The sequence below is a fragment of the Notolabrus celidotus genome, chromosome 1 (assembly GCF_009762535.1).
Source record: "Notolabrus celidotus isolate fNotCel1 chromosome 1, fNotCel1.pri, whole genome shotgun sequence".
NCBI lineage: Eukaryota > Metazoa > Chordata > Actinopteri > Labriformes > Labridae > Notolabrus > Notolabrus celidotus.
The window spans coordinates 27,214,945-27,277,637 of record NC_048272.1 but is presented as its reverse complement, the minus strand read 5'-3'; the positions used below and the strand labels follow the sequence as shown (position 1 = coordinate 27,277,637).

Genomic DNA, 62,693 nt, shown 5'->3' with positions numbered 1-62,693 from the left:
CCTAACCCTAACCCCAATCCTAACCTTAACCATAACCCTAATCCTAACCCTAACCCTAATACTAACCCTAAACCTAATCCTAACCCTAACCCTAATCCTAACCCTAACCCTAATCCTAACCCTAATCCTAATCCTAACCCTAACCCTAATCCTAACCCTAACCCTAAACCTAACCCTAATCCTAACCCTAACCCTAATCCTAACCCTAATCCTAATCCTAACCCTAACCCTAACCCCAATCCTAACCCTAACCCTAACCCCAATCCTAACCCTTACCCTAACCCCAACCCTAATCATAACCCTAATCCTAACCCTAACCCTAATCCTAACCCTAAACCTAATCCTAACCCTAACCCTAATCCTAACCCTAACCCTAATCCTAACCCTAATCCTAATCCTAACCCTAACCCTAATCCTAACCCTAACCCTAAACCTAACCCTAATCCTAACCCTAACCCTAACCCCAATCCTAACCCTAACCCTAACCCTAATCATAATCCTAATCCTAACCCTAACCCTAACCCTAATCCTAACCCTTATCCTAACCCTTACCCTAGAATCAGGGTGAGAATGGTTTTGTAAAAGTATACATTTTTAAAGTTAAGGTAAAATATACGGCTACTAAAGATCCTAAATTAAGAGCCGTTCGGGAGTCGAAAGAGTCGGCTCTTCTTTGGGAGCCGAGTTAAAAGCGCCAGCTCTCTGAAAAGAACCGAACTTCCCATCACTAAATCACATGCTTACTACCATTTGCACTCTTAGTTGCCCTTATAACTATTTGTATTGTAAAAGGTATCAATGTAAATCCTTCAGACCTGTACCATAGTGATAAACAGATAACACTTCAATTTGAATCAAGTAAATACCACTTGTATTCTTTAAAACAGAGGGTCATTTCATTCCTTGTGGACTCAACATGACAGCATTTATACTTTTCAAGTAATTGATCTTAAACACTTTCAAAAAATTAACAGGAGCAAGACTCACATATCCCTTCAGCCACCAAATGGTATCATAAAAATGGTGTATATGCTGTTTTTAATGACAGCACGGTTTTATAATTTATTAGAAATGTATTCAAATTATTTCACGGACCCCCTGCTATGGTTCGCGGACCCCCAGGGGTCCCAGGACCCCACTTTGAGAACAACTGAGCTAGAGTACGGTAATTGAGCTCTCAGCCTGCAGAGAAAGTTGTGAGGCACAGACCCCCAAGCTCTCTGCCCGACTCCACTGGTCACACTATAACTTAAATATAAGACTCTTTGAATCAAAAGAGCACTCTACAAGGTTAATGTACCATAAAACAGAAACAATATACCCCCGTTTCCTGTGAATGCATTATTATGAAGTGAAGGAGAAAAGATGAGAAAAAAGTTGCGCAGTGTCGCTGTCTTTTCCAGCACAGCGTGAACTCAACATTCAATGAATGGGGATGTGTTTGGTTAATAGGGTCAGGTCAAACGCAGCCATGCTGGAATAATTTTCCAGGACTATATGTGATTTTCCAGGACATTTGACTTTTTCTCCATTTTTCCAGGTGTTTTCCAGTACTGGAAAACTGGTCAACTGTTTTCCAGGTTTTCCAGGTTTTCCAGGACGCGTGGGAACCCTGCATATGTTTAAATCAGCGCCAGTTCAAGTCTTTTCTGGAGGAGTTGGGTTCAGAATATGGTGACTTGCTCCATCACACAGGGGTGCGATGGCTAAGCCAGGGAAAAGTGCTGTAAAGGTGTTTCGAGTTGCGTGAGGAGATCTGTCAGTTCATGGAGAGCAAAGGGAAATACATAGCAGAGCTCCGTGATACAAAGTTTCTGTGTGAAGAAGCGCCCCTGAAGCCCCTGCAGCTTCAGGGGCGTCGGGGACGTGTGATCACAGACATGTACGCTGCAGTGAAGGCTTTGAAAACCAAGTTGCGCCTGTGGGAGACGCAGATACTGCAAGAAAACTTGAGCCATTTTCCGTGCTGCCGAACTACCTGTGTGAACAACTGTTCTCTTTGATGAAGTTAAACAAAACATCTCACAGGAGTCGTCTTACTGATGAACACCTTCACTCAATCCTGAGGATTTCCTCAGCTCAGAGCCTGACCCCAAACATTGATGAACTTGCATCCAAGATGAGATGATGAGTATCTGGCTTAGACTAGTGTGCATCACAGAGCAGCCGACTGAGCTGAAATATGTTTCCTTTTTGCACTTTTTCTTGCTACCACAGGGTATTTTTGGTTTTTCTTTGCAGAATTTTTTTTGCTAATGTTGTTGGCCTGTAGAAAAATATTTTCATAAGAAATTAGTGAAGCTCATTCATTAGATAAGTTGCAGATTGAGCATTAAGAAATGAATGCAACATATTTTTTATTTTTTAAATGTTTATAGCAATAACTTAAGCTTTGCTAATTCAATGTTCAATATGTGCAATTAGTTCATTTCAATAAGTTTTGCAATAAACATTAAACCAGTCCGGCCCTTGACTTGCACTGATTTTTTTATTTTGGCACTCTGTGTATTTGAGTTTGACACCCCTGCTCTATAGCCTCTGGCACTGTCAGTTGAGACCCATGAGAGCAGATCTGGCAGACTAGCACAACGTAACGGTTTCATGCATCTGAACCTTCTCCAGCAACTTGTAAAGAACAAGATTCTGGGATAAGGATGATTTAAGTTCATGAGGAGACTAGAAAGTGTTTTTCTGCATGAAAATGAAGTAATCAACAAATTAGTTATTTATTTAATGTCACATCACAACAACAAAAGTTATCTCACTCGCTCTATAATTTGATCAGGTCTTCTGCTTTTGGTAACATTCATTAGAGATACCCAAATTAATCTACCAGTAAAAAGCAAGTGTTAACACTGGTGAGGAAAAAACGTTCTCCCAACAAGAAAAAATCAGACTCATGGAAAGATGGTCATCTGCTGTCAACCCAAAGATCTACAAAAACCTGTGAGATGAGAAAGAACAAGAATTCCAGAGAGGATACAGAGTTAATAGAAGAAGAGGAGGGGAAGATAGGAGCTCTGGTACCTCTAAGCAGCATGAGGCTGTGCTGATCCAAGGCAACCCTAAGCCAGCCCTACAGCTTCATCACAAAGGAAAGTTTTAAGCCTACTCTGAAAAGTAAAGGTATCTACATCATCTACCCAAACTGCTGATAATTTCATTAATTTCTTGGACACTTCACATTCCACAAACCGGCCTGCATTACAGAAGCGCAATGTTCAAAAGAAGTATTAAGGCACTATCAGCTGAAAATGTAATGGTGCCTGACCATTAAGAGCTTTGTGAGTATGAATGATGATTTTCAGTTCTACTTTGTAAAGGGAGCAGTGAGAAGAAGCTAATATGAAGAAAAACATATTTCTCCCTAGTTCTTACCAGTACATGTACTGTTGCATTTTGCATGACCACCTGAAGAGTATTTCGAGGCCTTTAAGAGCAGCCTGATAATAGGAAATGGCAATAATATTATTCATAAGTAAGACATCAAGGGCTGGGTTTCTGCATCATTGTGAGAAAGTGCCTTATTTTTTTTCAATACTATATGGCGGTAAAAAGAATGTCTTGAAATTTGTGTTGATGTCATATGCCAGGAGGATGCCAGGTTAGCTTTATCATTATGACAGTGCTTTTCTTCGAGCAAGGAAATCTGATCATGCCTCGTGAGATCAGACAGAATAATGGAGAGACTTCACAGAACTCAGCTCTGTTAGAAGATCATGTACAAATCTTATATCATAGAGCCAGAGCAAAAATCAAACACACAGCATGACTTAATTCATACAGTGCTATTAAGTACTGCAATTCCCTGCAGCAGTCATTACTAGACATAGCCCACTGGAAACATTGAGCAAGAGACCCTCTGCTTCATTGGCATCTTCTCAATGGAGCCTAGTCCCAGAGCAATGACCTCAGTCATTGGGGAGGTCTTAACCAAATGAAAGACTTCCCAAAGGGTTTAAATAACCCACATCTAATAACAAAATTATCATATCAGAGTTACCTCAGCATTTAAATCATCCTGACCACAGCAGTTCATTAATCATTAGCACATGTCTATCGCTATTGATTAAAGCAGAAAGGGTTCCAAAGAAAACCTCTCAAAAACCACACATCTCCTCTAGACACGGTCCCCTACCAGTGTTTGGTTGGAAGTACTGTAACCCTCTTTGGAGCCAGGAGTCCACCACGGTAATGGGACATGATTGGACAGATGTGGCCAGAAGCTTTGAGTGAGTAGAACTGATTAAACCCCAACCAGCTTTGTTGAAGCTTTGATCTGCCCTGTGTGTCAAGTTTAACAGTTCAGGAGCAGAAATCCACGATCTGGATCAGCCTCAACAATTACAAAACACTTACATAACCACACAGATGTATAATCCATCCTACATCCATCATATTACCCATCCATCTCTCCTACTCCCTCTCCTTCACTGTACAGGAACAGGAAGTTGTGAAGGTCATGCCTTTGTAACTACAACTCCCATTTTACACTAATGACATCAGCATGTGTTGCTAAGTTTAGGTTCTCCTGAGGGCCAGATGTTGGCAGATGTGATCAAACCTTGGCTGTCCCCTTCTTAATGTCATATTGTTGGGTAAGCCAGGAGGGTAAGGCATTCGCATATATTCCTGCATTCCTTTGTTCTCCTGCAGAAAGCCACAAGCCAACCACAAAAGTGGGCACACCCTTAAGCTGCAGTGAGATTATATTTTTGTATCTGCACACAGGAATGGGAATATACAATGCCATGCTGTAGTATGCCGTTTGTGTGACTTTTGTAAATTTAGCTTGGACTGGCTAGAAAGTCTTTATCATCACTCACACATAGACACCCCAGGGGAAAGCAGGAACAGATATAACTCCTGAGGACATAGTAAGGCTTCAGGTTTTACATGTACCACTTACAAGTAATACCCATCACTGTATCAACAAATGTCCCTGTTGGTGGTTCATCTGTGAAACAGAACCACCATGTGCATCAAATGTCAAATTAACATCCCAGTGTTTTGGTGGCAGTATACTTTAACAAGAGAAAAAACAAATGCACGCAACACATGTTCATGGTGGCATCCGTGCATATTTATTTTTACCTTGCCTGTATATATAAAGGAGTGCTGACAAACAGCGACTCTTGACTATACATTGGTAAACAGATGGAATCTTGGCATGCCAATAACAACTTCCTTAATGAGTTGAGAAGGGGCTCAAAGCTCAAAGTGGCCAGACATAAGAGAGACTGACTGGAACCCCCAACCTGAGGCCAAGCACCTCAAACAGCTGCATTTAATTTTTCCTCTTATTTGCTCCATTTCTCAGAGTGACTTTTAGGAGGGGAACCAAAGTCAGACACCACATTCCATAAATGTACTTTAACACAGCGGGAGAATCCCAGAGATGTAAAGTTTAAAATGTTAGTAGTTGTGTGTATTTATTTATGACTCAAATATCATGTTTGATGCTACCTGCAACAAGCCTCGGATTTTCATCTCAGATTTATTATGCTGACCTCTGACCTCCAGCACGCTTGACGGCAGTTAGCTTTGTTCTGCTACTTACCCTTTGCATCACTCCCTTTTTAAACCCTAAACCACATTTCTTTTGAATCCACTGAATTTCATTGAGACAGTTAAAATAAATTGTTATGTAAGTCACGTCAGCATGCTTTATCTAAGTGGGTGAGCGAATATGTGCAGTGAGTGGAATCTGTAACACATGTCTCTATGTGTTATTGTGGTAGAAAACCAGAGCGTGTGTTCTGGCATTCCAGTTTGTTTATGTGGGTGGGAATTGAAAAAAGCAATGAAAGAGTCATCAAGAAACTGTGTCTGTTTTTGTTTATGTACTTATTTCTCTGTGTCAGCATAACATTGTGTTTATGTGATTGAGTTGGTGACGCACATCATTAAGTTTTAAGCTTGTAAGTCAGTGGCATCCACTGTGGTAGGAATATGTGTTTGCATACTTTGGAATTCAATTCGTTGTGCAATATTAAATAGGACTTTCAGCTATAAATAACTCACTGCTGAACTGAAGCCCCTCTTTAGTGTTCCTGTCATTCCGTCTTGTTAAGAATTAATAAAGAATAAATGGCAGCACTTCAGTATGGTTTTACGTCACTCAAACATATGTGAGATTTTACAACCGTAAGTGTTCCGTGAACAAACAACCACAAATCCACACACAAGCTCACAGATACACACATTTGTTGGTTTGGCAAACTGCTGGTGTTCATCACAGAGGACTTGATTAGTCATCCTGCCTCATCTGGCCTCTATCACATGCTGGTCTGACAGTTTAATCTGAGTCATTCATTCTCACACATCAAAGAGGCAACATGCAGTTTACCCTATTGTGTGTGCTATCCTCACGCCCCATGTAGATGTGCAAATGGTTACAGACAAACTTTTAACAGTCTCTTTGAGCTTATTATAACCTTTCTCTGACATGAGGATCATAGTAAACTTCAGGAGTAAGAGGTTGTCTCTGTTAGGTGTCTACACTCATTATCACACTCAAAATGAAATTACAATAAAGAAACTCAACTCAAACCTTGCTAAAGGAAAACAGTCCTCCTTGTTTTATTGGACTTGACCTACAGACCTTTGCAGTTGACTTTTCACCTTGACCTCTTAACTTTAAACTGTGTTAAGTGCACAACTCCACAGTGTCACCTCAGAGTAGAATACTCATAAAGTTATCTTGTGATTCTAAGGAGCACAAAATAATTTCTTTGATCTGTTCATCAAATATCACTTCTGAGCACATTATAGTGCAAAAGCTACAAGTCTCTCCAAAAATGCCACAGAATAATTAACTGTGACCTCAGAGTTTAGCGCAAGCACACCAGATCAACCATGGCATCCACTAGTCTCTCTTGTAGCCAGTGGATAACGTCACATAAGATCCTGCTCTGTAACGCTGTACTCTCCATGACAAAAATACAATAACAAACACTGGGACGTTTAGGCTAGATGGCTTTAACTTTATTGCTCCAAATCAACATACACTGAATAGATGAAGTACTTCGAGACATGAATCAGTGCCGGATCATGTTGGCCTATGGAGCCTCCAAAGTCATATTAGGAAGCTCCTTAATCCTCCTTATCCCTGGAGTAACATGTGAAATAATAGTCAGAACACAAAGACAGAGAGAGATAGAGAAGTGTGGAGTGATACCATGTGCTCCACACACGCATGTATGAGCAGCCTGGACAAACATTGGAGATTAAAATGACTGGAAGTAGGAGTCCCTGTTCACCTGACCCCATCTCTCTAACCCCTGGCCCCCATCAAGCTTTGTAAATGAGAGAAAAAGGAGCAATTAGAGAGGCAGTCATGGGGCAGGTAGAGGATCCCTGGGACCTTTCCTGGCTGGTATTTGACCTCTCACAACTGGGGGCCATGATGAAGATACATGCTGAGTATTTAGAGAATGTCTTCGCTGAAAGGACCTGGGAGAAAAAAAAGGCAGCATATTTCTCATAGCAATGCTCACGTCATAAACAAACATTTTATTGGATGTGGGCACCACTGCATTCCTATATGGCAGAAATGTACCCTTAATTACAGTATATTCAATTAAGAATTCAACATGTTGTGCATTTTGAAGCCTAAATGAGAAACCAAACATATAACTTGCAATGAAACCAGCTGCTCTTAAATGTTAATAGCACTGCTGGAAACCTTGACCTCAAACCTCAGAGACTCCACTTAAACCTGCAGTTTTTCTGCCTTTTGCAGGAATCCGATATTGCTCACATACTGTATGTAGTGTGAGTATGTAGTATGAACTTCTTTCAGAATGGATTCTATCACTGAAAATAAAAACAGAACAGCACCAAATTGATGAGCTGACTCTATGTTTTATCCATTATCCTTCCCCCTTAGATAAACACACTTACAGGTCCTTCCGTCCTGCAGCCAGCAAAAAGATGAGAATCTCATTAACATGTATTCCCTTGAGTCAGAACGGGCTCTGAATCAATCAGACGCAGCCAGAAAATATGTCTGTACCCACATATATTACTAGATAACAGCTAATCCTTATATATGGCATCACCCTAATCTCCTATACAGCTTTGGTAAGAATATACTAGAGAAGGTGGAGATCCTCCAGGGTTTCCTACTATGTGGAGGCCTGCCAAACACTATAGCATGTGTTAGCAGAAGAACAGAGAGACAACAGAAAAGACCAGAGAGCGGTCAATGGGGACAAATGCTCAGCTAAATGATACACAAGTTTAGAGACTGTTGAAAATGGGATAAAAACTAAGCACTTTACACTCACTAAAACATAAAAAGACATATCAATATCAGATTGATGACTGGGACATCAAGAGTAATATTGACTGTTCCACATACAAATATCATTGTCATCATTGGCCTATATGTGAATTCTCAGAAATTCAATTTGTGTCATCAACTCTGAGGGGAAGGCAATCATGCAGGTCTGTAAACCATTTGTATTGCATTAAAGACATTCATTAAATCAGATCTCACTCTGTGTGGCTATTCCAGTTTTTGAGTCTCTTAGTATTTGATGTTGAGCCATAAAACTGAAGAGACACTGTGTTTATTCTTCAGATTCAAAGGGTGCGTGTGTGTGTGTGCCAGTAAAGAAAAATACATCAGGCTCAGCAAGAGACCAAGCTGTCCTGACGTGTGTGGTCAAGAAGCATTTGGAAACAGGTCTGTCATGTGTCCAACCATGTGTTTATTATCCAGTTTTATAAATGAAGAATGGCACAGTAATCTATCCATCCGGCAGACAGATGGGAAAAAGACTCCCTTTCTTGTCCAAGTCATTTGCATGAAACTTCAAGCTGTCAGATTGTCTGGGAACAACAATGCGCCATCAAGCTGCAAATAACTGCACCGAGGACTATTTTTGTCTCCCTACTCAGGTTTCTTCCTGCTAGACATCAAAGAGACCTGTTACTTGAAATTGCCGCAGCTGAAAAACAGGAGGGCAGAGGCAGATTAAATAACTTCCCCGCCTTATTACGAGGCCCAGGTTAGCTGAGGGACCTGGTTTATCTGGTATGTGCTCTGCGGCTGGTTCGCATTTACTGCGGTGAAGTACGCGTGCAGGTCGCAAGTTTGTCCTCTTTGGCGCACAACCCTAAGAATCTCAATGGATAACAGTCAGCCAGGATGGAGAAAAAATACTCTCTCTCTCGATCAAGGGTGGTTTTGGTTTAATGCTATTGGTGCAGCGACGCAACATCCTTGTGGAGTATGTGTGTGCGTTTGTGTGCCGGCGGGAAGGACGTTGGATAAATACAGCGCACACTCATCCTCCTGTAATAACGCGTACAGGAGACCTGGGTGAGACGCACAACTCAGGTTCCTTTGAGTAAATAGATATTTACAAGACTTAATTAGTATGTAATATGAATTATAAATTCCATCTTTCAGACTGTCACACACACATGCTGCTTTTTTATTTCGCAAAATGAGAGACGACATACATCTCTCAAATGGAAATTAGTTATAACCAATTTCGTTGACTGTGGAACGTTGATTTTTGGACCAGCAAACGATCCACATTTTGATGCAACAAGGCGACAGTCCTGTCAAGAGATGCTCCTGCTGTTCCTGAGGATACTTTGAACTTTATTGAGGATATTTTTCGATATTTATCTAGAAAGGGGATCGGTGAAACACTGGATTCATCAGGACGCTTTGCGCATTGCGTAGTTGGCAGAAAAATGCGTTTGTCATTTTGATCTGCCACACACTATGTCCAGACTAATCTCTGCTGGAAGACATGCATCTTACCATCCATACGGTAAACGCCAACACAAGGATAATAGTGTGTAGTATGCTTGGGAAAGGTCGACATCAGATGCTGGCCACGCTTTGTTGGCTGTTTTTGGCTGTGACGAGGAGCGGAGCAGGTGAGCATCATGGTCAACAACTCTGTGGATGCTGATCCTCCTAATCAGTTGCGCATCGAGATTAACCTCACCTCTTGTTTCCCCTTGTGGTTATGTTACTTATTAATTTATTCTAAGGGAAAGACAGGTGTAGTGACTCAACTATGTTACATGTACATGAAGTAATGACATCTCACATGGTCTTTCAACAGCAGGTAATATTTAGTTTAAGGTGTTTTTTTGTTTGTTTGTTTTTTTTAACTATTGGCACTCGGTACCTCATTAGAACTTGGCACCTAATATCCCTCATAGGTAACCACATAAAGCTTTATTGATGTATATTTTAATAATTCTGTTTCATGTGTATTATGTGCTGTATTGTCTGATAGTTGATGTCTGCGTTATTTATGTTTTATAAGTTTTTTAAGCAAGTTAAATCCCCCTGGAGTTTATACAGGTTTTCATTCATTTATGCATCTTTTTTTTGCTGTCCCGTTATTATAGCCATACCTGTTGCTGATTAAGTGATAGCTTGGCAGCCTTTTGTCTTACATGTAAACTGAGAGGATCTACGATGTCCATTGAAGAAAGGACAGGCTTCAGTGTCCATCAGAGCAAGCAGCAGTAGCTGAATAGTCATGTTAATTAAATATTCATGACAAACAGTGAAGAGGTTTAGTCCATGATGTCAGTGCTGTGAATTACTTGCAGTTTATTTGAAAGCTTTTTTGTCATCAGATAATATGTTGTCAGATAACTTATTCGGATACTTGTAACATCACAAAACTTTAAAAGTATTTCATACTTCGACATAATGACTCTCCCTTATCCATGCCAGTTTCCAGATGTGAGGACCAGGCCTGCAGTCCACCCATAGGGAACCTGGCAAGTGGCAGGACCCTCTTCACACTTTCAGGCTGCTGTGGAAACAGCTCCCTCAACCATAACCTCTGCACTCATCCTCCTGCTCATCGTCCCTTCCTCTGTCCTGAGGACCCTCACCCATCTGCTCACATGACTGATGACCCTTTCCTACAACCAGACACCTGGTGGGCATCAGATTTAGGAACTGAGATGCAGGAGCAGCAGGATGAGATCCGATTGGACCTGGAAACACAGTTCTGTCTGTCTCATGTAGTTTTGGTGTTCAAGTCCCCTCGGCCTGCCGTCATGGCGGTTGAGCGTTCAGCCGACTTTGGGAAGACTTGGGAAGCTCTTAAGCTCTTCGCACACAATTGCAGCATGGAATTTGGTTTGCCTGATGATTTTTCTCATCCAGGATCATTGTGCACGTCCCGTTATACCAGTGCAACACCCTGCAGCAGGGGCGAGGTCAGTGATTATGCATGAAGTGCCAAATGTCTTCATTATTAGATCCAAAAGTATTTAATTAAGTGCTGATGAGTGTTCTGTGTCCCCGCCCAGGTAATAATCCGGACACTAGACCCCATGGGTGCTAAAACACTGGACCCTTACAGCCCAGAGGCGCTCTTCCGCCTCTCTCTGACTAACCTCCGCATCAGACTGCTTAAAGCTCAGACCTGTCCTGCTGCCCTGAGGCGGACTGGCTTCACAGCCTCAGCTCTGTCCTCCAAACGCACCACTGAAAACTCAGCCTCTGCACCTTATGCTATTTATACTTTTCAGGCCAGGGGGACCTGCCTGTGCCACGGACATGCAGAGCAGTGTTTACAACACAACAGCAAAGACACAAGCCAGAACAACACCATGGTGAGTGGCTTTTCCTTTGAGTACATTCCAAAGTAAAGGAACAGTCAATGATAAACCATGAAAGAAAAAGTTGGTTTCTGCACTGGCTTGTGTTCTATTAAAAGTATTGTATAATACAGGTTCAGGTCTGGATGTCAAATTACTTTCTACTGGAAAAATCCCCCGTTAAAAGCTTTAAATAGCTCAGTTTATTCTTGATGTGTTTTATAGCTGTCTCCAGACAGCTTTAAGGTCTAATATAGGTGAAGTAGCTCAGCAGCCCCTGATATGTCTTCCAGGTATCTGGTTGGTGTCTGTGCACTCACAACACAGCAGGGGATCACTGTGAGAAGTGTGCCCCACTCTACAATGACCGCCCTTGGAGACCTGCAAATAGCACAAGCAGGGAATCAAACCCATGTCAGAGTAAGTAACTTCAGTCTGATCAGTGGATACTCTGCTTGGTCATTAGAGTAAAGGGCCGGTGGATAAGAAGTATGGACAGAGTATCAACAGAGACATGTGTTATGTTCACTTTGAAGTGAAAATATAGCTCTTGATAATTGTTTTCTCTGTTCTCCATATCCTCATGTTCTCTCTTTGTCCCTCTGTCATCTCTCTAACTTCTGACATCACACACTGCTGTGATGTTAGAGTGTCAGTGTAACAGTCACTCAGATAGCTGTCACTTCTCACAGCGGGCATGGATCTCCTCTGGTGGCACCAGTGGGGGGGTTTGTGACAACTGCAGACACAATACTGTTGGTCGCAGGTGCCAGCGATGTCGCCATGGCTACCACCGCCACCCGTCCCTGGCACTTAACTCCCCACACGCCTGCACGCGTAAGAGACACGTAACAGGGGGATTGGATAATGTGTTTTCAACTAGTTAGAGAAGCAAATTATAGGAGATTTCTTGATTTAATTGACCTTGGTGGAATTAATTACACAGTCAGGGGGGTCTGTGGTTTAAATCAAACAGAACCACAGTGTCTTAAGGCTCCATCTGTTGGCTATGTTTGTAAATTCTTTACTTAGCTATAGAGTCTGAGGGTTCAGCAGCATACAGAACTGTGGTTGTCTTTTCTCAGGCTGCTGGTGCGATTCACAGGGCACTTTGCCTCCTCATGCTGGAGAGGAGGGACCCTGGTGCCACCCTAGAAGTGGGAAGTGTCGCTGTAAATCTGGAGTAGGGGGCACAAGCTGTGACAACTGCCTGCTTGGTTATTGGGGTTTTGGAGTGGAGGGTTGCAAACCCTGTGCCTGCCCTCACAGCTGTGATCCAGCCACTGGGCAGTGTCTGGACAGGTTAGCCACAGACTTAATGTTGTTCTACATCAACGCTGAAGCTAAAATGTACTTAACATGATAAAATGTGAACAAATAACAGTAACCCTGTATGTTCAATTCCACTTTTACAGCTACTCTAATAACCAGGTGTTTAATGTGCCTATTGGTGGAAAAATCCCTGAGCTGGATCATATGTTCACTGTAGAAGAAGAGGCACAGTGGTCAAAGGAGCTTGCAGTCTCTGCTCTGCATTACACAGGTGAGTGGTTTTTTTTTGTTTTTTTTTTATATTTTATTTGTAACTTTTGTAATGTAACAAGACAAAACAAATACAATCAAACTGGGGCTCAGACATGTGAAATGAAATAAAATAAAATGGATAATATGAAAAATAAAAAATAGACAAATAAATTAATAGAAAACACGTGAAGAAAACGTTAGTTGATAAATGATTTTAAATAACAAAATAAACGAAGATAAGTAATAAAATAAATAGAAATACATATATACACATAAACACACATATGCACACACATGCATACGTATGCATACACATACATACACACATAAATAATGTAGAGAGACAGCAGAGAGAGAAAAAAAAACAAAAAACAAACAAACATAAAAAGACCATATAAAGCTGCCAATTAAGATGCATACGCTGGAGTGTTATGCGTCAAGTCTGCATATATAAAGAAATACTCCACTTTCATCACACGTCAGCCTCATCCTAAAAGGCAAGGAACGGGCTCCAGATAGCTGAGAATGTCTTCACAGAGCTAGATTGCAGGAACCTTAGTCTCTCCATTTGTATGACTGACATCATGTTAGAAATCCATTCCTGAAAAGAAGGAGGGGATGGGGACTTCCATTGCTTCAAAATAAGTCTCTTGGCAACTATCATCCCCAGTGTTAGTGATCGTCGCACAGAGGAGGAGAGATCCTTAGTGGACTGTGAACAGCCAAAGATTGCAAGTCCAGGTTCTGGCTGAAAGAGTCTTTTATAGGCCTTAGAGTACCAGTCAAATACCTTGGACCAAAATCAGTTAGTGAAGGACAAAACCAAAAGGCATGAGACAATGTATCCTCAGAAATCTTGCATCTGTCACACAACGGGGAGACAGAGGAGTAGAACTTATGCAACCTTGATTTAGAATAATGTAAACGATGGACAAGCTTAAACTGAATGAACACAGGTGAGTGTTAACCAGCTGATGCTAAGCTACTGCTTTTTGTTCATTTATAGGAGTGATGTTTTTTCAAAGTTAAATCCAAAAGGACTTTAAGTTGTCTAGCCTAACTTCTGAAAGACTACTTCAGTCCTAAAATGACTGGTGGAACATCTACAAGCTCTTTAACCAAGTCCCATCACCTGTTGGTTTAAAATTTGAAGTTTCATCACATGGATGACTGAGAACTTCAGATATCATCTGGATATTTATCTTTCTTTAAAAGTTTTACCGCGTGGATAGTCCGTCACTTAATTACAGAAATATAAGTATATCAGAGAATAACTGCATGTCTGTACACAGGAAAGTGTAGCTGTAAGGAGAAAAAGCTGAGAAGTGTGTCTGACCTCTGTAAGACCAAACATGATTACGGTAAGAAACAAAATCTGTTCATTTAAAGTGCACACAAATTGTGTGATCATGTGATTCGTCTGATGCTTCAAAATATCCTCTCATTCTTCTGTATGACTGTGTCCCACTACAGTTATCAAAGCCAGTGTGCTGTCTGCCCATGACAAAGGCAGCCATGCAGAAGTACTGGTCAAAGTTCGCAAGGTCCTTCGATCAGGACAACTGGCAGTCAACTTTGAGACTATCAGAATCTATCCTCTGTCCTGGACCATCCGCGGATGCACCTGTCCAGTTCTAAACCCAGGTATATTCAGTTTTTCAGAACAACTAAGAGAAGCAAGTTGTGTTTGGTTACTAAAAGAAGTGCTCAGAATAAGGTTACAAGTTTCCTCCAAGAGGCTTTGAGCATTACAGCAATGTGACTCAAGGTTAGAACACATAATTAAACAATCTATCTTCTTCACCAGGTATGGATTACCTGCTCGCAGGCCCAGAGGAGGCTGGGACAGGCCGTCTGCTGGTCACCATGCAGAGTGTGGTGGTCCCATGGACGCCCAGGCTGGGTCTGCTTGTGTCAGGGGGCCTGAGAAATGGATGTCCATGAACTCAATACTCCAAAGATGGAGACACTTTGAGGGATGTCCTGAAGAAACTTATGAGTGGGCAGACAAGACAGAAGAGGAACTAAAACTCAGTTTGAGGAGAAGCTGTCCCTGACATCAGGGAAAATTATCCATGAGTCAAACTCAGGTTCAGTTTAGGTCAGAAATCTCAAACATGATTTGAAGGCGTGCAACACATTCAAAGACTGACATGAATAACTGATCGACCCATTTAATAAAACATCAGCAAGGGGTATTTTAAAGGCAATATTTTCATCTAGCAAATATTTTAATGATGTAAATATCTGGATTTGTTTCAAGTTTAATCTCTCAATGTTTTTCTCCCTTTTTATCAATGCAATGTGACTCAGGAAAAGGTTAAGGTTGTTCCTTCTTATGCAGTCAGATGTTTTTGTCAGGTTCTTCATCTCCTTTTAAAGTTTGATATTTGAAACTCACAGTGAACTGAAAAACAATCATTGACAAGAGGTTGTTGTGTTTTGATTATAACTGGAAAGGACCAAAAAGGAAGTAGAAATTGTTTAACAATCATTTTAATCTGCATGTTTAACAAAAATCCATCATGATTTAAGGCCTGAATGACATTGTATGACCACAGATTCTAACTGAAAACTCTAGACAGTGTTAAGATAACAAACCCTTGATGCAGTGGTGGTGTAAAGTGAAAACACTTTAGGCCAAGTGTCTTGTCAGTTCTAAAAAGGTTAAGTATCATTCATATGGCAATAAATGTGGAGCGAGACCAGGAGGGTTCTACTAAGAATGGAACAATTAACCACTTTAATGTTTACATTGTTGTAATGTTTACTAAATGTAGCCTGAAACAGCCGTCTTGTTTTCCTAAACAAGTACATGACTTTTGGTCTCTTGTGTGATGGAAAGGGACTCATTTCACTGTTGAGCTGATGTCAAAGCCAAACTTTGGTAGAGGTATAGTTCTTGGATAAGCTGAGCATAGCTCAGATCACTGAATCTAGTGATTACTTCTTAGTTTTCTGTCTGATATATATATATTTATATAATTAGTTATAATCCTCAGTGCAAGTGACATTCTTAACCAGTTACAAACAGAACACACATAACAAACACAAACAAGCAGCTCTTCTGATTGACAAGTAAACACAGATAATCACTTCCTATTGCATATAGACTGAGTATCAGCTAATGTCCTTGCAGCAAACAGCTTGGCCCACCGTCATTAAGTCATAATATTAAATGGTTTGAAAACCCTGCAGAAGAAGCAGCCTATACTTTATCTTTATGTAGGTCTTCTCTCTGCATACGCAGAGTCCCTCTTGGATGGATCATGAATTCTGCCCGTGAGTGTCAGAGTAATGTAGGCTCCTCTGTAGGCTGCACAGGAGAGGAAACCAACCGGAGCACCTTGTGGAGGGTCATTTATGCTGGGCAGTGCTTTCACACAAAGGACAAGAGCCTGTATGACAATGACTGACCTTAGCTGGCAGTCTGGTTGTCTGTAGGTAATTTGCTGTCAGAGGCCAGGGTACTGTCAGTTTCAGGGGGAGCAGTAGAGCCCTCAGTAGGGGCAGCAGAGGCGGGCCCCGAATCTGAATCTGTTGGAGAGGAGCTTTCCTTTTCTTCCTCCTGAGGATAAAGATCAGGGTACCTCTGCATGCACTCCTGCATGCCACGGAAGTTATCGATGCACTCAGAGCCCTTAACCTCTTCTGTGCTGTAGTGGAAGCAGGAAAAGGCCTCCTTGAACTGAGATCCACAGGGTCCGCTGGCCATGCCACCCAGGCACGGGCAGTTCCAGTTGATGTCTCCATTTGGTAGGATCAGACCTGAAGATACAGGAAAACAAACAGAAGTAAGTTAACAATATCACCGACTCCGAGGTAATGAGTATTTCAAAGCAATGTCCACTGTGCAACATTGATCATATAACTTACCCTGTTCCTCATAAGGATCGTTCGGGTCCTCTGCAATGAGTTCCGCACTGCTAGGAGTCTCATGGTCTTCTTTAGTCACAAAGATGATCCGATCTTTACCTTTGATTACGAAATAAGAACAACCTGAAGTCGTATACTTTTTCAGATAAACATTAAGTGTGGTAGAATGAATACGCTACCAAGTATTTCTAATACAAGACCAAGTATGCAGTATTGCTGCCTAGCTAGCCGTAGTTGTGACCCCTGGAGACGGACTGTAACAACTAGCTTGGACCTGAGTTAGCCTGCCTTGCTCTGTGGTTCCATATCTGTCAATCTGAGTTGGATGTGTGATAGATGTTAAATTATTCCACCCCTGCCTGGTTGCTCACTTATTTTACTCTGACGTTATAAGTTAACTGTGTTTCCAGAAAGTTAGCCTAGCATTGTGTCTCGCCCGATGACATTGCCCAGCCATGGAGTGAAAAATGAATTAAAAGAAAACAACGTAATTACCCTCTTCCCTGCAGTACGACATGTCTGCTGTTGTTATCAGTCGTACAGCGTCTTCTCTCATAAAAGATGAAAAGTATGAAAGAAAACGCTCCACAGCTGCTGAGATCTCATCTGACTAGCTAGCCGGCGTCTAACAGACCCGTTACCCCCGTCTGACCTGAGCCCACATGTAGGCGCACCGTGATGACGTCACCAGGCAGGTTACAAAATTTAATAAAAATATCTATTTTAACCTTCTGTTAAGTTCGTTTCTCAAGAACAGCAATAATGGTCCTGAGTCAATTTGACCCAGCGCATGTTTAATTATGTAAAAGTGTCAGAAACCAAAAAAATCCCCCAAAACATTGTTTATGTCTCATTATTAACTCCATTACTAATCATTTCAATCAATATTTAGTGCAATGGTGTTCTTTACCTCTCACAGATCATGGTTCAAAGAGGATAACTCACTTTTTTTCATAAAAAATCATGTTAAAACTATGTTTAATGTACATTGGAAATACCTGAATATAAATAAAATAGTTTTACATGACATATTTTTGTTTATTTTATTCTACATTTTACATTTTGAATTTTTGTCTTTTTATGAAGTGAAGCCCAGATATTTATTCCATATTTAGCTAGTTTGGAAGGCATACATTGCCTAAATGGGCAGCAACCTCTGAATACCACTAGCCTTTCATGCACTTTGACATTAGGGCCTAGACTATAGAGTAGTAGAAGTTCATCTACCCACAATACCAAAGAAACAATTAGTATTTGACCCTTCTGACCCCTTTTAGCCTCCACTTTGACTGCCAGGTCAAATTGACCTGAACAGTATATATGTAATATTAACATTTGGGGGGCTTGCAAATACATGAAATGAACCATTTTCAATGTATATTTTGATAACGCTACTTAAGCCAAGCAGAAGAAGATTCATACTAAATACCTTTAAAACATGTTTTAGATTTTTGAACTTTAAAATGGGTCAATTTGACCTGCAACATAACAGGAGGGTTAAAAGAGCAGAACTAATTTTTTAATGTGCATATTATATTAGATGGTCATAGGATTATAATTAAAATCTAAAGTGTTTGATATTTAAAAATTGCCATTTAGAGACTAGGTTTCCTCATATTAAGCAACTCTATTACTTAAATGACTTTGTGGGGCACTCATGCAATTTACATTTTAAATAATTGTTTGTTTGCCAATAGAAGAGCATTTGTATGCACTCTGCACAGAGAGCCTTTTCCTCTTCAGTTAACTTTAGAAAACTTAGAGTGACCCCTTGTGGATGTTCACTTATAAGCCTGCAGTACAGCAACAAAATATAAACACAGACAGGATAAACTTGTCTAAGCTGATATCAGTGTTACAGAATCAACACCTTTGTCCAACACTATGTGACGTCTTGATGTTGCAGATGTGACAGAACCCCTCTACTCTTAGTATATTAATCTTAAACTGTCAATAACCTGTGCTGGAGCACATGGTGGACTTGTCATTATGTATCAGTCTTCATTATTTGACCAACAAATACCATCCTGTAGTCTCATCAGAACACCAAAAGGAAACTACAAGAAGAAGAAAATGGGAATCAAAACACGAGTGTGTTGGAAAAACAAATTCTGTTTTTTTAATAACACAATTATGTCTGTTACATAAAGTAAAAACCAAAAAGAAACCCATTTTCATCCCTATCAAACCCACCCTCATCCCGACCATCTCGGCAGTATTGAGCAGCGATTCAGTCTGGGAAAAAAAAGAGCATGACGACAGACAGACAATTCCTTTGAGGACCTAGAGACAGTGGCCAAACACTGAGCCATATATAAGACCAGAGTGGATATAAACATAGTCCATGAGTTAAAATATTAAAAAAAAAGGAAAATAAAAAACACCTACAGCATCTGCGAATACCAGAAACCTTTACAGAATACAAGCATATTTCAGTAATACATTTGCACCCTACCATAGGCCCCTAGAAAGCATGATTGCTATCTGTGACATGACATGGCTTTCTTTCAACTCCCTCCAAATGTCCAGGCACAGCGCTTAGAAATAAGCACATGGTGATGCTGTCTTAGTGTTCCTTGAACATGCTGCAAGAACAATGCCTGAGGTAAGTCCAAGACAGCAACTCACACTTGTGTGCTTTTATGCATTCCTCAGCTGATAAGACAGTCATTTGGGACATAGGCAGCCTGCAGATAGATAGGTTGTACGTACTGGAGTAAAGAGACAGTAGAGACACAATACTATGATCAACCCTGGGAGCAACCTAAATAGTTTCCTTAGCATTCACAGGCTGGAGGCATAAGGTGGAAAACAAAGGTGGTGGAGAGGAGTTATCCCAGCTGCGAAATGTACTGATTGTGCACACTGCAAAAAATCCAAAATAAAAAATGTTGTGGGGTGGATGACTTGTGTCTGATGTGTCAGAAGGTTGGTATTCTTTAGAAGAGCAATGCTCCCATGCTGCCCACTTCGCTCTGCTCCTTTACAAAGATTTCAAAGTACTGGTAGATGATGGTCACAGCCAAGAGGATTCCTGTACCCGAACCAATGGCACCCAGAAAATCAGCCATAACTGAGAGGCCTCCTATGCAGAGGCCACCAAAGGCAGCAGCTGTGGGGATGTACCTGCGAAGAGTACAGAGATTATAAGAAAAATATATAACGTAAGGCAACTTTCCTTACACGGAAAGTAAGAAACATGAAACCTGAGCCACTGTCTGCAAGGCCACTTTGTACCTGTTAAGCTCATGCACCATAGATGTCTCTCTGTGTCCCCTCATTACCATCTGCTGCTCCTTCAGCTGCTTTGCCACCTGTTGCACAAAAATGTATATACACATGTTAATTTTATTGTAACATATACCAACAAAATAATCTGCTGTATTTACACTTAAAGACTTACATCTTTGGCAGAGGATCCTGAGACCTCAATCCAGGTCTTGGAGAAGAAGGCACAGGAGCCGAGCATGAAGACAATGTAGATAACAGCATGAACCGGGTCATCTAGGACAGAACCAAATGACTCTGGAGGAGAAAGGTAGTAGCAGAGACCACCCACTGGGTACGCCCGAGCTGGTCCACCACTGGTAGCGTCCTAAACAATGAAAGGGATTTTTTGATGATTCTGCATTGTAGAAAAGGTAGCAAAGCTGACTCCACCCTCAAGCAGAAACACTTTCATAAAATCTTTATACTGGATAAGCCACAAAGACTGTGACAAGATGTGCTAAAGTCAAAGCTCGCCTAATACTTACAGACCACGTTCCCAGGAGGTTGACTAGGAAGTTGCCACTGAATCGTGTTGAGAGCATCTGAGAAATCACGTAGAGATTGGAGACCAAGGCGGACTGCAGGATGATGGGGATGTTGGAGGTGTAGAAAAGTTTGATGGGGTAGGTGTTGTACTGACCACGATAGCGTGCAGACTTGATGGGCAGGTCTACTCTAAAGCCCTGGAGAAGTAACAAAGCGGGACATTTGGTTAGTTAATGTTTGTTTAAAACCTGTAGCCTAAATTATTTCAGTTTGATGAAATCAGCTAAGAAACAGGCCTGGAGTTTGTCTATAATGCTGACTCACCTGGAAGTATATGACCACAGCAAACACGAAGACAGTTGCAATCAGGTTCATGAGATTAGGCAGGTTCTGTCTATAGAAGGCCTCTCTCAGGGCGCGCACCTTGTCTGTGCGGGTGGCCAGAAGATGGAAAAGGGCAATGATGGCACCCTCAAACTCAGTACCTGGGTAAACAAAAAGAATAAAATAGATATTCATTATAATAGGATTCAAATTAAAGTAAAACCCGGCTCTAACATATGTCTTGGTCCATACCTCTGCCTGTATTGACAGTGGTGGGGCTGAAGGCCTTCCACACGATCGTCTCGCAGATGTTGGTTGCAATGAAGAGAGAGATACCCGAGCCAAGACCATAGCCCTTTTGAAGCAGCTCATCCAGCAGCAGGACAATCAGACCTGCTACAAATAGCTGAACACACAGATAGGAGGTTTGTAAAGAGCTGATTGGGAAAGAGAACCAGCTGTTCAAAACAACTGTTTAAAATAAAATAGATATGTATGTTCATAACAGATTTTCTGATATCTGCCTGTCACATAAAGGTACAAGATGACTTATTCAAGCTGTGTGCATGCCACAAAAAATTAAGTAATGTTAAGGAGATCATTAATAGCGACAGAGCCATTTATATTCAGTGCTTCATATAATACATGTATCTTGGTGTCATATGTTTTCAACTAGTTAAAAAAAAACTCCTATAAGCAAAGTGTTTCCAGAGACATTTTCATAGATTAGACTAGAGAGCAGCAGGAGATTTTATTCACCTGGATGATGATTAGCAAGCAAATGCCAGCGCCCATCTCCGAGGGGTCTCCGTACATGCCAGTCATTACATATACAATGGCCTGTCCTATGGTGATGATCATTCCAAACACTGTAAAAAGACAGAGAAGAAAAATATGTGCAATTTGTAGTCTTGCAGGGATGGAAACTTCTGATGTTACTGGTACTGACATCTTCAAAGCTGTTTTTTTTTTAAATCAGAGGTGCAGTAGTTCTAAAAATAACAAATGTGGAGAGTGATAGACCTACATTTCTGAGCTCCATTGAAGAGGGCTCTGTCTTTGGGAGTGTCTCCCACCTCAATGATCTTGGCACCAGCCAGCAGCTGCATGATGAGGCCTGAGGTGACAATGGGTGAGATGCCCAACTCCATCAGAGTACCTGGAGGACAAATTAATCAAAATTAGTGTCACTGCAAGCATACAATGGTGGCAGTATCTGAGTTAGTGAATTGGGGCCTCGACTGTTGTCCTTTGACTATCACATGTGAGAGTGAGATAAGGTAAGGTTGATCAAAAACAAGACAAACAATCTGCGATAAAGGGTGCTAATCATGTTCAATTCAAGCACCTCTGTTGGAAGCCAGGATGACTCTCATCCAGTAGAAGGGATCTGCTGAATCTGAAGACATGATGCCAAAAAGAGGAATCTGCAAGCAAGAAAAATATACATAAGTTGTCACAGATACACAGCAACAAATGGAGTAGTTTATAGTTTCTCACAAACAGATACTCACCTGGCAGCACACCAAGAAGATGAAAAGCGTGATGGCGGTCCATAGTACTTTTTCTCTAAATTGAATCTGCAAGGATTAAAAAGAGGACCAGATGTCACTCATGTACCCATTTAGAGAGCAGAGAGCAGAAACAGTTCATGTTTATAACACAGGTTACCAGACATAGACTTACCTTTCTTTCTGGTTTCTGAATTTCTGGCAAAACCGCACAGAACGGTTTGATGACCTCCAAAAATTTAACTGTAGAAAAAAGGGATGAATTGGTTAAATTACATGATAATGCTGCCGTGAAAACCACACCATGTTCTGCAACACTCCTGTCAATATCAGACACATTTGTGGTTTCTCAAGTAATTCTGAATCTCAGACAACTTTGATGCTACGTCATCACTATCCACAAGTCAGACAGCTGGCAGCGGTCATCTGGTCACTGAAGCATTACATGTGTTTTACCACCAAATGACTGGATATAGTAGGATAAAAGTTTGACAGTAACTCATCTGCTGATTAAACACTTTGTAACCCGCTTTGGACTTCGCTGCTGCTCCACTGTCTAGTTGTTGATCAGCTGTGTCAATCACTGAAACTGACTTTGACAGCAGGCGATTTAACATGTGCTGCTGAATACTCGAAAGGCAGTCCACATGACATTATAATTGTATCTATGTACTAAAATAAAACAGTGAAACCAGCCTCAAATCACCAGTAAACTATAACGGAAGAGATCAGACAGCTAGCTTAAAGCTAACAGGCTTCCAATCACAGAACGAGTGAGCACTTTAAAAGAGGAAGCTTCTCTGAAAAGCACACAGCTAGCTGGAGACTGCACTTGAAACCTGTAAAATTAGTTTAGCAAAAACAACAATTTGATTAGAAGAACTTCAGAGAACGAGCTCCCGTTATAAGCTAGCTGCGACTTGCCAAGTAACCTAAGATTAGCCAATTAGCTCGCAGACGAAAGCTTTACCCGCATTAATGTTTGAGAATAAAACCCCAGCGGGTATTTTAAATGATCCCTCAATTCTTGTAAACAAGAGGAGAATGTCACATACTCCCCATGGTGTCCCTAGGCCGACTCCTGCCGTGTTACTGGTACCAGTTTGAGTGCTGAGTGGAGTCAGTGTGCCTCCATCCAGCCGCTCCGTCTGAAAAGAGAGAGCAGGAGAGACACGTCACCAGTCAAGCTGCTATCACACGTCACTTCTCTGAGACTCTGCAGAGACAGCGGACCCCACACTGCATGGGATGGATGGCACAATTATAACATTATAGATTATAGCCTATAAACAAATCCTGCGAGCTCCAAAATCGTACGATTTAAATTGCAAACCTTTATAATTTTACATATTGTAACACAATGCTCTCCCATCCTTTAGGGGGCGCTCTACTCCAGACTCGCCAGTAGCTGTGGTCGAACTAATCACTCTGATGGGGCCGGATGGGTTGATATGGCTCCATGCTCCATGCTCCATACCAGTATTCTACTTAAACCCTTTCTACATAAGGACATTATTTATGGCTTTGTCTCTGAGAACAAAGAGTATGATTTTTTGGTTAATAATATCCTCATCTTAGCGAAATTTTACATACATAAATGCAAATATAGGAAGGTAAATTCTAGGTTTTCTATGGTTTTACATGAGTTCTCTCCTTCACTAAAGCCCTTAAAATGATGAAAAGTACACATGCTATGAAATTGTTCAACTAGACAAAACTTGACTTTAACAAATATGATCTGCGAAGAAAGCTTTAGCATTATGGGGGGGGGGGGTTTTGTTCTTTTTTATTCTTTTTTTCTCCCTTCTTTCCTGTTTCATGATTATATGTCATTTTAAGACTGCACTTTATATGGTTTCTAGTGTTACTTTTTCTAAGAGATATGTATTTGTTTAAATGCACTATTTGCACCTGTTGGTTACAAAATCCACTGTGAAGAATGTTTGCCACAATGTTTTGTAAATTGATTTTGTTAATAAAAAATAAAATAAAATAAAATTCTGTGGGTGCCCAGCTAGCAGGGAATGTTCTCACCACAATGGCTAACATTCCCTATAAATTCTGATTGTGTTTCAAGACAAGTTTTTGAGTGTAACATTCAAAGAGCATCTTAAGGATGTTTATCGATTTAAATAATGTTCCTTTTTTGTTAACTATCAATTAAAGAAGAACATATTTTCTTTAACATTCAGATGATGTTTTGATAATCTTCTTTGGTTAACAGATTATTGAATGTTTTCTCTAAAATGTTCCCATAATGTTACTTAATAACAAAGAAGCAACATTCTCAAAGCAACATGTAAAAAAGGTTTTCAGGATGTTTCTGATGCCTCAAATCACAAAATGTTTTATTTAAGAATATTCAGGTGATATTTAATTAAAACAAATATATAATGTTTTATTTTTAAAATTCAAAGGATGTTTTGAAAAATTGTGAACATAAAGAAAACATCCTGCTGAGAATGTTTCAAGAACATTAGTACACTGTTGTCACTTCAAATTTGATTAATGTTTACCAAACATTTTATTAATGTTTTTAGGGAATGTTACTAGAGAACATTCTTTCAACACAAAGCAAACTTCCCACTGAAAACTTTACAGTAACATTCTCCGTAACATTAACAGAATGTTTTTAGAATAGAACATTGCTAGCTGGGTGCCTGCTCATACAGGAATTAAAGGAAATGAAGCTGCGGACAAGTATGCAAAGGATGCTGCAAAAAGAAATAATGTTGAAATAACTGTGCCTTACAGTAAAGCTGAACTTAAGACCATTATTAAACATAAGATAAGGGAGAAATAGCAAACGATGTGAGAAGAGGAGAGAACAGGAAGGTGGTTGTACAGAATCCAAAGGAAAACTGGTAAAATGAGGAGTACCTTCAGATTGCGTAGAGAGGAAACAATAATATCTAGGCTATGTTTTGGTCACTCGAGATTGAATAGTAGTGCTGTCAGAATAAGGAAACATCTAACAGGAATATGTGACTTTTGCATAGAAGAAGAAACAGTGGAACACGTAGTCATGAACTGTTAAAGGTATGATAAGGAAAGAAGACAAATGATAAGAGGGCTGAGAGAGAGCAAGATGACATTGAACATATTTGATATTTTACAAAGAAATTCAATGGATGGCTGCTATAGATTTTTGTTTAAGTTTTTGAATAGAACTAAGTCGATACAGATGATTTAGTTTTGATAGTATTACTTCAATTTTTAATCAGAAATATTATTATTATTGTTATTTCTTTGTATTTCTTTGTTCATTTATTTTTATTTGTTATCTATTATTATTTCTTAGAGAAAATAGTTAATAGTTCCCGATTCACACTCCACACCAGTAGGTGGCGGTAATGCACCTAGAAGTTGTTTGCCAACCGCCAATAAAAACCCAAGAAGAAGAAGAACTACTCACGCCTACTGCCCCCTGTGGATGATTTAATAAAATACTGCAGGGTTAGATCAATACCCTGAATATGTTCTTCTGATGTGAGCTTGTACAGGATTTTTGGCAAGCGTTGCAGAGTATTAGAGTTTATGGAATATTGCTGCTTGTCATTAAAAAAAACGGATGAATTAATGAAGGAGAAAAGTTAGGATTTCTTTTTATGATGGGATTTTGTTGGGTTAACCTACAAACTTCATTTATACATGGAAAATTCAGCGGTCAGCAGATACAGCTTGTTGCCTTAAGATTAGAATTACTTGATTAAGATTCTCAGGGTAATAGATTTACCAAAGCAACAAGTTTGCTTAGAAGCATTGCTAAAAAAAAAGATCTTTTTTATGTTTCACTTAAACAAGATTATATCAAATGTATTACATCGATTACATCAAATATGAGGGAAATAAACAAATAGGATAAAACATAGCCTGCACTATCAGGGTTGTAAAGAAACAGTGCCCTAGAGAATAACAATAGTACAGTAAGTTTAGTGCAAAACCTCAATCAATAGTATTTGACATACTGGCCACATACAGCCCCATATATTAAAAATCTGAAACTACATGACTTTAAAATGTTATTGTAATAATCTCTGGGATATTTGGTTTTCACAGTATTTTCCTATAAAATCACTCAGGAGCACTCATATTGATTTAGTTTAGCATGTTTTCATGGATTAATGCAGCACCAAAAACCTATACTGACAATAGCCATTCTTTGTCCTTATGTATGTATTTCTTTAAAGTCGGTCATTTGACTTCCATCAGCAATATTTGGAAGTTAGGAGTAGGTTACCTGACAATATAAACTACTAGGACTATTTTAATGAATTAGGAGTGCTTTGACGTTTGACTTTTGAACAAATTCTAGTAATCCTGCTTCATAGCTTTTTTAAGTATGGGACTTAGCCTACACTACTTGCTCTTGAAGATCTCAATACAACTCTCAATACCTCACAACTTTGCTTATTTGACTACATTTCTTTTCCCTTTTTGCAGAGGACAAACAGTAAGAGTTACATTAGTATTAAGGGGCTGATATCAAACAAATGTACATTGAAATAGTATGGCTGAATGTAGACCTATGGTAAAAATACTACATTTTTTCTCCTGGGAAGATCTCACCACTAGAGCTCAGTGTTGTTCTGGTGTTGGGATTTAACCATGCCTCTATTATGTTTGGTGTGTGTGTGTGTGTGTGTGTGTGTGTGTGTGTGTGTGTGTGCGTGTGTGCGTGTGTGCGTGTGTGCGTGTGTGCGTGTGTGCGTGCGTGTGTGTGTGTTTTATGCTGGAAAACAAATTAAGTGATAGCTGATAGCAGGTCTTAAGGGTTCCGACTGATCAGATATACAGCTGGTTCAAAGCTTTGGTCTCTGGAACTATTGCTGGATTTGTATGGGTCAGTGGCTAAGTGTGCCACCAGTGCTGCTAGCCAAAGCTCATTCAGTAACATGGTCTCTGACCCAGAATCCGGCCGCTACAATTGATTACATTTTCTCACAAACACAAATTATACACAACGATTAGGTTCTTTGTTTTGTTGTAATGTAATGGAAATCACAGTAACATCATGTATCAAGACCACCTGCAAAAAAAATATTGCAGCTACCACTACTGCTACTGTTACTTCTACACACACACACACACACACACACACACACACACACACACACACACACACACACACACACACACACACACACACACACACACACACACACACAGGTGGAGAACGGTGTGTAGCCTGCTCATCTGCCTCCAGATAAAGAGATATTTGTTCATGAGATTACATAATGAGCACAGAGCTGTGAGCTAACACAAAGGTGAGGACATACAAATACCACACAGCCCCCCACCAGCCTCCACTTCTCTCAAGGGTCTGAATAGCTTGCTATAAACAAGATAGTGTACATATTTTCCTAAATGTTTGGGAGACCACTGCTTTGATATGTTACGCAGGAGTAATTTTTTAACTTGAGGAATTGACTTCTAAATAACTGTCACTCATGTATAGGTAAAAACAAATAATCTGATAAGCTCTAAAGAGCCAAAAACAGATATCAAACCCTGTTCCACGATGTGCAATCATTTCAAATGCTACAGAAATAAATTCATAAATAATCCCTTCAACTTTTTGATAACTTGGCCATGTTTTCACAGTGCTCCTTTTTGGTGTGTTCCTGTAGAGGACAAGCTGTCTGTCTGCAACTGTCTGTTATGTAAACTCACCAAAATATCAGTGCAGGCCTAATACCTGGAACAAAGGCTGCGGCAAGAGACTGAAATGTCTGATTTTACAGTCTCCTTTTACACTGGTGCTAACTTTAGAAAAAAAGCCTCGTTAGGCTTTGACTGGTGTACTAAAAAACAGCAATAGCCTTGATTGTCTTCACTGTGTTCCCATTAATGAATCAGTAAATCCTTCAAATGACATGTAAAAAAAAAAATCCAAGTAATATATCATCAAAATCCTTCTGTCAGGAACAATAACTGGGTGGAAATCCCCATTTGTTGTTTGTGTTAAGAAGTGATAATCCTGACAAGGTAAATGTCAAGGGAAAATAGCTTCTGCAAAATGTCGTCATGGAAATATTAGTGGAAAGAATACAAAGATCCTGTTATCACACAGGAAGATGGTTTGTGTTGTTCTAAGAAGGTGACATAAGTCGTTGATCAGCTTGCCTAATGAAACCAACGGGGAATATCAACAAACTTATGAGTAGAAACAGGAAACTGAGTGTCTAATATGGTCATTTATATGATTCCATATGAATAGTCATACAGCACAACAACAAAAAAGAGGTCTAACATATTTTCTTTCTACCACTCATATATTTAATCAAGATAAAACATTTAATTTATCAGTCCATAGATTAATAGCAAATGAGAATACTATGAAATGTTACAGTTGCTATCAATGTTGATTGAAAGGTTTAAATATGAAAAAACAAGCCATCACAGTTTTCCAGGCAGCCAGAGGAAGTCTTTAAATAAGGTTTAACCAAAATGTGGTCAAGTTTAACATATGAGACCCCAGAGTCACTGATTTTCTCAGCTATTTTCTTTGATGAATTGCAAATTAATGGGATTTATTGTAAATATAAATCATGAGAAATAATTTCCCATTTGGATTAAAAGATTAAAACGTTTTTCTGTGCTTGCTGAGTGTGATTTTAGAGTTTAGTTAAAAGGAGTTCATACGTTTTAAGAGCCTTCTCTGTAAAAAAAAAAAAAAAAGAAAGAACAAAAACATCACACATTTTTCACTGCAAAGCAACCCATAGGTATGTTTTTTTAACTAACAGAGCTCCCCTCTAACACCACTTTTAAAAATCTTTAGTCTGACTCATATCAGAGTAATTAAATGTCTATTATGAATGTCAGTAACTTCTTTGTCATTGACAGTCACAGCACGCCCTCGCTTCTTTCCAAGAATACGAGGACTCATTTTATCCCAAAAAACTGTTGGCATTTTCAGAACATACAACTGGCCTGCACTTAAACACGACCAGACACATGCTCCTCCCCAAAGTGATGTTGCACAAAGTGACACAGACAGACGGACTGCCTGAGGTTGGGTGAAGCAGGAATGTGAACAGGTACACATATATTGTAGTAATGTCAGTAAACAGCTGGTCAGGTGATTTACATTCTGTTCCAGATGAGTCACATTTTTCTTCTATTTCAGACGTGAGTTAATGTAAACTGTGAAGTGATCCTGCGGCTGCTTAAGGCCTATGCACGACTGAGAATTGTCAGTCAATGGACTACTTTATCTGTAAACAAAAGGTTAATATGCATGATCAGTCCATTTATTACTGATCAGCTTCCATGTTAGCCTTCATTAATTCCTAATAAGTGACTTTTTACTGAACACAGTCTGTCAACAGTGTACACTTTCATATGTATGCACACAGCATGTAGATTAAGAACTCCAAGTCTTTGTGAGGTTGTGATGAATCTCCAAGATTACCAACTCGGATTGCTTCAGCATGAGTCCTTAACTGTCTAGGAACAGTCTCTTACATATAAAGTTACACACAAGAACTATTTGTACTTTTTATGTTCTCACATGATTAGGGTTTATATAAACCCTAATTATGTTTTAGGCTTGTCAACAGGTAGATGTTGGAAGTAGAGACATTAGTGAACAAACAGTATCCCAAGACAGTTAGAGGGACACAGAGGGAGATGAATTATAATCCCCTGTAAAGATTTAATTTCATTCTAATTATTTCTCACCGTGTCTGGAACCATGTCAGACTGTGAACAGCAATGGCTCCTTTTTTAACACACAACCTGTCTCACAGCGTTTTCTGTATTTGCTTTATCTATCTATTTTCTAACATTAAGCTAACACTGCTGTAATCCTGACTAATCCAATTGAGACTTGGCAATGAAATGTGAGCCAGAGTAACACCCATGGACTGATCCATGAGGGCAGAAAGTCTTCTTTTATTTCACCTTCATGGATGAGCCGTGAATAAAGAGTTTGTTTAGTGTTAATCTGTGCCTCTGATGGCTCATTATCGAAATTAAGAGGTCAGTGTAAATGAGGTTGACAGAGCTGGCTGGCATGCTTTGAGTACTGCTGGGGCCTCAGGCCAGCTGGAGGCCTGACGCCTGGTCCACAGCGTCACAGTCACCGTTATGTAACCCTCTAATTACATCCTGGCTTTATTTTGCTGTTGTCTCTTGGTCCATCCTTTCTGTTTATGAGAGTGATTAAGCAGACTGAGCCTGCACGTAATGTGTTTTCATTAGATGTTCTTAAAATCTTAAATTTGATTCTATTAAGAGAAACTTACCAGTGCTGCTTCCTGTCAGTATGAACATGGGTTATCTGCAGTGCCCAGTTTCTGTATTTGAGTGAGAGCGGGATCAATTGAGAGAGCAGGGATTTTATGAATAGAATGATTTATGCTGGAATGAGGTTACGGCATGGTTTTAACTTCCACTAATACATAATCATTGGATTTTGTTACATCATGTTGTAATATTTCCTCCGACTATTTCATAGATCATCCCCGGGAGCATTCAAAATTTTCTATGATTCAACTTATTAAACTTGTTTCTTCAAAGTTATTCACTCAGTGTTGACTGCCTTGTTTGAGAAAAGGTTTGAGCATGGAAACTATGTCTCATCCCTAAGGACAGAAGTTTTATAAAATTATATAACTTATTATTTTCTCATGTTTTTTTTTTCTCAAGGAGCTCCAAAAGTTCTGATGAAAAAATCCTGACTTAAAGTTCATCATTGGCCGTATCTGGAGCTCTCATCTGCACCTCACTCTTCCTGAGAAAATGCAGTTTGTCTAGTTGTGCTGGAATCACTTTGCCGATGAGGGTCATGAGATTACCCTGTGAGCTCCACAAAAAGCTTGAAAGTGGAGTTTATGAGGATTTTTAGTCACCCTGTTATCACAACTTTAAGAAGTCCAACACTTTGCTTCAGTTTCTTTGTACTCACTGTCAGCCTTTGCGGTACTTTATGCTTCATGCTAACTCGTTAACATGCTAAACCAAGGTGGAGTATGTTGTGAGAGTTTGGCAGCTAAACATCAGTTTAGATTATTGTTGTGAGCATGTTGGTGTACTGTGTTTCAGTGAAGCCTCCAACAGCTTCCAGCGTGGCTTACTCTGGTTTCAAATGAATGTCATATCATTATGAGGAGTGACACACTGGCCTGGTTCGAATTCCGTGGAAGTGTAATCAGGTTAGATAATGAGAGCTGAACCTAAAAAAAAGGTCCTTTGTTTCAAAATGAGTAGACTTATGCTCAAAATAAAGTCTTTATTAAAAAAATTGATCACTTTATGTGAGAGAGGAATCAGAGGGGAACTTCTTTATTATGTCAGTGAGGACTTGAGCTGAGGAAAAACATTTGGACTCCAATGAAATGGAGAGAATACAAGATAAATGTGGAGAAGATTCATGAAAACAGCTACCAAATTTTAACTTGGATCACTTCAGTGTGTTTTTTTGTGGTTACATATACATGTTTAATCCAAAACATGACACTATCAGAGTGGGAAGACACTCCTTATATAGGCTTCATAATATAAGACACAAAGAGAAGTTGCAGCAAAACCAGCAGTATCGCACACGACCTTCGGTTAATGGTTATCTGGCAATATTCCTTTTTTTTTTTCTCTTTTTCTCTTTTCTCTTGTCTGCATATATATTTCTGGTTTGTGTCATGTTTGTCACAAACTGTCAAATATTAATGCAATTTATTCTTGCAGCAAAAGAAAAGAAAGAAAACATTTTTCTTCTGTGCTTGTGACTGTGTGCATGCGACCATCACCATCCCTCTTAGAACTCTGGCCTATCTTTTATTGACAGCTAATATCAAGTTCTGTAAAAGAGGGCGTGCACACCTAGGTGGGCCAAAAAAAATAAAATAAGAGAAAGTGAAAGAAATATTACATACGGATATACAAAGGGACAGGGAAAGAGAAGGAGAGAGAGACCTAACACACTTAGATGGAGAGGGACCATCTCACCATGACTCCAAAAACTCCGTGGGGTGATACTAATGATTAAGCAACCCTTAGTGTCCACAATCATTACTGAAGCTTGGGTCGCAGAGGGTTGCCGCCGTGCTGTGTTCTATTTGTGTAACAAGACCACCACTGGTGCAGATGAAACCACTTGGGTCAGATCAGCCGAGCGGTTCCGCCCGGCACCCGGGCCGCGAGAGCAGTCAGTCCGAAGGACCCAACCCGCCGCGAGAGCAGTCAGTCCGAAGGACCCAACCCGCCGCGGGAGACCCAGGCCAGGGGACAAGCCGAGGACCCAGACCGGAAGCAGTCTGGCAATATTCCTGATTTGGCTGTCCCCACAGCCCAGCATCCTTACATCAAAGCATTGCAGCAGAACTGACCTGACAACCAACTTTCTGTGAGTTCTAACAGATGCACATTTTATTTGTTGCTGAATTCCCATCAAATCATTTACAGATTTCTAATCAGGTCATGAGATTAATCTTCACAGCCCTAACCACAGCACATATGCTTTTACCCTGATAATCGTTGTGAGCGAGAAATGCATTTTCTACCCGCTGCCTGTCTGTCTTCTCGCCCTCATTACATTATTGACTTGTTTATGTAACTGCTGGTGAAGCCTGTCACCACTGTGTCAACTCAATTTAGCATCTGTCAGAACAGGTACTGTATGTTTGTGTTCTCGATTTTTCTGTCTTAGTGAAGCATGAAACGTCTGATATTTTACAGTTTCCTCCTCATAACTTTATATGAACACTGCATACACCATTGTGTCCACATCATTCCAGCAGTCATATTCTGCATGATGAAATCTGTCTTTTTAATGAAATTCCAAAATGAAACTAATGTGTGTTTAAATGAAAATAGAAAACTAAATAGTGTGATGTACCTCGGTTTCAACAGTGCTGACTGGTTTTTCAGCCCCACTCTGCTTTCCAGCCTGAGGCGGCACCATCCACTGCATGCTTGTAAACCAGATTGCGTGACAGACAATGGGGCTCTTCTCAGATGGAAGTGCAGTGAGCAAATGCAACGAGACATGTTGCTGAGGATAACAAGCAGGAGATATCACACAGTTAGCCCAAACAGCACAGACGTAAATAGGTTGTTTTTAAATTTTTTCCTTCTTAACTAATTCCCCCAAAACATGCGGCCATCTCTGTGATATCTAAATTTTGTGTTGTTGTTATTGTATGTCTGTCAGTCTATAAACAAAGCAGAAGGATTTGAATGAGTTTATGCAGCAGCATTGGGCTTAATTTTTGGACAACAAACAGGAATCATGCAAATATTCGCATGCTAAGAGAATTAAGACAGGGTGCGAAACACACAGTTTAACAAACGCACACAAATCAAATGACCAGAAAATGCAAACGCATAAAAGTGCAAATAGAAAGCTCTGCACAATTTTGTTTGTTTTTGTGATATGTTATGTCTCCATTTGACAGACAGTCAAGGAGAAGTCCTGCAAACACCAAACAGCCAAGGACAAAGTGGATCTGTGATGTAAAAAAATCTGGACAGTCCTCCATATGCAGAACTGAAGACAGGGACACTGTAATCATAAGCAGCCTGTCAACAGTGAAATAAATGAAAGTCGTCCACAGTTATTAGATTCTCCTCAGATAATGAGTGAACTGCTGGGATAAAAGGAAATGAGTTGATGGTAGGAAACAAACAAGTAAATTAGTTTTGCACCACTGATGACCTGAGCTTTATCCGATATCGCTTGACTTTTGAGATAAAAAGTGAAGGAACTATTGATTTTAGGGGTGCTGACATTTCGATCTGTGATTTTTTTAATTGAAAGTGAGCCCCAATATCTGACTTTATAAGCTTATACAACTAAACATTTCATGAGACAACAGGGCAGAATGTATGAATGAATGGATTAGTGGTAAACAATATTTATCTGGTGTGTGGTTCTCATGGCCCAAAAAGCCATGACACTATTTCACTCCCAGCAAAGGCTGCTGTTGCCATAGTGATTTCAACCGCTGTTATGCAACTGCTCCACTTGCCGTGGCAACCTTCATAAAGCAATGGGGTATATACAATTACACACTTATTTCACAAAGTGGTATGCAGCGCCATGGTATAAAAAAACAAACAGTGCATCTCCAGCATGCATGTGGTTCTCTATGCATATGCACTCTCACAATACGATGACAGAATGAGATCATTCTGATGGTTAAAAGCAGCCCACTGACCCTGAGGCTGTTACACAACATCGGCTACCACCCCCCTCTTCCCAGTAGAGTGGAGATGGAAGAGCTTATCTTCTGTGTCCCTCCATCCTCTCATGTATCAGTCCCTCAATCCCTCCACAATAACACAGCACATAACCATCACATGCATGCCCACTTTGGGACTGACTGGCTCTGCAGCTGATCTCTAACAGTCTATTAAAAAAAGGCAAATATGAGGCCTGAAAGTGTTGTGTAAATTCAGTATGTGCTCATGAACCATCCTAACCCCAGCCCTGACCCAGAGTCTTAAAGATTAAAGTGTCTGTCTGCCCAGCCAAAGCCTTTACTGGGTTACACTTAGGTGGTTGACCTTTCATTGTACTGTCCTAATTCAGCTCAGGATCACAGAATGAGCACAGCCTTAGACTGAGTACAATGTGAAAACCATTCATGTTCACAGTCAACTCATGATGTCAATGAGAAAACTGTTGTTCAAATAAATAAATAAATAAATAAATAAATAAATAAATAAATAAATAAATAAATAAATAAATAAATGTCTTCCATCTTTAATTCCTTATTATTTATCAAAGATTCTCAAACTAAATAAAAGCTTTTACTCATCTAAAGTGTAAGAAAGACATTAATTCATTCAGTCTTAAACTCTGTCCTTGTTATTTTTTTCTCTGCCAATACTCAACTCACCACCAGAGGCCCTCTGATGTTTCATTTCTTTGCCATCTACAAAAGGTTTGCACACTCATGAGTCCTTAGGTTGTCTGGCCTTCCTGTGCAACCTGTTATCGACCTCACCCGTCAGTCTTCTTACAAATGTACTGATCAATATATTTGAATTTCCTTAACAGTTTTGGTCTTTATCTTTTGTTGTTGTTGGGTTTTTTTTGCAAAGGAGTGTACATCTCTTGAACTTGGTCCCCCTACCCCTGCCTGTACTGCCTGCCCTGACTCATTCTGTCTCTAAGATGTCAGCCTGCCTCACATCATACTTGCTTGAAGCCTTCAACCTCCCATTAAACTCCTACTTATCTGACCTACTAAGCTGACCTGCTAACCTTATTGTGTTTGGTCTGCTTGCTTCAGTTTGGTTACTAGTCCTGGTAGAAATTGACCTTTGCTGCAGCCTGAGTCTTAACCAGTACTTTGCCTTTTGGTCTACAAGTCGTTTTTTTCCTTATCTTGCATCTGGTCTGCATGACACCCAACAGAAATGCTTTTCTCCAGTCTCAATTCCCCAATGCCAAAGAGCTCAACTTGTCTTTGCAAAAGAGACTGAGAGTCCTGGAGGCAAGCAGACCCAGCTTCCCACCTATTATTATTTCATGGTTGATGACTCTGCCAATCCACAGTCTAGCCAACACCTGTTCATTCAGTGTGTCTATCCCCCCATGAACTTGCTCTTGATTCACAGTCCATGGCTTAGCTGACAAAGGTCACTGATCCCCAGCTGGCTTCTCATCTGACACCTGTTGCTGGTTCACCATTAGTTGACCTCACCAGTTCACTCCAAGAAGCCCAGTTAGCTGTACTCTCAAACATCATGCCTGAATCCCCAGGGCAGGTATCAGTAGTCCAAGCTGACTCCTTGTATGAAGTTGGCTGTCTCTGCTTACTCTCAGCCTGAACTTTCTGACCCAGAGTCTGCTGTCTCGATCAAGGTCTTTCATAAAACTCCTTTGGCAGTCCCAAATGCTAAGTTTAAAACCTAATACCAACTCCCAGCCAGGCACCCAATGTTTGCAGCAGCATCCTACCTCACTGCTCTAACAATCAACTGTAACATTTGCCTTTTCTGCAGAACTAAATTTCCCTTCTGGATTACCCTCTGCTTTTCCCCCTGAGGACTCAACATCTATACTGCAGCCTTGCAATACAACTGAAGTTTCCTGCTCTGCCTCTGCCCTGCTTTAAGACCATCAGCATGAGGTTGCAGCTCTACGGCTCCCCACCCCGTAGTACCTGTCTTTGAGGGATTTAATGCAGAATTAGTTTTTGCATTGCATCAGTTTCCCTTTTACCATTGCTACCCTGCTGCCTACACTGCAAAGCATGAATTTTCTTTTCTCTTTGTAATTTTTTTCTTTTATTTATTAATTTCTTGCTAGGGGGGATTATTTGAATGAACAGAGACTGGAAACATGAGGATTGGACTTTAGCCTCTGTATGTGGGGTGTATGGAGTCAGCGCCAAGATGAGTTTTCTGTAAAGATGATGAATCACATATTTATGATTCATGATATACATAAACTCCTTTAAACAAAGCTATTACAGGCATGATACATCTGTTTACATCAGAACTCATGAGACAGTCTATTCATATCCTTAACCCAGCAGCTAGTGACGGATGTTGATGTGCAGGAGGTCACTATTATAAGCATTAATTGAAACAAGAATACAGTCTTCATATCTAAATCCTACGTGCAAGGGAAATGGATAAAACAGCCTTGAAAATGTGACTTTCTTTTTGGTTTGACTTCTATAAAACAAAGGCATGAATATCTGTCAGTGAAAATATTTTGCACTGAAGTCTTTGTTACTTTTAATACAAACTGCTTTATAATTCAGACTGATGTAAAGTTGTCTGGTGGATGTCTGTGCTGGCTGTACAGTACATCCCATAAAGAGAGGACACTGGAGTGCTCTCTGTTGACACAGGCCAGTGTCTGCCTAATAGCTCATCGCCATGCAAACCACCGTCCGCCTCACATCACACAGAAGCTGCGAGTCTGAGAGCAGATTGTTTAACTCTGCTCTGGCTGCTTCAGACCGGTTGGAGATAACCAGGACTGGCTGATGCAGCCTAGGATGTCGTCATACTCCCGCTGCCAGACCAATCCCTCATCCCTCTGTTATAACATCTTCACAATACATGAATTCTACCATACAGAGGCAAACACGTCTATAGATGTGGCTCAGGATTCTTGTGTTCTGGCTACACTCCATAATATTTCAGAATGTATCTCCAAAAAGCCTTGGGCTTAGCATGTGCCCCAGTTGTTTAATAACTGCACAGCAGGTGGTGAGACAGGGCTCATGCTGAATACAGCTGTCTTCACATGCTTTCCAATGTGTCTAGTGAAAAAGTAATAAAGCTTTTACTGTTTGCTTTAACTGGTTGGAGCACAGCCATCAGTCTCATAATACAAGTAAGCTCTCTGAAAATGTCCTCATAACCTAGATAAATCATGAGATTTGATAGCAGTGACATTTAAGTTCATGTCAGCCACAAGTCTTAAGTTTCTTTATTTAGCCAGTGTTAAACAAAAAAATCTGCTGAGCTTGTCTTCAAGCAATAACACATAGGAAAGAGGACACAGATGCTAGAACAAACCCAAGTCTTTAATTTCTTTCCCAAGAGACTGTGGACAACACAAACATACAAGATAGAGGTATCCAAACATGTCAAATAACAATACTAATATTATTATTATAACATTAATAACATGGAATGTAACACTGCCCATTCCCGTTTTTAGTTTATTTATGAAACATGTAAAATAAAAAGTAACTCTATATCTGTCTCTGATTTCTATATGAATATAGCCTCTTTGAGTGAAGAATGAACAGACCAAAGCTCAATGTCTTCTCCTCACACATACAACTTTCTCCATCACAAAGCCCTTTCCCAGTCCAAACACGCATGTTCAACAGAACTTGTTTGAGTGCATGTTTGTGCGTGCAAAATGCTGACACTTTCTTTGGAATCAGACACAAGGAAAACATCTCTACTATCTCATATCTGAAACTGCTTTTATTTGCTGCCTACCCCTTTTGTCCTAACGTTGAACCCGGTCAAAGAGAATGATGACGATGGTAAATCACTGCATCAGTCACACAGATGGCTCATCTATGTTATGCGCAGGTCTGTTCCATATCCCAAAGACGGACACACACAACATCAAGAAGCACCAATGGCAGGAACAGGTACAGGGTCCACTAGAATGAAAGCTACAACAAGGTCTTATTTTGAAGTGGAGACAAGAAATGTCTCTGCTTCTGTAGTCCAGTCCTCTTCTTTTCTTCAAAAGTATGTGTGTTATTGAGTATCTAGGTCTGAGTTTGTGAACCATGTCAGTCTTTAGTCCGTGCTGTGGTTCTCCAGCTCAGAGATGATGGTGATCAGGTTCTGGAGACCAAACATATAGCCACTGTCCAGACCCTCGTGCACCACTCTGTCCTCCTGGTAATATTTGCAGGTGGTGTGGGCAAAGTCTATCATCCGCACATCCACGTCTGGGCTGCGGGGGCCCGAGCGAGACAAACGAGCCTGGCTGATACTGGAGCACCCGCTACTGCTGCTGGCTTCGCTAGCCGTAGAAGGGCTGTGAGAAAAACCAAGTGCATCTGCTACTTCATCCACCTCCTCCTCCTCCTCTTCCTTTTCTGGTTCAACCTCTACCTCATCATCCTCTTCTTCGTCCTCATCTTCTTCAGAGAGGCTGTCCTCATTGTGCTGGCGTGTGTGCCTTTGGTGGGCTCCGTCGTAGATGATGAGCAGGGAGCTGGAGTAGAAGCGGTAGGATTCACAGGCCTGTAGGGCAGCTTGCATGTCTCTAAGCCTGTGCAGCACCGGGGAGAGAAGTTCATGTCGCAGACGCTGTCCACTGTGAAAGAACTGGAACAAAGCTTCTTTGAAGTCCTGTCGTGTTAGTCTGCGGCCATGGAACTTGCTCATAAACATCAGTTGCCCTGTGTCTGACTGGTACACCTGAGGAAAAGGAGAAAAATTAAGAGATTGAAGAAGAGCTGCTGCTGTAATTGTTGTTACTTGTTGGCTTACAAAGTTTATTTGAACTTTAGAGGAAAATTAATGAGTAATACACTTGGTTTACAGCTCAGTCACACAACTCATGCTGTAAGGGTTTGAAATGCTTATTGCTGCAGCAAATAATTGTTTGTGTTTGTCTCACTCCTCACAGATTTATTTTACATGTAGAAATTTGAGGAGTGATGAGATAAAATGTTAAAGCCCAGCAGGTCCAGCCTGCAGGTTGATACTGAGGTGGTGACGGGTTGAACGAGTGCAGTAGAGGTGAAGGTCAGAGTCGGCAATGATAGAGCAGAGAGAGGGACTGGAAAGCCTAAATAGATGTGTCCAATGTTTTTTAAACAAAGCTATATGCAACTGATTTGACTCAACTAATAAAGAGAACAGTGAATCACTAAAGACAGTCTGAAGCTCACCTGCATGCCAGAGAGGCAGACTCCAAGCGAAGATGCTGTGCTTTGCTGGCACCTGCTGATCTTCTTGGCCTTCTTCTCCTCTGTGGCATCGTCTCCATGCTGCTGTGTGCCCATCTTCAGGTCCAACACACATGGCAGTGTGTGCCGCCACGTAAGGTTCTCTAGCAGAATGAACTCTGGGAAACTGAGTCAAGGAGGCATCAATTGGAAAAAAGGGCCTCTACATGAACAGACGCTGTTGAACTTCCGGGGAGATCTATGCTTTGTATCTCCACCGGTTTAAACGCAATTTCATCAAATGTAAATTAAAAGAATATATGTGATGCACAGAATTGAAGTTCTTTGGACTGTGAAAGGATACTGTATTGGTTGCGGTGCTTTGAGTTCTCCTTCATTCTTTGCAGGTGCTGCTGTTGACAGCTGAGGCTCCAGGGATTGTGTTTGAGCTGTGGTACAGCGTCACTATGACTGCGCTCCAGTCTGTAGTAGAGCACCTCGGCCTGCCGCAGCCACTCCAGCCCCACATCTCCCTGCAGCTTGTGAACACTAGACAGCAGGAAGAGAGTGAGACTCATTGATGCTAAAGAAATACATTTTTATAGTTATATATAACTGTAGATTCAGATAGCAGAGCGTAAAACAAGAAGGTATTGGTGAACTGTATTAGCTCTAAAGAAGAGCCAAATGAAAAATTATCTTTTGCTGACCATCATCCACCCATCACAAATCTTTGCTGTGAGCCAACATTATACTTCAAGTCATTTCACAAACTAGGCGGGTCTGGATAAGTTTAATGTTTGTGTGTATGCATGGACATCCAACTGCTGCAGTTATGTAACACTCTTGCTGTGACCCTCTGTTTGGCTGCCAAGGGTACAGATGAGCCTCTTTCAGTATTTAAAACCAGTTATGCCTTAGGTTGTATGTGTAAGTCAGAGTGTGCGTCATCAGTTGATTAAAGTGAGTTTTATGACTTTAAGGCTTTAACATTCATTAAAAAAAACTGCTTTAAATACTCATGTAAGGGTTGAAAGTATGAAAGTGACTAACTTTGCATCCATCTGTTGCAAAGACTCAGCTTTCTACTTTGCCATGAGTAACACATCTCACTGTTTTCCTTCTACTGGGTCTCACCTCTTGTCCTTGTCTTTACGAGAGTGGCGGCTTCGAGAATCTTTGTTGTAGTTTTCGCTGTCCACGAGCACTGATGAGGAAATAATTTTCCCAGTTTTGGTCTCGCAGTCAACCGAGGGGTCCTGGTTCTCCAGATCTGCTGCTCGATCATTCCTGAGGGGGTAAGCAATAAGGCAAAGATTCCCCTCTTCATCCTCCTCGAAGCTCACCGACACCACACCTGAGAGCAGGACAAGGAGGGAGAAAGATAGACATCAGTCAGACATTTCAGTCTTTTGAAAAATGTGTGATAAATAATACAAACAAGATAAACAAAGCTCTCAAGAGCTCAGTATCTTCTCTTTTTGCATCAGTTACACAAAGTAGTTTGTAACGTCACGTTCATCTCTTTACGGCATTCATTACAACACACAAGAAAGGACTGGAGAGAAGTCCTCAGCTCTCAAAGCAATACAGAGGAAGGGATTCTATCAGTCTATGTTTCATGGCTTTCAACTGTACATGCAGACAAAAACAAACAATGTAGGTTTAATGTTAAAAGCCTACACAAATGAGTAAATGTATTCATTTCCTTTCTTATTTCATTCAGATCTATTCATTACCCAAATTTGCTCCACACAATTTGATTAGACAAACAACACCTAGCTTTAAGCACCCATTATCATACGCATACACAGAGAAAAAGATACAATGCTAATCTAGGCTTTAGCTATAGATGGACAGAGAGCACAATAAATATTAGGAAGGAAAGATCCTAAAGCATATTGTATCCCAAACAGCCTCTCCTCCCCATACGGTACCCTTGCATGGATGGAGGAGGAGATGGTTTATGAAAATAAAGAAAAAGATGAAAATACTGATGCGGGAAAAAGCTCCTCTACACAGAAATATGCATTTTACTTAATTAAACTTAATCTCGATTGTACTTATGTCTGAGTTTCTGCAACAACCGAATTTCCCCACGGGGATCAATAAAGTAATATCTTATCTTATCTTATCTTATCTTATCTTATCAGCATAATAGAAAAATTGAGTGTCAGACGTAACGTCACCCCATATGCACATGAGTTTTGGTTGACACTTAGAAACTTGGAGGTTAGTCATTAAAAACTACACTTGGGCTTTCAGGGCAAACAAAGAAAAGTTTCACATTTTAATTCTAAGCTGGGGACATAAATCTAGGAAAAAGGGGCCACTGTTATAGATCAGAAAAAAAAAACTCTCAAGCCTGTCAACATACTTTTGTGTTATGAATATTTAGGTTCATAAAGAGGTGTCATGTGAAACTGATCCAACAAGCTTGTTTGCTGTCACTTACAGCTCTCCATTTTTAAAGATCCTAAATAGGGTGTGGAGTCTTTCAGGTTGGCGGACTAATCAGTTGTCAGGTTTTATGCATATGCACTTCTTTTGACCTTTTAAGATGACCTCATTGTCTTTCCAGCAGAATCTCGCTTTAGATCGAGTTTCCAGTGATTGCTGTGTGCCAGAACAAAAAGAGGTGCACACTTAATTTACCTGTGTTATACTGGCCTCCAACAAACAGGACAACACAACAGGGTGTCTGTTTGTTCTGGCTATTTTTAGTCTTAGCCCCCTCTTGTGGCATAGTTTGATAAATGCAAAGAGGCACCTGGAAACCACACAAGCAGGACCATAGGCTCTGTTTCCTTAAAATCTTAACATTCACAATTCAATTTTAACCAGCAAAACATCAATCCCAGCCCAACTTTCACAAAGGCACACAGCTAAATAAAGAGAGAGCAAGAGAGAGGGAGAAAAAGAGAGATATGGATAACAACACACAGTCACAACACAGGCTTGAAAAGGCATGTTTGTGTTACCTCTGTACTGGGGGGTAAACCTCCTGATTGCAGCAGGCAGACTCTTGTAGAACTGATGTTCCCGGGGGACCAGAGGCTTGCAGATTGTCTGCTCCCCGAAACGCAGGACGCAGCAATGTCCCCCCACCTGGTGTATGAAGGGCTCAAGCATCACCCCTTTCTCCATGTAACACTGCTGGTGCTGCAGCTGGTTCTGGTGCTGCTGCATTTTTTGCTCTGCATCCATGGCCTTCTGGGTCTGAGTCTCTACAGCTGGACCCATCCTCCTCTCTCTCCAACCACGCTACCGTGGGCATTAGGAAACAGAATAAAAAGCCAAGATTTAGAGGATATTGAATTCCTTTCTAACTCCTTGTCTGGCAGTCTGTGTGCTGAGTAGGAAAGTAGAGAAGGAAAAAAACACAGTCTTTAAATCTGAGGTTTGGGCAGGCGCTGCAGTGGCAGACAAGGCAAACACAGACAGATCTTGCTTGTGCCTCAGCTGCAGACTGGACGCTCTCTGACAGCTCAGTGTTGGCTCACCACTGGTAAAGCTCTCACAATCCTGACACATGGCCCACCCCCTTCACAAGCAATCCACCAATCAGAGGCAGCCAAAGCAGGTTGTTGGGTGGTAACCCTTTGAGGGAAATGAGCAAGCAAACAAAGAGACTGGTGGGAGGGGGTCTGGGGGGAGAGAGAGAGAGAGAGAGAGAGAGAGAGAGAGAGAGAGAGAGAGAGAGAGAGAGAGAGAGAGAGAGAGAGAGAGAGAGAGAGAGAGGAAAGAAGACTAAAAACAAGGAGGTAGAGAGAAGCTGAACCCAGCTGTTTTTCTGTGTGTGTGTGTGACTGCAGGGTTTTCACAAGCTGCAAAACAAGTAGCACTGTTTCTTCATACTGTCGGGTGCAGTGTGAGGAACAACAGAACAGAAAACTACACCGAGTACTTGGCTTGAAGAGGGGAACTGAGAACGTGTACAGACAAAACATGGTGCAAAATAAGAATGGCTTCATTCTTAAGTTTTTTAGACTTTGATTAGCAAACTCATATTCCTCTAAGACTGTCTGAATGCCTAAATAGAACCTGCCCTAAAAATTGTAGTCTGGTCAACTACTATTGAGATACTATAAACACATTAAACCAGTTTTGCTGTATTCATATCAAACCCGTTTGATTGTGTTGTTGGCTAGAATGACAGGCTTTAACTGTTGGTGAGGAGGTTAAAGGCCCGCCCGAAAGCCACCTCCTTGCCTCTAAGGTCGTCCAAAAGTATGGCGACCGCCGATATGCTTCAAACTATGGTATAAACTGTCAACTACGCAACTATGAGTACGCATGATGGCTGCCACATGTCCTCAGAGTTGGTTCGGTGCGTCAGCTGTGCACGTCCTAAGAAATGAACACGATGGTGCACTATGGGTAGTGTAGAGGCAAAGGGGACGTGACAGTCATCACTGCAGCAGGGACAACAATGACAGAAAGTTTTAAAGACAAGCTAATGGACCGAGTCCACTGTTATCCACATCTGTTTGTGTCATTGCCACGGCACAGCAACAAACATGCCAGGTGAAAACAACTGGCGACAGGTAAGTTCAATTGTATTAGTCAGTATTGAAACCTAAGGACCAAAATGGAAACAAGTTTTGAACTGTACGGAGGAAATTGTTGAAAAAACTGAGCAGGGGCGGTGCTGACGTGTTCTGTCCATTAGTCATCATTCACCTGGCTCAAGAATGTATCACTCACCAGGTCACTGAGACCAAGAATTAACGTAACAATAACCTCTGTGACATCTGCCTGGTCTCTTGTTTGCATTCCCAAGTTTACATCACTTAAACCTTTTCAGTGAACAATGTTTTGTGATTATTATTGTCTATCACTATATTGGTTATGGCTGTATTGTGGCTGTATTGTCATATAACTGTTATTGTGGCCATCAAATCACAATACTGTATGAATCACCCAGAATTTTTCATTCCTAGTTTTTAACCCTTATCAAGGCAAAACTGGCAAATCTGAATGTTTGTTTTTATAGAAAGGCACCTTTTCCATACTTCAAGAGTGTTTACAACATTTTCTACTGCATAACATAAACTATAAATTTGATGCACCCAATTATATTTAAAAAATAACATAATTTGTTAGTAGATCCCAAAAAGAAAGTGTGACAAAGTCTACAAAGTTGATGGATTCATAGAAACTTCAAGAATATAAATGATAGCACGGTGTAGAAAGTGAAGTTGTGAGTTTAGATGGGGGGACAAAGGGGTAACAGGAATGGGTTTTCTGAGAGCTCATGCTGTAGCCAGAGTGGAAACTATAATCTCATCTTGCACCTCCGAGCCCTTCTTACACAGATTAGCAAGCAAAATAGCATCTGATTAAGCCAGTCACTGACTGATGTCTCAATCATTTAAATCCATCTTACAACTGCTGGTCAAAACAACACACAAGACATGGTTTATTATTTCTACGGCATATAAAATGTTTATGGTGCTCTGACATGTCTTCATGTGTTTTTCGTGCATGTGTGCTGTATGTTACTGTTAGACATAGACTGGTTGTGCAGAGAGCAGAGTCACAAAGCTCAGAAGCACTAATCTCTGTAATCCAATCCTGCCTCTTGGAACACACGACGAAAATGGGCCATGACCAACAAGTAGAAAATAGCCACAGTTACATTTAAGCACACCTGTGTTGTTTACATAAACAAAAAACAGGTTTTATCTGATGGGGGACAAAGGTGTTGAGGATTGCTTGCATCATCTAGGAATCCCTTCAATGCATTATGAACTAATATCTTTTTTATTTTTTATTTTACCATTTAGAAAAACAATGTCCTCTTGGTTTCAGAAAGAACACCTCTGGGTTCCTTGAACACCGAGAACAGCCGTTCTCATCAAAATATGTTACTGTTTATGCCGTCAGAAACCTATGTGAGTAACATGTAGTTTGATTGTGGTAAACAAATATCATTCTGGGGTTGAATGATTATAGTTGGCGATGTAAAAAGGTTGAAAATTGAAATTGGAGTCCTGCAGGACACCTGATGAAAAGTCCTCTTCAGAGGATTTTAATGAAGAGTGAGCAAACTCTTCACACTGCATGCAGTGAAGACAGAGTGTTTATTTGAAGCTTTGTTTTAAGCTAAAGTAAATGTGTCAGTCAAATCTAAAAGCTTACAACCATCTGTCAAATAGACAAAGATTCATGACTGCGGGCATCAAACAAACATTCAGGTGATTTACGAGCAATATCTATTTTTAAAAAGAGTTGAGGAGTTAAACATGTGCGACTGATGTTGAAAGTGTGAAATGACACTGAACAGTGTCCTGGAAATGCTATCAGAGAGAAAGCAACAGATGCAAAATGAAGATCGAGGGAAGTGAAAGCATGACCTTGACAGAAATGGACCGAGTACAGCATGGGGCCGTTAGCAGAAGCTGTTCACAGTGCTGATGAGGCGTGTGCCAGTCACAAACAGAGACAGTGTGGTATGCACTATGCAGCCAACAGGAAGTTGGAAACCAGCCCTTTGCCTACAAACACAGAACATCAGACCTGGAGTTAGAGAACACCTCTTTATAAGATCAATGCAAAAGGAAGAAGACAGATTCGAATCAGACTAACAAGCTTCATTAGAGGAACAGCTAATGGATTTTAAAGCCCTTTGTTTGTGACCTGCTCTCCTCTTTAGCCTGCTGATTGTAGGTCAGTCAATGACAACTTCACTTCTTACATGACAATAAGCAAGACTACAACCAAGTCCACACTAATAAAGGTCATATACCTCTAAAATTTCTTCATAACAAAACAATCTGCCTCCCAATCAATAAACAGAATGCAAACATGCATGAGGTAAGGGGGAAGAATATCCTAACTTAAGGTCACTGGTTCATTACTTAAATAACTGACACACCATCACATTTTCAAAGCTAGGGTTCAAATGTCATGTTATGTACCAGCATCCATGGTTATGGTTTTAAATATTCTTTAGCTGTTGCCATGGAAACTACATGATCTGTCAAACAAGCCAACAAGCGATAGTGTTTATAAGCATGTTTACTGTTTCTCTCATTCTCATCTATTTGCATTCCTGCGACTTTACTAATTACTTAAGCACTACAGTGCATTACACTTGAACACTGACTGATGTAAAGCTGTTTCATGGACGGTTAGCAATTGAAAAACAAAAGTCACTTATAAAAATCTAGTGGAGGGGGGGATACTGGATAAAAACAGAAAGTTATTAAGACAAGGGAATCATATAAATATTTTTGAGAATGTCATGTCTGGATGCCAATAAACACGAAGTAAAAAGTCACAATTGACTTATAACACATATTTGTCTTTGGCTGCACCCTTCCGAGAGCACTGTGGCAAGAAGATCTTATTCACACAGAGGAACAGACAAAACATTGATCCATCTTCCTTGTTGTAAAGGTGACTGCTCCATGCTTTTATTTAGTTTACCTCTAACATCTTTGAAAAGTGCATTAGCTTTTGCTACATATTCAGAGTTAAGAGGCAAAGCCACACAGACAACTGTCCAAACATCCTTTCTGTGATCAACACATTTACAGGGATCAAAGGGCTCACTTAGCAAACTTAATCTGCAAGCTTTCATCCATCAACAATAACAGAGCAGTGAAGGCGACAGAGGGAGAGCGGGTATGCTATTGAAGTCATCAAGTGGGTCAATGTTTGATTGCAACAAGGCTGCGGCCGCTCCAGAGGGCTTTGCAGCACGTTCAGGCATCCAAGAAATGTGATCAGCTGATGTGTGTGTATTAAGAAGTCCCGTGTGGAAAAGATGAGTGGTATGGGCTTAAGGTGGGGAACCAAGGAAGAAAGGGTGGCTGAGGTTAGTATTTTGCCCTTATGTGGCCATGGACACTGGAGGAGGACGCTAATATGAGAGTACTGAATGAGCAGGGTTAGAGACAAACATGATGGATACGGTCTAAAAGAGCCCACACAAATACAGACACACAGATGTTCTTGAATAAATGTAATGCATGGTTCATACATGCAATAAAAAAACGTGTTCTCTATAATAAGATAAGATAAGATATTACTTTATTGATCCCCAGGGGGGGTCAGTAATAATAATAAACAATAATAATATATATATATATATAATAAATAAGTGTCTGCAAAATAGCATCATGGCTACACTGAAACACTAATTTGCTGTTTGTTTTTCTACTGTTGACCTAATCTACTTCAAGGGCTTTAACAGATTTAGGATGAGACAAATAATCTGAATGAGGGGGCATGTGTCTGGATTGACTGGGACCAATTCCACCTGTGTTAAACATGTAGATACAGCTATTGCATAAGTTCATCTTATATTCAGGTGTTCAGAACACTAAAAAAGCCATGAAAATCAATCAGGCAGACACACAGAAACAGAGCACACATTTAAAGACATACATATCAGCAGTAACTCTCCACACCAAGTGTAATAACAACATCCCTCTCTGTTTGCTGGCCTGGCACCAGGTGCAGGTGTAGTGGAAAAAGGCTAATCTTACCTGTCCTGTGATTTGCTAGGTCAGTTTCCAGACTGATTACCTGACGTGACATCACACAAGATAAATCCACTAACCAAATCCTCAGGTGTCACCAAACAGCTAAGCCCCCACTAAAAATACAACATGGTGTAAGCAATCCTGGCTGAAGAGAAGCTATTAATAGGCAAAGTCTGTTCAATGCCAAGTGACAAAAAAACATCAGGATCACACAGAGGGGAAACAATTCACTGGCTGCCATCACAGGCTAACAGGACAGACACTGAAGTCACTCACAGCACATACTGGTCACGTCTTGTTGACAATTCTTGAGTTTTCCATGCTACACTTTTAGTTTGTTTTGAGCATGCAGTCCTTTAAAGGTTATTCTGGTGAATTTTCTGGACAGTGATTGTCATTGTTTTGGACTGTTGCAATAATAATAATCATACATTTGCATAGAGAAAACAAGCAGATAAATAAATATATAGATGTAATATAAACTTTAATTTAAATTAGGTTTCACTAAGATTTCTGAACTGCCGCTTGTTTAGATTGAAATGTTTTGGGATTTATTGTTTGTTAGTAAGTTTGTTTCTGAATGAAACGTTTGAAGATTGCTTTGTTATAAAATAACATAATTACTTGCACAATGTTGCCTATACGGTATTAGTTATGTTAAAGGGTAGGCAGGATAAGCCTTGGCTTCAGCCTACACCTTTTTTGGTCAGCATGGAATTGGCCAAAATATATGTGGATGTATATGCATGTTTATATGTATGCATGAATGTACTTGTGTATGTATGCATGTGTATGTGTATGTATGCATGTACAGATCGATATGTGTGTTTATGTATATGCTGGACTCTATATATATTTTCTTGATGAATCCCTCAGTGATTGTTTTGTTTTTTGCTTTTATTTGTAATTTTTACATGGCTCCTATGTTGTGGAGGGACGTGTTGGTTGCTGACGCAGACCAAAACAAACCTTATCAATCAATAAAAAAGAAAGTAAGCTAAGAGTATTAAATCTTGGAAGATATATCCAATTTAGTTACATTTATTACAGATCAAAAATGTGCGATAAATAAATGATTAATGGGAGTTAACTATGGACAATCACGCAATTAATCGCAATTTTAAAAAATACCCTTATAAGTTTCAGTATATAGACATCAATTAAAGTTAAACTTTCCTCAGCTTATGGCTGATATGTTCCAGAATTGCATTACAGTGGATTGCAGTCTGGCACTTTGCTCGCCACACTGACAGTTTTCCTTTGTGCACCTGAAACACTGGATGATGCTACTTAGACTATAAATAAAACACAGAACACTTTAGATGCCAAAATGTGGCTCTGCACATTTACAGATAGCATCATAGTATGTGTCACGCTGAAAACCACAAAGACATAGTAAGACATGTAAAGGCCTCTATGCAACCTCAGATCACTGTTTATTTATGACATCAAATTATTATTGCATTATGGAATAAAGTTGTAAAACACAAGTAGATTTTTCTTGTAGAGCAGTCCTCGCCCTGGAGGAAAGGGTCTGGTGAAGGGGAATGAACCTGAATTTGAAAGTGCTCTATGATTTCTCTTCTTTATGGGGGGACACTTTGTGTCAAAGCAATACAGCTTCAGACTCTACAGATCAAGATGAAAAAATGTACACAACAAGAAATATAAAAGATAGGAAAGTGGGGACAAGTGTAAAAAGCAGAGTCACATTGAATAGGACTGAGCTACTCATCCAACACATCTTATCTTTTGCTGACATTTAGTTGATGTCCTGGGTATTTAGTTTGTCACTGTTAGAAATAAAGCCTGTCTGAGACCCATGTGAGGGTAAGACAATCAATGTTGGGGGACTTGCCAACTGTGTGACAGTCATGTGTATGAATGCATGTGTGTAAATGTGAGCATGAGTGGGGGGGCTGTCAGCAGTGAGGTCACCCTATCCCTGCACGCACAGGGAGGGGGGTAAAAGACATTTAGAAGGACAAAGGGGAACCAGATAAAAAGAGGGGGCATATATAAGTACTGTGTCAGAGAAAGTCCCAGTCAGATTAGAAGAACTACACCAGGTTTCTGTTTTGTGATTGGCCTAATTAACTTGTAATGAGGAGCACCAAAAATATCCCAATGTCCTCAATTAATGTCTCACTCCTTTCTTCTTCAGTGAGTGTTAATAGTGACCTATCCCAATGAATAATAGAGTTTATAGATTTTCAATAACCTATTTTATGAAAGAGCAATTTATATATATAAAGTACGTTAATTATATGAATGCATCTGAGATAACCAGGATATTTCGTGAGCTGTGTATTTGTCACCAGTGGACAGTTTTGACTGTACTTGGAAACAAAGAAAGCAGAGGAAGTTCCACTAAGTTTTTACAACACATTTAAAATGCTCTCCTGATAATATTCAGAAGACTCAGACCATCACCAGAGGGGATGCAGGTCACCCAATTAATGTATGTTATTCAATGTAGCAATACACACAGGAGGAAACAACAATATGGAATAGTCCTTTCTCACAGCAGTCAGACACAACTCTTCACAGTAAAAGTATTACTATAGGTGGGATTTCTTTTTCAGGTGCCAGGTTTGATGGCCCTGGAGGTAATGTATACCTTCCAAGTTACTGGCAAGGTTTCCTGGCTTACTGAAATGTGACAAGGCCAGCATTAATATCATCACTTTACAGACCAATTTCTCTAGGGCTTTTTAAACTCATGTTTGATGCATGAAAAAGGGGAGGTGAAATGTGGGTCAGGTACTGGGAAGCTGTCATACAGAGGGAGGTGTGGCAATGAAGATGGTAAAGGCTGGTAAAGAAGATCATTTAGGACGCAGAGTCACACTGAGCAAGCACAAGATAGGAAGGTAGGTAGGATTAAAGCTGGGAGTGTTCACAGGAAAGAGAGGCAGGGATGACATGTTCCAGATATAACCAATCTCCCGTAGGTGGTAAGCTATCTCCCCTTAATTATCTAATTGTACAGACACACAGACTGCCAAAACCAAGTGATGCACTCTGAGAATTTTACTGTCATTGATTCTTTCAGAGGAGACAGCAAGAAACAAAAAGAAAAAGATTTTGGTCTTTTGTGACTTTAAAGCAATACTGGAAAGATAAAGCCCTCTTATAGACAGTACAAGAAGGTATTTCTAGTACCTAGTGATCCGGTTGTACTGCCGCAGTAGTGACTTATGGTGAGCCAATTAATTAAGGAACTAATAAAGCCAAAGCATTAGAAACAGGAAATAAGGATGTGGACTTCACACAATATTTGGATTTAGGTGTAATCTGTCAACACTTCTCAGAATGATTAGACAGAGACCCAGCTGGCTGCAGTCCACTGACCCAATGCAGTGGACCAGCTTTAGTCTGGCAGAGAACTACTGCAGCTCTACTTAATGCCTCGCCTCTTGTTCACTGAGGGTTTATTGTTGGAATGAGATTCCCCATTCATTGGCAGAGGCATAATACACAGCACAATGAGTCATTAAGCTGTAAACTTCTATATTTATTCTGCATCTAAATCTGGTTTAATGCTTCTCTTCTGTCTATTTCTGGTACTACATTCATAAGGCAGTGTACTAAAAAAATACATTCATATTTTGGTTGTTTTTCTTCTGGCATCATTCTCATACAGGCTTTCAGTTGAATATTTTCATGGCCCTTTGACTGTGTTCCTCCTCTGCTGATGAGGAAGGCCATAGGGCATTGGCCAACCCCTCCCTCTAGTTCAGTTTCTAGGAAGCTTCATAGATAGGACATTAGTGCAGTCCCCCCACGCTCAACAGCTCAGTGGTCTGGTTTGAGAAAGCTCTGGCTGACTGCCTGTTATATGGACAACACTCAGACAAAAGCCTGTAATTGTACACAGAGGAAAACGAGCTATTCTCATCATCACACAATTTGGCAACTGTAGTGCAGCCATGGGGATTGGACTGAGTGGTCCTTTACAAGAAGAAAAACATATTTTAAAAGTAGAAACAATGTAGCAGTTCATACACACAGTCTCAAAACTCCAACACCTCCTTAAACATGAGCCCAGTAAATACAAAGTTTGTTAAATGATAGAGTAACATGGCATGTAGTTGTCTTAATGCCAGACTAATATTGATTGAGCCAGACTGTGCGAGGTAAACGTTGGGTCAAACCTAGATATCGATATAGCTGCTCTGTGTCTGGCCAGGACGTTCGAGTTGGGTTACATCATGTGATAAAGTGATACCTGTCGAGTCTGTCGACATATCAGTATCACAAGCACTGGCAGGCTCCCATCATGGCTGTATTGGGGCTGAAGCCTGTGTTGTGTTGGCACTATAGATAGGACCCCTTGACATAGTTGCATTTCAACAACACTCATCACTCGATCAGTGATTTCACATGTAACTGCCTGACAGTGTGGACACTTTAGGGCTTGCCAAGACAGACAAAACATAGTATACAGCAGATGCTGCAGATGTACAGGCGCCTGCCAGGGATGCATGTGCTTGTGTGGATAGAATTTCAATACAGTACAATAATTTATCCCTTAAGACACTTTGCTATTGAATTGCTGGCCTGTGTTGACAAGGGTACCATCCCATCACGGGCAGCACTTGCTGTACTTGATCCCATTGGGAATGTGTCCATGTTTTAAGAGTGTGGCCTTTGGCAAGCATGTGAAGATAAGGCTAAAAGTATGACTTGATTTATGTCACGTGGCATAAAATCTACAGTAAAAAAATAGATGAAATAATTAACAATGTCAAAAAGTAGCTTTGGTTTAATGGGGACACAAATGAAATGCTCTGGAAAGGGGAATAATACAAATTGTTTTGCTTGTGTATAGAATAAATAAAGCCGGCGCCTGTTTCTGGTCAGCTTGGCACGACCTGCTCTGACATTGTAAGTCCATCTGCAATTTTTCTATTAGGATGTGTGTGTGTGTGTGTGTGTGTGTGTGTGTGTGTGTGTGTGTGTGTGTGTGTGTGTGTGTGTGTCTGTCTGTGTGTGTGTGTGTGTGTGTGTGTGTGTGAGTGAGTGAGTGGGCGTGTCTGTATGTATGTTGATGTCAATACAGTTCGTACATCCTTGACATTTTCTCACCTTCAAAGTGTGTCAACTGCTGCCACACGTGAGGTTAGGAGATGGAAGGCTGAACACTTCTCACACCAAATATAAACACACACTTTCCTTAACATAAATACCAGCACACCTCAGCGCACACTATTGAAATCTGGGCACTGATATAAACACAATGGCATGCTCTTAATGTAACTCTTTAAAGCTGGGGTTGGTAGTCAGATTTAGATATACTCTTTGTTATACTGGTTAAAATAATCTTTCTCGATGGCAATCAATACATAATGTGTCCTTAAAAAGAGTGAGAATAAGCTGCTATCTACAGCCAGAGTAAACCTGGGAAAACACCAACCAATCCCTGCCATCAGGATCCAAAATATGAAACCAATCAATCCCGTCCTGCCATTCTGCCCGCCTCCTGCTTGTTTGTATTTTTAACTTTCACCATGATAATGTTTTGGTGCTTTCTTACCACTGAGTGAGACATGAGTTGAGGACCGGTTTTGATTCAGTCACGATCATATGGTCGCGAATCAGCGGCGCTCGTGCATGTGAGCTGGGGCGTCATTTTGAAGGAGCTAGACGGGGTTAGACGGAGTCCTGAGGAAATGCTACATTCAAATTCATGCTAGTTTTCCGTGACTACCAACCCTAACTTTATGGCCAACTCATTCTCTCAAGACACTCACATGGGGGGTCGATCAAGGCCAGGAGAGAGTGGCTTTACTGATCAGAGACTGGTGGTTCGATCCTTGGCTCCTGCAGCGTGTCTGTACAAGTACACTTGGGCAAGACACTGAAACATTATTATTCTTAAAGGTTGTACGTGTGTGTGCTAATTAGTGTCAGCAAAGTGCAGATCCTGATGAGCAGGTTGCAATCTTGGACAGCAGCCTTTGACAACAATGCATAAATGTGCATGTTAATGGGGTATTGTTGACATGTAGTGTAATAGGTAGTTGAATAAATAATAAAAAATGTTGTGCAAAGCCAGCATCATTTGAGAGTAGTCTCAGTCTCTTCTCATTAAAAAGGAAACAAACTTTTAAATCATGTTTTATCTAGTTTATCTATCATACTATGTCCTCAGATGGTGGGGACACTGCATCAATCATCAAAGAGCAGTAAAATAACCCATAAAAAAAACAGTATGAACAAAAAGGGACTAAAAGACATTGGACGGAATGTGAAACCAAGGCTTGAAACCTGATAGCATCATATTAACAGAAATGTGACCATTGCAGTGAGAAGTAGAGCAACTGCTTTTTTCAGGACACCCAATACTGAAAATCAACACAGTGTGCAGAAGGCACACAGTCTCAGCTCTGGCTGACTGCTACCCAGATGAATATTAATCCTTGGAAAAAGCCTGCACACGTGCAAAAACATAATATGGTAATATAAGGCTCCATCCAACACAGAGTACAGTTACAGCAACTTAGAGGCTTGGTGCAGAGTGACCTGAAGTTCGTTCAAGCACATTCTCTACGTGCAAATGCAAGCAAGCATTAGCACATAGCATGTCACACACGAGGCAACAAAGAAACATACCTGTAAGTGAGTAATTAAATTCTTTGTGACAGAACAAGAGAGGCTTGGGGCTATGGGACAAAAATCTATATCAGCTACTTTGAAACTCTTGCATCTGAACTCAACACAATAAACACAATACAGTCCTGTAATCAGTCACCTTGGGTGTGTTTTTAGATGTGGACTTTTTCATTTAGTCCTTATATGACTTATGTGGTTACCATGTTACATTTAATGATAAGTAGCAAGCCATCTTTCTTCCATGTAAACTTTTAACACCTTTTGCAAATACTCTAACAGTAATGTATGCACTTTACAACATCAATCAGAAATGTTAAAAATATCTGTTTTGTTATGTTTATATATCATATTATATATTATTTCACGTGATTTTAAAGGAAACTAAATATGGCACAAACTACCACTTAAACTCTAAGTAGGTCAAGAAGCAAACCATGATCCCCATAATTACTGGGGCACCCACTGCTGTAGAATGAAGGAAAAGAACAACATCAAGCGTGGCTTTACAATGAAGCTTATACTGTGGCATTTCAGTGGGACAGGAGAGGGGCTCTACTTTAGCACAGGTGGGGAACAGAAGGGAGATTTGAAGCCTGGTCTGTGATGAAATGAGTGTTGTGTTTACAGTCTGTGTGGGTTGGGACGTTGGCTGTTGATACAAAGCAGTGTGGGCTGCGTTGGCAGCAGTGCAGCATGTTTCTGTGCCACAGATAGATCTGCACTGCAGTGCTCGAGTGTGCACGTGAGGAAGAGTGCACATGTCAGTGGATTACAGTGGAGCCCATCCATATCCCCCTCTAAAAACCCCCCTCCTTCTTCCGACAAAATCTGCACCCCATGCTGCAATAATGAAGCCTTCATTTCTATTCCTTTGTGGAGTGAGCATTCAGTCCTCAATTTTCCCAATAGCAGCGATAAAAACCTCAAGCCTGCAGCCTACCCAGCAATCTGACATAATGAAGACAGCTTTCAATCCCTTACATCTGACATCTTTAAAAAGGCAATTTGTTGAAATGTGCACTGCTTTTGTCACTGCCCACCACATCATTGTTAATACACAGTCAGTAGTGTCAGCTAGTCACTCATCCATCAGTTATTTTAATATTTAAAGACCACTCTGACTCTCTACCTGCCATGCAGTCCCCTTTTCACGCAGGCTAAAGCTCTGTACCTTGATAGTAAGCCATGCAGATGATACATAAGCAGGGAGATGGAGAGGGCTGAGAGACTCCTAGGGTTTCGGGTGCTGGGCCTGACAATGAGAAAAGCTTGGTCTCAATCCAACAAGCTGGCTGAAGAACACCTGAGTCCAAAAGAGAGGAAGAGAGACAGATAGTTAAATGATGCACAGTAGAAAAGTGCTGCAGCCACTTTGATAAAACACTGAAGACAAAAAAAGCACACAACTGCACACAGAACACAAAATCCCTCTCCTGTTGTCACTGTAATCCAGGTAGTGTGCGCACAAAGCAAAAGACAAATTATAGGTGCTTTGTGTTGAAAAAGAAAATAAAGTGCAAGTCTTTCTTTTTTATATGACTGACTAAGTTCAATAAACTGCAAGCACTTGCACATTCAAAGTTGGTGACTTGACAAAATGGTCAGCATGAAACCTTTGGACCACAACAACTAAAGTACATGCATTGTATTTCTGTGGCCCCTTAAAACCAAATATGATACACAAAACCTTAATATTTATTTTTAACTTCAGACTACATATCTGCATGTACTTTCATTTTATCTGGAGGGACTAAAAAGTGAGGAGTTTGAAATCAAACCCAGAGAACAAGAACAAAAGTGTTTCTTATAAAGACCTTACAATGACTCAAAAAGTTATTCTTCTGCTTCTCTATAAGTTTAACCCTCGGAGGCTGCAAACACAATGCTTACTTTGGACTCTCTATTCTCTAATAAAGATTGACACATTAAAAAGACGTACTGAAAAATGTAGGGTGCAGCAGGTGGAGATCAGCTCAGTTATGATGTAACACATGAGTTATGAGACATGGACATACTGGTGACACTCTTAACAGAAGGTCACATAGCTGTAATTTCTAAATAAGATCCAGTGTCTATCCCCATGACGACTTCTTTGCGAGGCATTTATATCGGCCTTAAAACAGGACATGCCAGCTTTCTTTCCAAATCCACCTTCAGTGCCCACCCTTCAATCATCTACACTGGGAGCCAGGACAATTGTTGGTATCCCGATGGACTTTCCCGACTGACCACTGTTTAGATACAATAAATTATATTACTGGATCTATCAGCCAATATATCTTATCTGGGCTGCCTATTCTTCACAGCCAAATATACACTAACATAACACCTGGCCTGATTACACCACACATGAGAGCAGTCAGATTCAGATAGGGACGTAGACAATGACATCAGGATTAGGGGATTGTATGTTTGGAGAGGGCCTGTCCTACCTGAAGCTTAAACACCTTCAAGGGAACCCCCCGCCGGGCTCCCTCTCCCTGTTAAACACAGAAACACATGAATGCAACATCAGAGCTGTGGCTGTTTAGAAGTTACTAACTAAAAGATCAGCAGGGTTAAACACACACAGGCACAAACAAAACCAGGTCTCAAAAATAGAAACTAGTGTTTCCATGCCATTGACCCCTTCTAACCCCACAGTCACAGCGTTTTCCCCAGGAAGGAGTCACTTAATTGCATTTCTCCGGCGGCCAAGGATGTCAGTGACAAATTAGACATTCATGCTGCTCCACATGCATAGTCTAAGTAGTGAGGCATGGATGATGCAGGGTATGTGAAAACGTGCAAACACTGAGAGCTGAATCTGTAAAGTGTAATGTCTGAATAAGAAAATGTTGAGACACAGATTGTGGTATTCTCAGAATGTGTAGGTCCTGCAGCTGAAACCACTACAGGGTGAATCCAGGTCTTACAATGGCTAAAATAGATTAAGGAGGGAGAAAAGTCTTCAGAACAAAGAGATGCGAGACAGAAAGGCTGAGGATGTGGAGGGATCCTGAAGAGAGCTGGATACTAGCCAGACCCAGATATGGATTGAGAATGAGCTGGCAGAGCCAACTACTGCTTCAGGCAGTCCAATGATATTGCGACCAGAGGTTAAATATAACTCCAGTAATCCCTCAACAAAAGGGCACTTATTAAGAGTCTGCCTGGATGGGAGGATATGAGCTGGAGGGAAGAATGTGGCTGGCTGAGGCCCAGAGCCACTCAGAGCAGGTTGGCCACTCATCAAATGAAAGAGCTTCATGCTCAGTGCCCTCTCAATGACAAATACCACACTGGCCAGCTGGTTCACCTGGCATAAGGCAAAATGTATCTGGCTCCTGAACCATACCTCTCCTTTCAAACAGGGCTGACACCTACTAATCAGAAAATTTGAGCCTGTGAGGGGATTATCGTATACATTCTCAGGATTAAAACTCATCACACTTTCCATGACAGAGAGATGATGACTAACTGGTAAGTCCCAGCCATGTAGGGAAATGAAACCCAAACAGTCACCATGTTGGATTGAGGTAAGAACCTTAATTATTCATGAAGGTCAAAGAAGTTCTGCTGGCTCCAAGCATCGGCAACACTTTGAGAATTTGGCCTTAAATGAGTGACTACACAGTGATACTTTCTCTCCCGAAGACAACTCTGATGTTGTTTCAACATATAAATGTCCCGTATCAAGTGACTGCTTCTCTGATCTCATGGAAGCTCATTTTAATGTAACATGACTTTCTGAAGGCAACAGACTGAGCTGCACTCAGGGATCTATTCTCAGAACTTTTTTTTACACAAAAAATTTGCGTGACTCTGTAACTCTCATCATTGAAGTATGTTTCCACTAAGCCATTGCTGGCTTGCAACTCATCTGAGTGTGACCTCATATGCTTCAAAGTTGCTGCAAAGTGGGTGACCATGTATCTGTGACAACTTCAGGTGTAATGGTCAAAACATTAGAAATGTAAATGAATAGATAAATAAATAAATAAATAATAAAAAGGTAACAGAGACTTAAATAAATGCATGAAACATACCCATCTCAACAAATCCACCCCAGCTGAAGCCTCTAAATCCCACTTAGCACATTGCCAGCAAACATAGCAGTGTGTATGAGTTTATGTAGAGCTCTCTGATCAGAGGTTTGAAAGATTAATAGGGGGTGAATGATTGATTGCAAAAGGCTGCATGTCTAAAGGCAGGCAGACAGAAAGTAAGAGGGAGGACGTGCAATGGCTCAAGAGCAGGGGATAACTATGAAGCGGCACTACAGAGCCAAGGCATGCTTCAATGCCTGCATTAGATAAAAGTGGTACTTAGAGAGGTTATGCACTTTGATTTTTAATGCAAATAAACAAATGTGGGTTTAAATATCTTAAAATGCATACAGACTAATGTTATTCTACCAAGCTACTACTGCTGTGTTAGACTGAAAAAATAACTTTACAAAGGGCAGTCCTGCAAACCTGTTTCAGGTAACACAGGAGGGACTTAATGAAGCCTATATATTAAATTCTACAAATGCAGACAACTCTGGTCTCTTCACTGCATGCTCATGTGGCATCCATCATTCAGTGATGTTATTTACTGAACTACCATCAGCCAAGCTGTCAGTAGCTCACCTTTCTCTGACAGAGTTAGTCAACACAGGGTAAACAGGGGAGACCTCTGACTCCAGAGAGATACCACACTCAACTAGGATTAAAGTTTAACCTTCAACAATGCACCTCCAGTGCTACATGGAAAGAGCTGCATCATGGTTGGTTATCCAATAACCTTTAAATCTGTCGTCCTTAGAGTGGCCTGCTGAATTTGTCCTTCATCCTCATTACATAGTGTGTATTAAAATATAATTTTTCTTCACTCTAGTTGAGCAAAAAAGAGACTTTTATCTGTGTTTTTCCCTAAAAAGACAGTGTTGATAATGAAGAAATCCAAATGTTACTTGATTGTTACTTTTGCATAATGCATTTGACAAAATGTAAGAAACTCCTAAACAATGATTAACACTCAAAAACCTTAATCATTCGGTTTCCAAATATTAGACACTAAGAACACAGACATTTGAGAAACTGGCACAAAATAATGTCAGTCAATTTTGATTAAAAAGTACTAAAGATATTAATTGATTCGAAAAATAGGGAAACTAAAGCTAAAATAAACCACTGTTTGGAACACTGTGGTGTCCCAAAGTCAATCGACATGTTTTTCCCTTAAAAAGAGTATCCCAGAGTCACTGTGATTTCATGATATGATACTCTTAATTTCTCTTACACAAAGAAAATTATTTGAATTATTGGTTTTAACTCTGCTCCAGGTGAAATATCAAACTAGATCTCAGTAGGAGAAAAATGCAGATTAAATAATTGCAGATTATATTACGTGCAGTTAGTCTGTGATTTGAGTAATGGACATGTAATTTCCTGCTATGTACAGCAATACATGTTGCATGGTCAGCCAGTTCACATGCACTGTGGGAGACCATGCAACAGAAAATCAGAAGTGCCAGTGAAAAATGCGGTACTGCAATTTGTCTTCCATAAGAAGACAACCTGTCATCAGCCAAGCAACCACATGGCTTCAGTTTTCAGCGACACAGAATACTATCGCTGCATGGGGGGAGAGCCAGCAAAGCAAAGGAAGAGGCCTTTGCGTGTGGGGGAATCCTCTCCATTACATGTGTTAGGTAAGTCCTAAAGAAGAGTCATATCCATTAAGGGAGATCATAGAGCTCTCTGAGGGCAAGGTCACTTGCTGGGCTGTATTTGAATAAAATTGCTAGATGTTAGATGCTCAGTTTAAATACATTGATTATTGATTTCTTAGTCAAAAACAGAAAATTGGTCACTATTTGTTAAATTCTTTAGGTAAATAAGAAAAAAAGTCCCAATCTGGTTCCATAGTTTCCGATGTGATGACCCACTCCATACATTTGGGCTCTAATTTAGAGGATTGGTTGGACAAAACAAACTGGGAATTACTTTTTTGCTGCTTTTGAAGAGGAAAAATAACTAAACTTGACAGTATATTTATTTTAAAAAGGTTGCAGCCCTACACCAAAAGCTTCATCAGGTACTGGTGAGTCCAGGTCAGGAAGGCTAATGTACTGTAAGTAATGTACGGATACTTATTTACCAAAATCTTACTGATAAAACAGCCAGCTGTAATAAACCCAAATATTTCAAAGAATAATGACTCCAACCATGACCAGTCACACAAAAAAAAAACGTATTTCCCTACACTACCGTCCAGTTGTATGAGTATTAAGCTAACAAAATTAATGTATTTGCGTCTGAGCAATATTTCGGGACTTTTGTGCCTCTCCCATCTGACAAACTTCTAATAATCGTATAAAGACTGCTACTAACTGGACTTGAAAAGTAATATTACCTGCAAATTACCTCTTCCTCCACAGTTTCTCAACGTACCCTCGCTTTGCTTTCGTGCGTGCATTTTTTGGATCATAGACTGTATCCCTCTGATTGGTCCGCTGTTCCGGATGCAGCTGTCCGGATGCCATGGCAACATGTTTTACAGACTGTAAACAAGAGGCAAATTGGTTTTAGTATAAGTTTTGGGTAAAGAAGAAGAAGCAGAAGAAGCAGAAGAAGAAGAAGAAGAAGAAGAAGAAGAAGAAGAAGAATGTATTTTATTAATCCCCAAAGGAAAATTCAGGTGGCTGGCAGATAAAGTAAAAAAAAATCACGTAAAATAAGTAATTCAGGTGTCTGTCAGCTCATCTCCCATTGGCTAGAGAGTTATGAAGCCTAATGGCTGCAGGGATTCATATTTTACTGAGCCATCCACTGCCGCCGTTTCTCTGGTCCACAAAGAAGTTGTGAAGTGGATGATCTGTTTAATTTAGAATGGCCTCTAGCTTATTCTGTGTGCATCTCTCCACCACAGACCCCAGTGAGTCCGACCTGGTTCCAATTACAGTGCCAGCTTTTTGCACTAGTTTGTCCAGTCGCCTCTCATCCTTGTGTTTATACTGCTTCCCCAGCAGACTGCAGCATAGAATAAGATATTTGCCACCACAGACTGATAAAACATCTGCAGCATTTTTCTGCAGATGTCTATTGGATTGTTTCTATTTTGTTAGGTCTATAATTCTGCTCCTCATCCAAGATATTATAATTTGCTTTGGCTATATTCCATTGGGTGGATTTGATGGCTGTACCCTCTACCTGCTGATTAAACAGGCTATAAAAAAGTGGCACATTAATCATTTTCCGGGCCTTATAGTTACAGAGTTACAGAGTTACAGAGTCAGCTCCACCTGGAACATTTCAAGTAGCCAAACATTCTTCTTACAGTAATCGCTGTGATGTCGGCTTTGAATGAAGACTGTTTGATTGAGTAACTGACCTATAAATTGTTTGTTACCTTGAAGTAGTTTGTGACCTCTTTATTGAAAGACACTTCTGTCCTTGCAGAATTGCTGCCGTTAGAAGTCATAACAGTAGTGATTGCATCTTTTGTAAGAAAAGGTGAAATCCGTCTATTTTTCTGTCAAATAATGTAGTCTCATGTAGTGCAATGGTTTATGGTCAGAGTTACATAACAGGTCATGGTCTTGAGTCTGCTAAGGGAGGATAAGGGCTAGACAAGCTACAGGGCTTCAGAGAGATATCAATAGAGAAATCCTTTGAGTGGTGTGT

At 40.4% G+C, this 62,693-nt stretch overlaps 4 protein-coding genes and 1 long non-coding RNA gene across 10 annotated transcripts; 1 reads left to right on the top strand and 4 right to left on the bottom strand.

Annotated features, from left to right (window-relative positions):
* Nucleotides 1-6,965: 6,965 nt before the first annotated feature.
* Nucleotides 6,966-9,910, bottom strand: LOC117819459. Its single transcript, XR_004632551.1, has 2 exons — nt 9,785-9,910; nt 6,966-7,455 (listed from the first exon to the last, which is right to left on the bottom strand). It is a non-coding gene; the product is annotated as an uncharacterized LOC117819459 (long non-coding RNA).
* si:dkey-202e22.2 (netrin-4) lies at nt 9,049-15,933 on the top strand. The gene is made up of 10 exons (XM_034692816.1): nt 9,049-9,903; nt 10,721-11,214; nt 11,308-11,613; nt 11,892-12,018; nt 12,247-12,435; nt 12,684-12,900; nt 13,014-13,141; nt 14,415-14,483; nt 14,596-14,766; nt 14,930-15,933. The coding sequence occupies exons 1-10, from the start codon at nt 9,774-9,776 to the stop codon at nt 15,064-15,066; spliced, it is 1,968 nt and encodes a 655-aa protein (XP_034548707.1). The 5' UTR covers nt 9,049-9,773; the 3' UTR covers nt 15,067-15,933.
* Nucleotides 15,603-17,679, bottom strand: chchd4a (coiled-coil-helix-coiled-coil-helix domain containing 4a). The gene is made up of 3 exons (XM_034692830.1): nt 17,494-17,679; nt 16,999-17,097; nt 15,603-16,890 (listed from the first exon to the last, which is right to left on the bottom strand). Exons 1-3 carry the CDS (start codon nt 17,552-17,554, stop codon nt 16,541-16,543), a joined length of 510 nt encoding a protein of 169 aa, XP_034548721.1. The 5' UTR covers nt 17,555-17,679; the 3' UTR covers nt 15,603-16,540.
* Nucleotides 17,680-19,090: 1,411 nt separating this feature from the next.
* LOC117813336 (protein transport protein Sec61 subunit alpha-like 1) lies at nt 19,091-23,777 on the bottom strand. The gene is made up of 12 exons (XM_034684496.1): nt 23,645-23,777; nt 22,765-22,832; nt 22,593-22,658; nt 22,427-22,505; nt 22,106-22,237; nt 21,838-21,947; nt 21,331-21,484; nt 21,079-21,239; nt 20,754-20,951; nt 20,402-20,593; nt 20,236-20,312; nt 19,091-20,124 (listed from the first exon to the last, which is right to left on the bottom strand). The coding sequence occupies exons 1-12, from the start codon at nt 23,649-23,651 to the stop codon at nt 19,938-19,940; spliced, it is 1,431 nt and encodes a 476-aa protein (XP_034540387.1). The 5' UTR covers nt 23,652-23,777; the 3' UTR covers nt 19,091-19,937.
* A 14,291-nt stretch (nt 23,778-38,068) lies between these two features.
* Nucleotides 38,069-61,551, bottom strand: LOC117811092 (inositol hexakisphosphate kinase 2-like). 6 transcript variants are annotated; one of them, XM_034681183.1, is made up of 8 exons: nt 61,423-61,551; nt 57,474-57,521; nt 56,171-56,344; nt 42,910-43,192; nt 41,066-41,285; nt 40,293-40,477; nt 39,932-40,107; nt 38,069-39,455 (listed from the first exon to the last, which is right to left on the bottom strand). In XM_034681183.1, exons 4-8 carry the CDS (start codon nt 43,169-43,171, stop codon nt 38,826-38,828), a joined length of 1,473 nt encoding a protein of 490 aa, XP_034537074.1. In that variant the 5' UTR covers nt 43,172-43,192; nt 56,171-56,344; nt 57,474-57,521; nt 61,423-61,551; the 3' UTR covers nt 38,069-38,825. The 6 variants fall into 6 exon arrangements, with proteins under 6 accessions (XP_034537074.1, XP_034537053.1, XP_034537057.1 ...); XM_034681162.1 differs by having other exon boundaries at nt 56,213-56,344; nt 61,423-61,550; XM_034681166.1 differs by having other exon boundaries at nt 56,213-56,344; nt 61,434-61,540.
* Nucleotides 61,552-62,693: the final 1,142 nt, after the last annotated feature.

What these genes read in the sequence shown, in the direction of transcription:
- LOC117813336 (XM_034684496.1), bottom strand. An exon ending in TCTTCTTGGTGTGCTGCCAG is followed by an intron (nt 22,506 to 22,592) that starts GTGAGTATCTGT and finishes TCTTGCTTGCAG; the next exon opens with ATTCCTCTTTTTGGCATCAT. An exon ending in GCTTGCTAATCATCATCCAG is followed by an intron (nt 21,485 to 21,837) that starts GTGAATAAAATC and finishes CTGTGTGTTCAG; the next exon opens with CTATTTGTAGCAGGTCTGAT.
- chchd4a (XM_034692830.1), bottom strand. Translation starts at nt 17,554, where the DNA reads ATGAGAGAAGACGCTGTACGACTGATAACAACAGCAGACATGTCGTAC. An exon ending in GTCGTACTGCAGGGAAGAGG is followed by an intron (nt 17,098 to 17,493) that starts GTAATTACGTTG and finishes TCGTAATCAAAG; the next exon opens with GTAAAGATCGGATCATCTTT. An exon ending in CGATCCTTATGAGGAACAGG is followed by an intron (nt 16,891 to 16,998) that starts GTAAGTTATATG and finishes CTGTATCTTCAG; the next exon opens with GTCTGATCCTACCAAATGGA.
- LOC117811092 (XM_034681183.1), bottom strand. Translation starts at nt 43,171, where the DNA reads ATGGGTCCAGCTGTAGAGACTCAGACCCAGAAGGCCATGGATGCAGAG. An exon ending in GTTTACCCCCCAGTACAGAG is followed by an intron (nt 41,286 to 42,909) that starts GTAACACAAACA and finishes TCCTGCTCTCAG; the next exon opens with GTGTGGTGTCGGTGAGCTTC. An exon ending in TCTGCCTCTCTGGCATGCAG is followed by an intron (nt 39,456 to 39,931) that starts GTGAGCTTCAGA and finishes CCTTTTCCTCAG; the next exon opens with GTGTACCAGTCAGACACAGG.
- si:dkey-202e22.2 (XM_034692816.1), top strand. Translation starts at nt 9,774, where the DNA reads ATGCATCTTACCATCCATACGGTAAACGCCAACACAAGGATAATAGTG. An exon ending in CTCCCCACACGCCTGCACGC is followed by an intron (nt 12,436 to 12,683) that starts GTAAGAGACACG and finishes GTCTTTTCTCAG; the next exon opens with GCTGCTGGTGCGATTCACAG. An exon ending in CTCTGCTCTGCATTACACAG is followed by an intron (nt 13,142 to 14,414) that starts GTGAGTGGTTTT and finishes GTCTGTACACAG; the next exon opens with GAAAGTGTAGCTGTAAGGAG.